Source organism: Mercenaria mercenaria, chromosome 15 (genome assembly GCF_021730395.1).
Source record: "Mercenaria mercenaria strain notata chromosome 15, MADL_Memer_1, whole genome shotgun sequence".
Taxonomy (NCBI): Eukaryota; Metazoa; Mollusca; class Bivalvia; order Venerida; family Veneridae; genus Mercenaria; species Mercenaria mercenaria.
Genome location: NC_069375.1, coordinates 5,040,839 through 5,112,927, shown reverse-complemented (window position 1 = coordinate 5,112,927; position 72,089 = coordinate 5,040,839). Strand labels below are relative to the sequence as shown.

At 32.4% G+C, this 72,089-nt stretch overlaps 1 protein-coding gene and 1 long non-coding RNA gene across 6 annotated transcripts; both read right to left on the bottom strand.

Moving 5' to 3' along the window:
* Positions 1–12,032: 12,032 nt before the first annotated feature.
* Positions 12,033–70,511, bottom strand: LOC123541913 (neuronal calcium sensor 1-like). 5 transcript variants are annotated; one of them, XM_045327632.2, is made up of 9 exons: positions 69,926–70,511; positions 48,094–48,165; positions 18,509–18,533; positions 17,271–17,319; positions 16,573–16,662; positions 16,137–16,215; positions 15,420–15,508; positions 15,036–15,113; positions 12,033–14,518 (listed from the first exon to the last, which is right to left on the bottom strand). In XM_045327632.2, the coding sequence occupies exons 2-9, from the start codon at positions 48,155–48,157 to the stop codon at positions 14,411–14,413; spliced, it is 582 nt and encodes a 193-aa protein (XP_045183567.1). In that variant the 5' UTR covers positions 48,158–48,165; positions 69,926–70,511; the 3' UTR covers positions 12,033–14,410. The 5 variants fall into 5 exon arrangements, with proteins under 5 accessions (XP_045183567.1, XP_053380400.1, XP_045183635.1 ...); XM_053524425.1 differs by lacking the exon at positions 69,926–70,511 and adding an exon at positions 63,051–63,209; XM_045327700.2 differs by lacking the exon at positions 69,926–70,511 and adding an exon at positions 56,482–56,679.
* On the bottom strand, positions 28,663–31,897 carry LOC123549738 (uncharacterized). The gene is made up of 3 exons (XR_008367319.1): positions 31,729–31,897; positions 30,774–30,884; positions 28,663–30,219 (listed from the first exon to the last, which is right to left on the bottom strand). It is a non-coding gene; the product is annotated as an uncharacterized LOC123549738 (long non-coding RNA).
* Positions 70,512–72,089: the final 1,578 nt, after the last annotated feature.

Here is a 72,089-nt window from a genome sequence, read left to right as displayed (position 1 = left end):
GACCTAAACCACTCGGCCACGGAGGCCCCTTATTCTAATGTATGGTTAATTTAAAGAATACCGAGTAAGTAGAAAAAGTTTAAATTTCATCTTCAGAAATAAACAAAAGCCATATCTTGTTTTAGAAGATAAACAAGAATTTGTCAACAAACAGTATAGCCATAATTATTATGGATCTTTTTAGAAATGAAAAACGTCATTATTAAGTGAATTTGACATAGGAAAAAAAGAATATGGTTAAACCGCAGCCAGCTTAAACTTTCTTCAAGATTAAAAGAATCTGTTATACATGTTTATTAAATGGTCTCCATGGTCAAAAAGTGACTTAGAATAAAATCATTTGGCAGTAAATGATCATGTACGCAATAGTCTTATCAATCAATGTTTGACATTAATATATATATATATGGTTGTAGTTGCAGTACTAGTGACGAAAATTCATATTAATTTACAAACTACTACACATGTTGAGTTTTCATTATGTTTAAAAAGCAATTTGTCCGGGAACAGACGACATTGATTGAACACGTAAATATTTGCAGACATAGTAATACAGTAATTCTACGACAAATAATCAGTTACGTCAGAGCAATCTCTAGGTTTTAATATTAATGGAAATAGAAGAGATATTTCACAATCTCTTCGCTTGTGTTCCAAAACTTTGCTGTTGCTCACTCTTAGCCTGTAATACATGAAGGATCGTGGCAAGTATGTAAGCCTAAATTAAAGTATACACATTGTATAATTTTCTTTAATGTATACCTGTTTAAACATGAATGCCTTTAGTGTGTGCATGATTTTTCCTCTAGTCTGCATATTGAAAATAAATTTCTAGCATGCAAATTGTACAATCTTTGCTTTTGATAAATATTTATCCGATATAGTACATGAAAGGTTTATCTGTTTGAGAAACCATGGTTGATCGTACGGCGTCCAACTTACGTTTACTTCAGTACTTCAGACAAAACACCTGAAACAATTTTACTTAACATTTATACCAAATTCACCGCCATGCCTAGGTTAAAACTTAGAACGTAAAACACTAAATTAAATCTTGTGCGAACAACAATTATAGTAGTTTGTAAAATAGTGTAATGCTACCACAGTAGTCGTTAAGAGAATTTGGCATCACATTGCTTCGCTTCGTTATATCGATTGTAGAATCAAGTGTCGCTTTTATTTCTGCCGTGTCATGTCGTGTGTTGCGTCCCGACATACGATATACAGTGGTAAACTAAGCGCATTTCGTGATTTTCACTAACATGGCTGATAAAAGTTTGTCTTAGTTTGATATCTGTCTTTGTTTTTAGTCCAATTAAGACTCTAATTTAGACACACGTCTGAAGTAAATTACTTAAACGATTTTCTCTTCATCTATTAGCATGTGTCACTGTGTCGGTCACTATAAACGAACTGTGAACATAGCATCAAACTATTACCTTAGAATACTTAATTTATAATTATCCTTAGACAACGAGAGAATTCAGTGTTACCGGGAATGATCCAAAGATCTGCAACAATGTATACCTTATAAGACAGAGATGACATTTGTTTGTTTCATTGTAAGCTTGAAAATAAATTCTTTCACAATTAAACACCAGATGAACCAGATGAAATATTTGCCACGAGTGTCATATATGTATATATATAGTAGAGAGAAGTTATACAAACTAAATCACCACCACTATATATATATTGAAATGTAAGCAAGAATATTTTAAATTGAAATATAGATGTCTTCTTCTGACTTCTTCATATTTTAAAATGGTAAACTCTTATTCTCCACTTACTTTCGTCGTCTGATTTCGGCACCTGTACAAGAAAAGAACACACTTTAAACATTTAGGCACAATGACATATTTTGTGATAATATATCTATAAACGGATATGAATAAATCAAACTTTCGTTATTGTTTAATGACATATTTTGATTAGGCCAACGGTAATTAAACAAATACCTAATATTTTTTACAAAATAAGCAGCATAGTTTTAGTTGAACAAATTGACCACAATCATTTCTATTTTGTCCGCATTTACCTTCTTGAGTGTGGGAGAAAGTTAGTCAGCTTAATGTCTGACAGGTGTATTATAATATTAATCATTCATACGCCAAATGAAAAACATAGACATAAATCGACACATTCAGTCTAGTTCCCAAACGACTGTTCATTTCTCAACAGTTCTGAACATTGTGTCAATATATCCGTTTTATATGAGCATTGTCGTGGTATATCTACGTTTATAGTCAGTCCTTAGAGAAATTATAGTTCAATCATTACTACAGTTCTTGATTTAGAACTCTCTTTGGTATTCATAGATAAACAGAACAAGATTATAAAGACATTTCCTTCTGAAATGCTTCCCAAATGTATTGTGTCTGCTGTGTATTTAATCATCAGAAAAGTATAAATATGCCACCGTTCTTGAAAACAGATGTCGTACCAGACTTCTATTTTACTGAATACAGGTTTTATCAATGAAATCTATAAGAATATCCTTTCTAAGGATAGAACCAGGCAAAGTAATGGTAGACTCGGTTTGATTGAAATTGTTCATAAACGGTGAGCGGAGTCCTGTCAAACAAATATATTATTATGTGGAGAAACTGAACATGGGATCCCAAGAAAATACAGAGGGGAACGCGAAACGAGATAATGCAGCAAGTGCGCGAAACTCAACAACCAATCAGAATCAAGGTCAAGAGCAGAAGTAGGACATCGTAGGGGAAATAAATGAGGTCAAATTTTGTTTATTTAACGTACAAGGACTGGTGGGTAAACGGTACAATAAACTTGATAGTGTTGAGATGAAAAAACTGTTTGATATGTATGACATTCTTCTGTTTACAGAATCATGGTCGAGTAGTGCATTTAATTATGATTTTGAGAATTTTCAATCTTATATTTTACACAGAAAATATATACTGAAAGGGTCTAAAAGAAGTAGTGGGGGAATTATGATCTATGTAAACAATAAATTGAAAAACTATGTTGAATTTGTTAAAAGCACAAATGATTGTATTTTATGGTTGAAATTTAAAGGAGATCTATTTGAGCTAAAGTATGATGTCCTGTTATGTTTGACATACAATATACCTCAAGGAAGTAGTAGAGAAATATTTGTTGATAGTAATATTTATGAAATGATAGCAGACGATATGATGTATTTTGAAAATTTGTATGAATACAAGTGTGAATTTATAATTTCTGGAGATTTTAATGCCAGGGTTGGAAAAATGGCAGATTTTGTTACTAATGATAATACACATTTAAGCTTACATAATTTGTTACCTGAAGATTATGTGCAAGATAAATTTCTACCAAGAAAGAATATGGATAAAAAGGTAAATGAACAGGGAAAATTATTACTAGAATTTTGTAAATCTACAGGTTTAAGAATTTTAAATGGAAAAATGGGTTTAGATAAAAATATAGGTAAATATACATGTATAAATTCACAAGGTAGTAGTACCATTGACTATGTTTTATGCAGGGATAGTTTATGGGAGTGTATAAATAGTTTTGAAATTATGGAGCCAAATATTTTGTCAGACCATTGTATTGTTAGTTTTAGCATGAAGTCAAAATCACAAATAGAGATTAGAGACTTTCAAAGGGGAGATGATGATGCAGATAACATAAGTTATAAATACAAATGGAATGATGAGAATAAAGGTACATATATTGAACAATTAAATAGTGAAAACATTACTTACATGTTTAATGAGTTGAATAATGATGTTTCAAATGCACAAAGCAATGTTGACCTTGACACCAGTTTGAATACTTTTTGTGATATTTTAAATTCTGTATGCACACCTTTATTTAAAAAGAAATGCTCAAGTTCCACGGTCAGTTGTTCATATGATAAAGAAAAAGCATATTATGATGTTGAGTGTAACCAATTGAAAAGCAGTTATTATAAACTTTTAAACATATACAGAAATGACAATTGTGATGATAATAGGACAATGACAATGACAATGACAATTCTTTATTTGCTTCAAGGCCTCCGGCCCATGCAAGGTATATACAATATACATATACAAGCTTTCAAAATCAGTATAGTGTGCGTATGTAGATATAAACATATAATATAACAGTATTGCAATATGGGGTTTTGTTTCATAAGTATTTACCTCCATCAATCTAACATCTAAATATCTTGCGCTAATAAAGTTTGTAAAAGTTTCTTTCTTTTTTCAAATGCATAATAAAGAAATACCGCTGTTGATTTTATCAGTTCTTCATTTCTTGTAGACATAAGAATATTAAATTTATTAACATCTGGGCGAGTATAATATTTGCTTGGTATATGTAGTACACGGAGATCTCTATAACATCCACAGCGCAACAGGAAATGGTACTCGTCCTCAACAGAATTGGTATCGCATAGTTTACATTTTCTATTTTCTCTTGCGGTATTAGTATACCTTCCTTTCTCAATTTCTAAATCCATACTACCTAATCTAAAGTTAACATAAACGTATCTGAACTTTCTCAAATTAAGTACATGCAGGTATAGCTCAAATTCAAACTCATTTTTAAATTCTTTATAATGCACAAATTTAGCATTTAGGCTTAAATTTACATTCCAATCTTGTTTATAAATATTCTTTAACCTATTTTCAAACATTTTTAAAAAGCCCGACTCATACTGCACATTTTGACTTAACCATACATGACCAAAACCATGACTCATCAAACAATTTTTAACAGCAGTTACCCAGTTTACATGCCCGTTCGTATCATCATTTAGCATCATATTATAGCATTTCTTCACAAACCTATCATTGGGCATTTTCAGAATTTTCATCCAGTACTTAATTGACCTTTTGTATGTTGTTATGTATAATGGGTATCTACCACAGTCTCCTAAAATTGCAAAACCATGACTCATCAAACAATTTTTAACAGCAGTTACCCAGTTTACATGCCCGTTCGTATCATCATTTAGCATCATATTATAGCATTTCTTCACAAACCTATCATTGGGCATTTTCAGAATTTTCATCCAGTACTTAATTGACCTTTTGTATGTTGTTATGTATAATGGGTATCTACCACAGTCTCCTAAAATTGCAACATTAGATGATTTCTGTTTAGCACACATAAACCTTTTACATGCGTAATACTGAGCACGTTCTAGTTCATCAAACTTATATATGCCCCATATTTCAGAACCGTATAGCAATTGAGGACAAACTTTACAATAAAAGATTTTAAAAAATACAGATTTTGACAATTGACCACAGTTGTATAGTGAATTTAGAATAGAGATTAGTACTCTTTTCCCTTTAACACATAGGTCATGAACCATACAATTCATAGATAACTGTCTAGTAAATGTCAATCCAACATAACCAAACTTCAATCTCAGCATCTTTATATTTCCATTTTTCATTCCTCGCAAGTACGCCGCCATTTTTAAAGACTACAATTTTAGTTTTGCCTTCATTTATTTTTAATTTAAATGTATCACAAAAATCTGACAAAATATTCAGTTGCCTTTGAAGGCCATACACTGTGTCTGCTAATAATGCAACATCATCTGCGAACATTAAAAGGAATAACTTAATAGTATCTGGGTGCAACTGTATACCACCTACGTTATTATTTGAAAGACATCGTTCTAGTTCATCTATAAAGAAACAAAACAAGATAGGACTGGCTAAACAGCCCTGTTTTAAGCCGATCGTACTTTGTATATATTCACTTCTTGAACCATTACATCTAACGCATGCCTTAACATTATGATACATACTTTGAAAACTTTTAAACAAATTACCTTTTATACCATTTTCCTTTAAAATATTCCATAGAATCTGCCTATTTATAGTGTCAAAACATTTTTGAAAATCCACAAAAGCAACATACAGTTTCTGTCTCTTGTTTTTTAAAATGCGGTCTATAACAGACTTTAAAATAAAGGCATTATCAACAGTTGAATAACCTGTTTTAAATCCGGCTTGATTTTCCGAAATCTTATGGTACATTTGTACATAAAAATTTAACCTCGAGACAAGAATTCCACAATATATTTTACTCAAAACATTCTGTAACGAGATGCCTCTATAGTTCTCTACATTATTTACGTCTCCCTTCTTATGAAGTGTTATTATAATAGATTCACACCAACTTTCAGGATATTCCCCAGTAGTAAAAAGCCTATTAAACAATTTTACTAAAATATGAATAATACTCTCAATACCATAAATAAAGAATTATGGCAATATGTTATCTGGACCAGGGTTTCTCCTTTGCTTGAGATGCTTTATTGCGAGTCTAACTTCATCTTCTAAAATTTCTGAATTAAATATATAATTTTCAATATCATTATTTGGTTCATCTATCGAAATGTCAACGTTTCCTATATTATTTTCGTTTGCAACTGCAGGATTTAATAGACCTTCAAAATGTTCTATCCATTGAGAAGTGCTTATATTATTACTTCTTGTTTGATTATGACATGTAATTTGTTTAAGTTTTGACCAAAATGATCGTTGGTCATTTACTTCATTTGTAAGCTGATTTAACTGTTTCACATAAAACTGTTTACACTTATTTTCACATAAATTTTTGAAATCTTTCCTAGCCTGTATGTAAGACCTAAGATTTTCATCATTTCTTTGTTGTCTGTATTTTCGCAATTGTTGATACTTTAAACGTTTTGAAATTTTACATTCTTTATCAAACCATCTTGGATTTTTATCAGCAGGTCTCGCTTCAAAAGAATGTTCAAACTGTTTACCAACTTCTCAAAACATTGCAACAAAGTTAGATACGGTGTCATTAATATTATTCTTTGGGTTGTCTATTTCAAATAAAAGTTTGTTAAGTACATCCTTTGAGAATGTCTCTTCAGATTTATTTTGAAATCGCCCAAAACTAATATGTTACATGCTTCATATTTGCTATGTACTGTTAACATGAGATCCTCAAAGAGGCTTATACCCTTTGCTTCTTTATCAACATAAAAAGAAGATTCAAGAGCTGGCATATACAAGAAAACTAAAAGTAAATCATTAGTCAAATTAACCAAACTTTTGTTAATAGTAAGTATTATACCGACACAGCAATCTACTTCTATCTGTTTTACAAATTCTTTTAATTCATTTCTACAATATACTGACATGCCACCCATTGCTCTACCATATCTAGCATATTTTATAGCTGGCAAAAAGAAACAAGTATGTGTGTCAAGTAAATATTTCGTTTCTTCATTATTTTCTTCCCAAGTTTCAGCAAGCGCAAATATATCAAAAGAATTTAGATATACAACAAAGTCTGTGAATTTAATTTTCTTCATAAACCCCTCAATATTCCAGTACGCTATGTTAATAAAGTTTTTATTTTGGCCTCGGCCAAACCCCTAGTCTACATCTATGTCCCCTGATTCATCATTGTCGCTACGCTCACCGTCTGTGCTTTTGCCCTGGTTTATGTCCATATTATAGTTAGCAAACTGAGTTTTTCTTTTAGCATTTACGAACAACCTTCCATTTTCTCTCTTGTTATCATTAGGTCTGATGTGCAATTTTCCTTTAAAATAGTAACCTATCTTGCCACGTTCCTTCAAATTAGCCAGAGTGAATCTTTGCCTTGTAGTTAACTCTTCCGAAATTCTAATCTTTTTCAATCTTAACTGCTCTCTGCCTTTAAAGAGCTTGTGTTTATCACTGACATTTTTAAATTTTACAATTACCATTCGATGAGTATTTTTGTCAGATTTACCAACACGATAAACTTCACAAAGAGATTCCGAATTCCAAGTATCGTTGGGACAAGCTATTTTGCAGACATTTTCAATAACTTTAGATTTTAAATTTGCCTCAGTTTCATCTATAGATTCTTCTAATCCAAAAACTCTTAAGTTAGCCTTTTGCGATTGCCGCACCAAACGTTTCTTATCAATTATATCAACTCTGGCTTTCATTTCATCACAAATAAGCTTCACACTTCCAACATCTGTTTTAATCTTGGATATATCTGACCGAACACTCTGAATTTCGGTTTTTATCTTTTCTCCGCTTGCTTGAATAGCTTCCAGAATCTCTTCTTTATCAGAAACTGGCCCTGGATTTAACTCGACATCTCCTGCACGTAGAAGTAAGCTAGAAGAAAGGCTACTGTACTTATGTTCCGTCCATAAGGTTTCATGGTGAATACAAAGTTTTTTAAATGAATTCTGCGGGATCAAGCACGTATCAGATAGAAAATTATCCGATTTAGATAATGTTGCCATATCGAGGACAGTGTTCGCAAATAACGTGCCAATACCAAGAGTAACTATGATAAAACTGCCCATCAATAGTATTCTAAAATGAATATCTGTACCGTTTGTATATGGATTGTACTTATACTTGTACTTTGTAGTATTTCCATTATAACCTCTTCCAGGACCAAAACAACCGATCCTTGAACGATATGTATCCAATTCCACATTCATCGTGGCCCTTATGCGCTTCCGTAGTTTTGACGAACAAAACCCAGTATATGCCTACAGTATATCGATAATCCGAGCGATAAAGAACAGGTATGCAGGTAAAACATGTATACAACTTAGCGCACAATAGATATAACACTCTAGCTGATAATCAACAGTGCGTAACAATATCGAGTCAATATTTCCCAACCAGTGTCTGGCTATTGTTTTCTAAAAATTGCCAATTTCTCATAATAAGCAAGGTTTTCACCAAGTTACATAGGAAAAATATGGTACATGCTAGAAGTGAATATAAAAAGACAGTAAGAAAAAAGAAATATATATATGATAAAAGTCAAACACAAAAACTTGAATCAGCTAAATTGTCAAATGCAAAACAGTATTTGAATTTGTTAAAAGGATCTGTTGTAAAAAGTAAGACATCTCTAACTACAAAAGATTTTTTAGAGTATTTTAAATCTATTAATTATAATGACCCACACTCTGTGTTTTTTCAACCGGATGAGGATGTTATATATTTCAATGATAGACATTTGAATGGAGAATTAGAAGTAATGTTTTATGAGCTAAATATACCATTTTCACAAACTGAAATTATTATAGCTTGTAAAAACTTAAATACAGGCAAATCTGGTGGACCTGGTTATTTTTAAATGAATTTTTTAAGTACGGCATAATGTGTGACAGTTTTCTGACTATCTTATGTTCATTTTTTAACAAATTGTTTGACGCTTGGTATTTTCCTGAAGCGTGGACCGAAGGTTTTGTAGTACCTTTACATAAAAAAGGTGACATTGATACAGTTAGTAATTACAGAGGTATAACATTACTAAGTACATTTGGAAAATTATTTACAAAGGTTATAAATAACAGATTGAATACTTGGGCTGAATATTATCATGTGTATATTGAAGCACAGGCAGGCTTTAGACAAAATATGGGAACTGTCGATAATATTTTTGTGTTGCATGGCCTTATAAATCATTTATTGAATAATAATAAAAGAATGTATGCGGTGTTTGTAGACTTTACCAAAGCTTTTGATTTTTTAGTGAGAGATATTATTTGGTATAAACTCATAAAAATAGGTATTAGAGGTAAAATGCTTGATATTGTTAAATCTATATATTGCAATGTAAGATCAAGAGTAAAGTACAATAATAACATAAGTAATGAAGATTTTTCATGTTTGCTAGGGGTAAGACAGGGTGAATCTATCTCCTTTTTTATTTTCGATTTATTTGAATGATATTGAAGAACACTTTATGATACACGGGTTTAATGGAATAGATACTGGAATGTTAAAAATGTTTCTACTTTTATATGCTGATGATATAGTTATTATGGCAGAATCGGAAGAAGAACTAAGAAAGGGTTTATTTTTGTTAGAAGATTACTGTGATAGATGGAAACTAAGTGTAAATTCAACAAAGACAACAATTATGATATTTAAGAAAGGTGGACAGTTAAAAAATGATCTACAATTTTTGTTTAAAGGTCAGGTTTTAGATATTGTCAATAAGTTTACATATTTCGGAATAGTTGGAATTATTTGATAAGCTTATTTTACCTATTTTAAACTATGGGTCAGAAATTTGGGGGTTAATCGAATCTATGGTGCTAGAAAGGGTACATTTAAGCTTTTGTAAAAGATTACTTGGCGTCAAAATCCAAACACAAAATAACTTTATATATGGTAAGCTAGGTAGGACATCGCCGCTAACAAGAAGAGCTATTGGTGTTATTAAATATTGGTTGAAAATTATACAAATGAAGAATGAAAAATATGTAAAGGCTGTTTATGATTTGATGTGCAGACAATTAGAAGTAAAACCAAATAGTAACTTCTGGGCAAAATCTGTGAAAAAATCTGTTACAATCCCTTGCCTTTTATGATGTGTGGTTGGTGATAATGATGCATTTATATCTTTACTAAAAACTAGATTAACTGATGTATTTATTCAAAACTGGAGGGCGGATATTAATGATTCAACAAGAGCAAAAAGTTACGCTTAGTTTTCAAGTTTCAAGCTTCAGCCATATTTAAAATTAGTAAACATAAGTAAGTTAAGAAATGCACTTTGTAGATTACGAGTTTCATCTCACAGACTAGAAATTGAAACAGGCAGATGGCATAAACCGGTTCCAATCCCTTAAAATGAAAGAAAATGTCACTATTGTAATAGCTTAGAAGATGAATTTCATTTTATTTTAGAATGCTCACTTTATAATGATCTGAGAAAAAAGTATATCAAGAAATCTTACTTGTCAAGACCAAATATACCAAGATTTATTGAATTAATGACTACAGAAAATGTTAATATTAATACGAACTTAGCGATGCATGTACATAAAGCTTTTGACATTAGAAATCAATATTGTTACTATTTTAATTGATAGAAAACCTCTCTTTCCTCACGCTGTATACATGATACATAATATATGAATTAATATGTATATGATATAATATTGCAGTTCCTAATATTGATGTGCTACTGATATTTACATCATATTCTATTAACTGATACTTGACAATGTAACTATTTGTAAATATATATTTATGTTTGCATGTATGCTCAGGGACCTATGGTCCAATGCATGAATGAATAAACTCTAAAAAAACTCTATTAAATTGACATAGTGATCTGAAAGGACAGGAAAATACAACAAGACTAAATACAAGTACCGGTTGACTTTTTATCATGCCATTACTGTAACAACTACCTGATAAAGTCTGTCTGAGAAAAGCAGCCTTTCTGACCTGAAAACACTTTACACTGTGTAAACCTATGACAAAGCCCAAGGACAACAGATTGTAAGAGCCTCGCCTACTCTATTGCCGGACAAATTCGCAGTGATAACACTGCTTACAATTTGCCCTCCTATTTAACAAAAAATACAAGTTGTTAATAAGGGCATGATAAATAGAATAATAGGTTATTAAATTGTCTTTTGAGACTCGCTCCTACCTGGACCATATCTAGTCTCGTCTGAGAAACCCTTTCCCAAAAGACAGTAGCTTGTTATTCTCTATTTAGTCTCTAAAATACGTTTAGATTTTTTTTGTATATCAGAAGCAAATCCGAACAATCCCATAAGATGTAGTACAGGATACATGCTTTATCTGGATAGATAGGGGGAATTTACAATAATTTTTCTTTTCATAAGTTTTATTGCGGGTTGTAGATCAAGTAAAAAAGCGATAGAATCTAAATTGTTTCTTGCGATAAATAACAAACAGGGAATGCCATGTTCCAAAAACGCAGCCTCCCCAAAACGAAGGCCACAGCATGCAGGAGTGCACACTTCTAACACACATACTCACATACGAAACAATCACACGAGAACAAAACAAACAAATAAAGAAACACAATGGGGGCACCGCCTTGGAACGGGCAGTGGCAAAAACACCACTGGAGAGCTTAAACCGGTTTATGGTGTGCACCCAGCCTCTCTTTCAACAGTCAATCACTCGGGTATAAATAGTATTAGCCATATTTGTTTAAAAATAGTTCATGTTTCTGTGTCTACATCTAATAAATATAATCTACAGCAAACTCGAAGTATTTAACACAAAACAAAGGTAAAATGTGTTGTATGTGTTTTATTTCGATAATGCGAACATATTTTATTTGTGCACGTGTAACAGCTTTGAAAAGATGTTATTTTATTACTTCCAAAGTCAATCCCATAATATAACAAATACATGTAGTCCAGTTACAAGAATAATTCTACTCATTTGTTTTTGGGAAATGATAAAGATATCATATAATCTCGAGAGCTTAGTGTAAAAGAAAACATATATTGTTGTCACGTCATAAAAAGTGACGTTGAATTAAATTAAAGATCACAACACTAGGAAAATACCAACTGCTGCAAAAGTGTGCAACCCTTTCTACAAATATACTTCGAGTTTAAACAATTTTCGATCTCAGGGTTGATTCGATATGAGAATTAATCGACCTAAGAAAAGTGATTATTTGAAAAATAATGATCATATATTGAAAAATATGACATATTAAAAAGTTACAATCAAATATCAAACATATAAATCGGAGTAAACTTGAACGCCATTTCGATTGCTTTCCTAACGAAAAAATGTCTATCCATAATATATCTCATATATGATTTTATTTCATCCTATACTTGCATATATTTCAAAATTACTGTTACTTAAAAAAAATATACAGAGAACACTTGTTTGTTTCAGTGCAAGATTAAAATATCTTTCACGAGTGAACACCAGTTGCAATATTTTCACGAGTGTTATAGCCACGGGTGAAAATGAAAGATATGGTGTTCATGAGTAGAAGATATTTGATCTTACGTGTAAAATAAACAAATTTTCTTTCTATTTCATGTTTTAATTAAATACACCAGTGTTATAATTTCTCACCAGTGAAAATATATCTTATATTTATCACTGAAAACATCAAATATATTTTACTCTAATATTTCGATAATTCACTGAAAAAACATGAAATTTTATGTCATCAAAACGTAAGCTTGGTTACTATTTCTGTCCACTATGTAACCTGTATCAGTCATTTTAATATATATATATATGAAATAACCGTTTTGTTATTCTGGATCCAAAACAAACATTAAAGTGAATTGTTTAAGCGAGTAATACACAGTTTTTGAGACTTAAAGCACTTGACGTTTTGCTATCACGGTATGTTGCAATTATTTCAATATTAATTTCAGAATTTGAAAACGTAGACGCGAACATGGGCAATATACATCAATCTGCCTGATAAGTTATATAGGTGAGTTTGAACTGAATAATTCGCCAGCGAATATAAAGAATCTTCCATAAGCTTATCAAAAAGAGTTTTATACTGATTTAAAGACTGTAAAGAATGGTTACTACATATTTGATATATAAAAACGTGAGCAAGTTGTAAAGATGGACAGAATTTCTTTTATTGAGAAACTATCAATTACTACAAAATTTCATATAGAAGCGTGAAATATAAAGTAACATGGCTGAATATACATAATAACTAATGAATATAGAAGTATATTACATGACTCCAAGAAATCCGTCCTATTCGGCATATGAATACATCAACCTGCATACATTTGAGGAACCTTTTTCCGAGAATGAAGAGATTCGAAGTCATTGTAACAGTTACTAGATACCTATTTTATTATAAATGGATCATGAAATCAAACTTCCATGATGGTGGTCAAATTATATACCTTTGATATGTTGTTCTGTCTGGAGGCCAGTAAAGGTCTCTGGTTAGTACGATGAAACTAAAATTTATTACATGTACTGAATATCCATTACGACATCACGTTTACACCAAAGTTTCGTATAGTATCCAAGATCAAAAGCTGGAAAGATTTCTTCTGAACAAGTAATATATTTACATCACTAGACAACTTTATACGTAAACATTAAGCCTTGACAGTTTGCCTAACTCCGCCCTCTCCCTCCCCGCACATGAATTATTATCATTATTCAAAGAAATGTTAACAAATAGCAAAGGCATAATTAAAATCACTGGTGCTAATTAATACTGCGCATAACATAAATCAAAAAATTAAATCATATGACAAATTTAGTAGTGCATATTGTATACATTCAGATAAAAAGAATATTTGTTTGAAGTTGAAAGATTAAGGAAACTAGTGTCATTTATTTTGAAGGAAAAGAAGTGCTTTAAAAATGAAATTACACTAATTCAAGTTCACAACACACTTTAGACATTCCACTCAGTTTTAAGTAAGTTAATCATACTGAGCAATACCTAAAACATGTTAGAGGTGTTCCCTCTCATCTTATCACCTCTGTTCACCGATTCTGCAAAGCTGTAAAGCTAAAATGGACCAAGTAATAGTGTAATCGGAGGTTAAATCCCAAATTTTATTTCACCTCTTTGCAGTTTTATTAACACTGGCACGATAATAGCTTTTCTTCTTTCGATAAAATTGTTAAAAGGATTCTTTTTATTTTCACGTTGTAACATGTGAACCGTCGTAAATTGTTAAAGCTTGTATAATGGTAGGATCTTTCTTAGATCCCTCCAGAAATTCCTCAAATGTTAACTTGTCGTCATGATTCTGAAACATAGAAAAAAACAAAAAAGAAAGTACTAACTGAATTCAATTTGATTTGATGAAAATAACTTTTACTATCGTTGTCTGTTCTGCCAAATGTTTTCTTAAAATATGAAGACAAGGGGATCGACTGTTTTCCATACCAATATAGAAAGCCAGTGATTTAATGTCACTTACAGGAAATTTAAAGAATCACGTTTTACAGTGTTAATTCGACGTTTATTCCGAATTCATCATTCTAGATATTCGCAATAATTGTGGAGTCTTTTCCAAAACTCTGACCATATTGGTGAAATTGTGTTAATCTTAATCAGGCTTTTACATCCGCAATCACATCAGTTGCAAGCGTATTATTTTACCGAAGAAATTACATTTTCAAGGAGCTGATCTACGTTGACTATAGACCTCATTGCAGTTCATATTTGTAATGCATATTTATAATCACCTGATTTCGTCAGACCAGATGCTCCTAACACCTTAACACTATGTATGTTTTGTTAAGTGTACATAACTTACTAACCTTATCCATTACATCAAATATTCTGTTGACACGTTTATCTGGTGTATTTTCGTCTTCCGGTAGCTTCGCTGCATTTCCCTGTAGTGTACATAGAGTCAGATATATAGGTATTCATTGTCACTCAAACCACTGTGAGATGTAAAAGGTATATTTGTATTTTATTTCAAACATTTATGTACGTAATAATTGACACATATCTATAGCTTTTTTACATTTACTACCAAATCTCTATCAGATGTAAAAGACATTTTGCTTAGAAGTATATTGTAAACAGTGCATTTTTTTATTTCTTAATTGTCGATTTTCAAGGCACACCTAGATTCCGTTAAAAACACTATTAAACTCTCCCTATTATTTTCTAATGAATATAATTTAACTATTTACCACCATCTTATATATAGACTCTACAATATCTCTTAGTTCATCTTTTGTTATGTAACCATCACTATCTAAGTCATATAACCGGAATGCCCCTGAAAAATTGGATATTAAATAATTGGTAAGTATTAGTTAAAATAGAAAAGATGGACAACCACAGATCGCCGAACACGACATAAACGAAATGCAGGCTCGGTTTGATTAAACCTGTTCATGGACGGTAGTAAAAATGCAAGCTATCGTCCACGCTCTCTACTGTAGGTTGAGCAGAACTTAACATTTACTCATGTTATAAGTACCAGAATATAAGTTATAGACACCCGCAGATAAACAAATTTCATGGCTATGTTAGATGTAAAATGTACTGAAAGTGGAAATGTAGTTTGCATATATCATAAAAATCTCTTACTTGTCATTTTATAAAAACAAATTACATTGTAAACTATAGTAAAATTTGAAATATCCGAAACTTCTCTTACATTTCACCTGTGATGGAGTTAACAAGCATTAAATGTCTATTTTTCAACCAATCAGTTGAGGAAACAATGTTTCTAGTAAAATAATGTTAAATGTATAACAATGCAACTGAACAAAAAGGAATAATTAAAGTAGTTGCCAATAATGTCTTGATTAATACTGGAGATTTACAGAGACTTCGTTTACTGTAAAACTAAAAATTGAAAGTAGAAAGACTACTGATAAATCATACAAATATATACTTACATTGAAGTTTTTCTTCTACATTTCCCCTAGACGTTACTGAAAGAGCTTGTAAAAATTCATGGAATTCAATATAACCATCCTGGAAATACGAACAAATTACAAAAACATCAGACAAAAATGTTTTGTTTTCAAAGCTGACTTCATTGAAACAATTTCTGAAAAAAAAATGGTTTCATATCTTGGAAAACATTATTAATTTAAAATTATTTATTGCGAATATGTACATTTATGTTACATGAACAATTATAATATATTCATTGATATGTAACATTTATGAATAAGAACTTACTACAGGTAAGAAGGAAAGTGTCATAAAATGTGATATAGATAAAGTACTGAACACATTCCTTAAATGTGCGTTTGGAAAAATTTTATGGTCAGAAATATAGTATGGTATAGGAAAAGGACAATATTTGAAAATCTAAACTATATTTACATGGTTTTTGTCAAAAACATTGAACACAAATGTAGCAAATCTACTGGGGTCGCCAAAAGGGAAGAATTGTTTGTATATCTTCGTGAAACCCTGCAAAATAAAAATGTTGAAAATATCATGAAGAAAACAACAACAACAAGGAAAACAAACATTAAAAGACACTTTCAAAGAACACAGCTTCCAGACAGCATTCTACATATATCAAAATCATTTTGATTAGCTTAGCAGAACAAAAAAGAATGAATGATGTATCATAAAGTTTACATAAGATCAATTGTTTAAGAAACGGAAGTGTATGCTATGAAAGCGAAGTTTTTTTTTTTCTGAAATAGGTCGGAAAAACATAAATAATATGCTTTGAAAGAAATGTGTGTTCATACTCAGTATGACACATGAAGCCTTTTTGAAATATGTCCCAGTACGCTAAATTCTAATGGACAAAACTATTGTTAAAAGATTTGACATAATGTCATGTGGAAAGCAATGATTGGCTGGTTGCTATGACAACACTTTAATCATTTTGGAATCCAGATATGATAAAGACTCCTTGATCATTTCTCAACAAATTACACATTAACAACTTGGCAAAACATTATATATGTAAAAAGCAAACGTATTATATAGTCTGTCAAAGAGATATTACGGTTAGGGTGTATGCCTGTGACACCTGTTGCTTATTTTACAGATAAGAAACATACCTCGAGAGTGAGTTTTCCATCAGGACAATCCTTTATGAAACCTTTATACCTGTAGTAAAATACAAACTGCAGAGGAAGCATCCAAAGAATAAATTTCAATGCGCTGGAAGCAATGATGCTTGAATGCTTAGTATTGTTTAAGTGTATAGTAAATTATATTTAATCAAACGTGCACTTTAAACCTATATCCAGCATGGCTAATTTGTTTATAATCTTAGATTAATCTATGTATTCTAAATGCATGTGTCTCTGTAATATATATTTTGTCTTCAGTAAGTTCTTTAGATATATTTGATTGGAAAGAGGTTTGCAATGATAAAATGTCAGCGGGTATGAGCTGCCAGATATTACCATACATTAACAACTTCAATGATACCTGAAGCACGAGTACGTTCTCAGTTAAATAAGAACATCATTTACACAGCCCAGATTATATGGCTAGAAGGTGAGACAAAGGAACTAAAAGATTGTAACGTAAAACAAGTGGGTGAAAAGAAGAAAATTACAGGATCCAAAACAAAATTATATCGCAAGTTTTCTTACCAAACTTATCCATTCAATAAAACATGTTAGAGATCCTTTGGAAGCGAAAAATGCAGCCACACAAAATAACGACAGACTCCATTCGAGCCTGTTCATAAGAGTAAAGAAAAATTTATCACCCCTCGTGTCCCCTAGCACAAGCTTAAGCGGAATTCTAATAAAGTAGAAATAAATGTTCTCCATGATCCTGAAGGTCCAGAAAATATATCAACACCGAGTCCAATTATTTTTGTTTGTTTTGGGTTTAACGCCGTTTTTCAACAGTATTTCAGTCATGTAATGGCGGGCAGTTAACCTAACCAGTGTTCCTGGATTATGTACCAGTACAAACCTGTTTTCCGCAAGTAACTGCCAACTTCCTGAATTATCAGAGGTGGAGGACGAATGATTTCAGACACATATTTTATCAAATCGTCATGGAGAACATACACTCCTCCCAGGGATCGGACTCGCGACCCCGCGATCAGTAGACCAACGCTCTCCCTACTTAGCAAAGCAGGTGGGTGAATCCAATTATGGGTAGACATTTTACAGCCACCACTCGACAGTTAAAGACTGCAATCGTTATATAGTCAATAAAATCTTGGAGAATCAAAACATATAGTATCAACAAAGAAAACTTGTATCACACTCCTCAAATATCCCCACTTATATATAATTACTTCTAGATAAAAAGAATATGAATATTTTCTCACCACTGGTGTATTTCCTCTTCTGTGACTGAAACAATAAAATCAAACAAAAATTAATTTTTACGATATTAAAGCAGACAGCCTACATCTGCAGGATAATTAGATGTTACCATTAATTAAAAGGTATGTGCTTGACGAGATATGATATCACGGTGTACAGAAAATACTTCTGGCACAAGCGATACGTTTATAGCGTATCTAACCAGCAACAAAACCTTGATGAATTTATACAACGCTATAAAAAGCACGACATCGTAATTGTTATTCCAAATGAAAATGTTTTTTCTTTGGTTTCCAAATGAGCTTAAAGTAAAGTAGACTTCAGTACGCCTCGGATTTATTATAAGATGTAAATAATTCGCTTCTGATGACGGTAGCATAAGATCGAATTTAAAATTTAGAAGGCTTACAGCTATTGATATGCGGTGTATTCAAACATCCCGTTTGAAATGATATAATTTGCAGATCAATGACATAAATCACAGCTTTTCCTTCTATTTACATCACAAACTATATAATTCAAAAGAAGTATTGTCAATGTCACTATAAAATGTATGACAGATAAGTTCCAAATCACGTGTGTCTTGTAGTTGCAATCAATAATAATAGTGCGACCGAGATTAGATTATTATAACACAGGAATTAGAAAAGAACTTTCTCGTTAATTGAAAAGGATGACTATTTCATTCGGACGCTGAAGGTTTGGGTTACAATCTTTGAGAGAACGTATATAACAAAGATCTCTAACCATTTTCGAAGACATTAATTTCTTTAATTTCTAGTAATTCATTTCTCTAAAACTGTCCAAAAGTTTTAATAGGGATGTTTCATAAGTAAATGTTATAGGATCCTAAAAGTACTTTCATACCTTAAAGTATTCCTATTTGTTGTTTTTTAAGTTTCAGTCATTATATCAAAATTTCGAATGCATTTTCATATTCATGTTTAGTTATACCGAACATATAGTGGCACATTGCAGACCTTATCGTTACCGTGAGCAAAAACGTCTACCAGATAGATTATCTGAGTCAGGGTGAAGCGAAAAGTCGCATGGCTTCACGACATGGTGAAAACGATGCATGTGGGATAACACGGACATTTTGTTCTTCTGAAGATCAGCAACAGCAGCGGACTTATGGGAAGGGGCGTTATCTAAACATACTTCTATCTGATCCTAAAATAACAAGGACAGTTATGTGTTTATGTTCATCCCGAAACAAATAATATGCGTTCACATCGGTAACGCTGTGATCAATATACCATGCTGTAATTATATACTTGAATTATAATGCCAACTGTTAAACACAATATGACATTTTTGGCGAAGGTAAGCGTATTCCTTGCCAATCTAAATTATTGAAAAACAGGTTGGACTAGTAGTCTGACATGATCATCTATTTCGATTTAATATTGCATGTTAACAAAACAATTTGAGGATAAGTACCCAAAGTCACTTTCAAACTTTCAAAGACTGCATCTTCTTTAAAAACCTATATCAGTATCTGATAAATAAGTAAATGATAACCTTATCAATTATTAACAAAACTATATAAATAAAGAAAATCGAGGACGAAGAGCACGAATTACGTGACACAGTATAGCAACACCTTGTAACGGTCACTGGCAAAAGCATCACTTGGGAGTATAAACTGGGTAATTGTGCACTAGGCACACTCCTTATCCATGACATGTGCTAAAGAGCATGACAGAGTTAGTAAAGGATATCTCCACAAGGCGACACTACCTTACTTGCCATAACAAACTGATGTTTCAGCAAAAATATCATTGCTAAGCCTTATTAACTGATCATCTACATCAAAATCTGTATTAAATTTAGTACTTGATTTTCTATGTTTACATAGAAACTTTAAATGTGTTAATAAAACAAGTCATTTGCTTTGAATACACGTGGGGTTGTGAATAGATCTTTTTTAGGGGGATAATGTTTTTATTTCATAAGACATATAAATAATTTCAGACAAGCTCTATGGCTTTTCAATGACTACACTAACATTTTAACAAGGAACTACATGTACTCTACATTCAATATAACATATATGTAACTATACAGATTCAATACCCCCTTTTATATGGTGCAGAAGACAGCAAACGAGAAAACAGACACACAAAAAATTACTACAAAAAATATAAATATTGTATACAGTGCAAAGAATAAAGGATGCTACAGAATTTCAAATTACTGTAAAAGGTTGATAAGTTTCTTCATAATTATTTAATATATTGGTTTTATATCCATTGTACAATATTCAGTACTATTTAGTTTAAAATTTACCATTCAAATGTAGTTAACCTAAAAAGTGTCTTACAATTGCTCATCTGTCAAATTCTAAATCAGTCATATTTGAGGCTTGATATATCTCCCATGAAAACTTAAGGCTATTTCTTAAACCAACGATGCTAGGCATAACCTGGTTCCGTTTACATAAGTATATATACTTTTTTGTTTCTACAAAAAAGAACATCTAACATGTAGTCTTTTCTCCCAGATCCCAACAAAACAGTAAACTTACTTATTTCACAATATGGGTCAAAATGTTCAAGTTCATTTATTATATATTGTATGACTGGCTTAACCTTTGAACATTCCCAAAAGAGATGGATTAAAGTTTCCTCCTGGCTCTGACAAAAAGTGCACAAATTATTATTCTTAATTTTCATTTGAAACAGTAGGGAGTTTGTTGCTAAAATTCTATGTATTATTCTTGTTTGTAACCACTGTATGTATGTATCTCTTGTACACTTAAAAACATAACTATACATTAGGTTCCAGTTTATACTATTTTCACTTAAGCAGTCCCACTTCGTTTGACTTGTTGGTATATTTTCATTTTTGGTAAATTTTTGTATAAAAATTTATTGATATCTGTCTTTAAAAGAATGGGATGCATATAACAATTAATTTTTGGATTTAAGAGTTTTTTTTTTTTTATAATGGTATTTTTATTTTTTTAATATAACTAGTAACAGCATTTCGTAAGCCAAAATAATGGAGGAAATTAAGCGGCCTTCCAGTTACTTCTTGTAAATGGTTAAGGTCTAGAAACTTTCCATCATCATCAATTATGTCATTTACAAATCTTATCCCATTGAATACAATGAAGATATGTAGATATGCTTTCTATTTACACAAAAGTTGTTATTATAACAAAGTGGCATATTAAGTAACTGTGCTGTATTAACAATAGGCAGCTTATCCATGTAACAAATGTAAGCCTTCAGTACATCTATCCAGAAGGTATTTTTAATTGGGCTTATATTTTGCCTCAATTAAAAAGTTTCTCCATATCAAATATTGATCTTACCAAATTATAACATTTACTCTTGCTATTACAAACATAATTTCTTAGCCATTTAATTTTTAGACTATATATGTAACTTGGAATATCGATCATTTTTAGTCCGCCTTCAGTGTAGTCTTTGATAAACACTGTATTCTTTATTTTATTTTTACCATTCCAGACAAATTCATTTAGCATATCAGTAAGATTCTTGATAAAATTCTTAGCAGGAGTTGGCAGACTTATAAACAGATTTGTCAACAGAGGAAGTAACATTGCCTTGACAACTGTTATTCTACCTATTGGTGTTAATTTACGTATTTTACAGTATGTAATACTATTTTTCAATTTACTTAATCTTTCTTTAAAGTTTAAGTCATACATTCTGTTTAGATCAACATCAAAAACTTGGCCGAGCACTTTAAATTGAGTATCCCCCCACGATAGTTTCCATGGGGTTTAATTGACCTAGTACTATATTTGAGGGAGCCTATCTAAATGATTTTTGTCTTGTCATAGTTTATCTTTAGACCAGATATCAATGAAAATCTATCTAACAGATTCAAGGTAGAGTTCAGAGACCTGTCAGTTCCATCTAGTAGTATAGAAGTATCGTCAGCAAACTGAGAAATCTTATATTCTTCACCTTCAATCTGTATTCCCTTAACATCCCTACACTGTCGTATTTTCATAGCTAAAATTTCTGCACAAAAAATAAAGATATAAGGTGAAATTGGGTCCCCTTGTCTGCAGCCACGTTCAACTTTGGAAAAATTTGATAAAAATCCATTCAGTTGTACACAAACCTCTGCATTATACAGGAACATATTGATCCATTTCTTCATCATGTTACCAAATTTAAAGAAATCTAACGTTTTTTCAATAAAGTTAAAGGATATTGAGTCAAATGCCTTTTCGAAATCTATCAGTACAAGTAGCCCTGGAATATCATTTGCTTCAGTATATTGCATAATGTCATATAGTAACCTGGTGTTTTCACCAATATTACGACATTTAACAAATCTTGTCTGGTCATTTGAAATTAGTACATTTAACACTTTTTTCAACCTATTTGCGATGCTACCAGAAGCCAGTTTATATAGTACATTCAAGAGTGTTATTGGTCTCCAATTTTTTAAAAATTGTTTTGGTTTATTCTCCTTTGGGATGCAAGTTATGGTTCCTAGCTTAATATTCTTTGAAAAAGCATTTGATAAAAAAGCACAGTTTATTGCTCTAACAACAAAATGCCCTAATTTCCCCCGAAACACTTTGAAAAACTCGGAAGTAAAACTATCACATCCAGAATAGATGTTTTGATACCTTGAAAGGAATTCATTAAAGAAATAGTTGTATTTTCCTTTTTGTATGAAGTTTTTATTCTACGAGATCTTTATTAGCACTATTTTCACGAGCCATACTAGGAAAAATGGTAATGTACATTTAGATATATCCATCCATCATATAAGAATATTGTACTTATTTTATTGATGGTTATTGTAAGAAATGTCTGCAAAGATATTGATAATTCTTTCATTCGCTTCGCTAGACGTTTTACGAATAAAAATAAAACCTTGCACACCATCATTAATTATCAATTTAGCATCGATTTCTCGTGAAACGGTACATTTTTATGCCTCTCTGGCCACGCAATCCTTAAAAATACACAATGATGATTATTGATATTGAAACGGCCCTGTCTGAGCCCATAAACTTTTAAGTCCAAACATTTACCATGAAAGTTTTCCCCTATTTCTTTCTCCTTGCAGATATCCTGGAAAAACCACATGTAATCGATAATGCTCATTCATCTTTATATGTCAGCCAAATAAGTATTCATGGCTCCCAGTAGTTTACTTAATATTTACAAATAAGTGCCGAATTTCCTAGAATGTTCGCTCCTTGTCCGCCATTTTGTATCCGGTCATGGAGGCTGCCATAGTGGCGTAACCCGGCAACCCTCAGCCAATCAAACGAGCAATAGTGAGCCAAAACGTTCTGAGCGTAATTTGACCAATCAAATTAGCTCGTAGGCACCGAACTTTGGCTCATTTGGTCCTAAATATTCAAATTAGCTCAGTAAGTCACTTCTGGACATTCCCTTGACCATAGCAGCCGCTCTTTTCGTCAGGTAGAATTTCCTTGTATTATTTACGGTCTGTCACTGTATATATATTAATATTACCGTTTCCGTTATAATAAAAGCACTCAAGTGCGTTTACTATTAAACTTGAATTTCCCGTTTAACCTAAGGGTAATTCATGTATAAAATACCTTTATCGCCTCGCAGGCCTTTATCGTATTAATATACCTTTAATGTACAAACTAATAACTCCTTTATAAGCACTCTGGCTTCTTTAATGAGTAACCCTTAGGTTAAACGGGAAATTCAAGTTTAATAGTAAACGCACTTGAGGGCTTTTATTATAACGGAAACGGTAATATTAATATATATACAGTGACAGACCGTAAATAATACAAGGAAATTCTACCTGACGAAAAGAGCGGCTGCTATGGTCAAGGGGATGTCCAGAAGTGACTTACTGAGCTAATTTGAATATTTAGGACCAAATGAGCCAAAGTTCGGTGCCTACGAGCTAATTTGATTGGTCAAATTATGCTTAGAACGTTTTGGCTCACTATTGCTCGTTTGATTGGCTGAGGGTTGCCGGGTTACGCCAGTATGGCAGCCTCCATGACCGGATACAAAATGGCGGACAAGGAGCGAACATTCTAGGAAATTCGGCACTTATTTGTAAATATTAAGTAAACTACTGGGAGCCATGAATACTTATTTGGCTGACATATAAAGATGAATGAGCATTATCGATTACATGTGGTTTTTCCAGGATATCTGCAAGGAGAAAGAAATAGGGGAAAACTTTCATGGTAAATTTTTGGACTTAAAAGTTTATGGGCTCAGACAGGGCCGTTTCACTATTATACAGAAAATGAGGAATGGAATAATCGAGGAGGTAACATGATGGAAAAATATCTGCCTTAGTGTCTGTTAGTTTTCTGGGTGTTTGTCTTGTGTGCGTGTGCGGCTGTGGTTTGCAATGTAGGGAGACTGTTGTTGTAGAGCGAGGAATTCCTATTAAATATTTATCCTTTCAACTATTCCAAAATACCCCCACCCTTATCCACTTTTATATTTTGCATATTATAATAATTAAAATGTATTTATTGTTGGATTTTGAAGCAACGTGTCTGCTATAATTTTCCGTCACAGATTTTTTTGTTGCGCACCTTCTTTGCATGGCTCTATGACTGTGTTGTTTTGTTGTTTTTTTGCGTGGGGGTGGGGGGTGGGGGGGGAGGTGCTCTATTCTTCCTGAAAGTCTGCCATTACCTTTTATTGTTACATATAATTATAGACGTTTAACAAATAACAATATGACATCATACACCAGTATTTATTACTAAACCAATCCCGCGTCTATTCTTATAACATTTTTGCCATAGCAACCGCGTTTTAAATATCAGCGACAGTATTATATTAAGAACAGATAATACTTTTTCACAAAACCATTTTATTAATGAATCTTACTGAAATGTGTACATAGTAGACTTAAAGTAGATGTGTAACAGACTGAGTATGGCGACCGCAAGAAAAATATTGTTTTCTCCGGTACATTGTTGCCTAAACCATAGAGTTTAGCAAGACTTCTAATCCAATATTTTCTTCTATGACTACACTACTACTATGCAACATTAAACACCTCTTCACTTAATTGCTTTTGGCGTGCATACAGTCATTAAAGATTATGCCAGTATTTGTGTACAAAAGGCATGCAAGATGAGCAAAAGTGCAATTTCTTATGAAATCAGGATTTCACAGCAGAACAAATTCACGTTTAATCTGAAAGCATCCTGTTTGTGATTTACTTAGATCTACACAACGTTTCATTCCACATGCCTGTAACAAAAACAATCTTTATAAAATACAGACAAAAGGCGCTCGATGATCAATAAACCTATTTGATAGCGTCAAAACATAAAAAAGCGTTTCTCATGTAAATGTGCTGTATGATGAAAGAAGCGTTCCCAGCTGTTTTATGAAAAGGTGTAATCTACCAATTTTTATTCTACAAGTTCGATACGAAACAGGCTTATTTTGGAGTCTCTTTTTATTTTGCGGTGGTGATACAAGATAAAGCAATTGAATGGAAATAGTCACAATATCGAAGGTATTTACACTAATTTGCGTATACATGTACGCAAACTTTAAAATTTTGTCCGCTATTTTTTTTAATATTTTAGGAATTGCCTTTTTTTAGTTTCAGATAATTTCGACATTTCTCAAGAACACTTTTTCTTTAATGATATAGCTACATGTTGCTTCTTTGTTATTCATAGTTGGTTTTATTAATTGTGATGTAAAAGCAATAATATCAGCACCTATTGTTTTTATTTTCTATTTTAACCTGAGGTACATCAATCTATAAATATGCAAAATAATACAAAAATCTGTCCGCTAGAAATAATTGTGAAAAAAACATCTTTAACTGAATAAGTGCTCCATATTCTCTAGGTCGAATGCGCCTAATTTGAAGTTATAGGGTTCCGTTCCGACAGTTTGTTTGGAATAAAGTTCAATATATCCCCCCCCCCCCCCCCCCCCCCCCCCCCCCCCCCATTTAATTATTTTACATTTTTGACATTTCTATATTTTTTCTGCAAACCTTCAAACAATCCTATTGACGCCCATTTCCGGGACCGTCATTCTGTTCTTTTTCTAAATCGTTTTTTTTTTTCAGTCAACAAATATCGGTTTGCCTATTACTCATCATATTTTCACATAAACTTTTTAAGAGAAGCAAAGTTTGTGAAGATCATGTGAACGTAAAAGTCGATATTTACGTTAAAGTTACGCCAGAGTAACAAACCTGACACAGAGTTTTGGTTGAAAAGTTTCCTTTAATACTATCTCATGTAAAGCCCAAACGAGAGAAATTGAAGACAAAACATTAGGCACTGACAGTGGAGCTTTAATGGGGAATGTTTTTTTCTTTCAATTACTTTTTTGAAATCTGCATTACATGATAATCTAGTATAAAAGGCATGTGTCAGATCTTTTGTTTTTCAATAGAGTATAAAAGGTGTACTCTATATTTGAATGAAAATAACTAAATTATAATATTTGATAAGAATTGTTGTGTCCGAGAAAATAACGTGATAAAACAATATGTCGTATAATTTTCGAACGCAGCTTTACATGTTACAAAAACTCTTACTTTCAATTATCTATCAAGTACCACATAGCAATAAGGGAACGCTATATCACATCAACAAACATAAAAGCTTGATAGAAAGAAAATGTATGAAAAAACATATAGTAACAAGAGCAAAACGGGGAAGTAGCAAATGAATTGTTTATGACAAGGGAAAGACGTCATTGAAATTGCGTATAAAACAAAAGAGAGACAAAATGAGGGGAAACGGAACTAAGATAAATGGTAACTGGTTGTATTGGAAGTTGCCGTTCCCTAAACGGCACTAAATCTGGCTAAACTCTGAAAGAACCATCCGACTTCCAGACATTCACAGTGTATTAATTTATGAAATGTATCATAAAATGCTTAGGTCTCAACCTAAAAACCCTGTATAAAAGAAAAGAAGTGGAAACAAATCATGATTTAGCAGAGTGGCTAATACAAAAAAAAACTCCTCATAATAATCAATATTCTTTTAAAAGTGAAATCAAAATGTTATACGCGTTTTTGTTTGCTTCTGCAGATTATACTTTTCGTTAAATAACTGATTCTGCTACCCTTTTGCTAGTTCAATACATTAAAGCTATTGCTATTTCTGTTGCAAGAATAATGTGCGCGTTAATCATCGGAAATGTACAAAAATGACATTATACTTGAGAAAAAAATCGCACACAAACACGACAATACCATTTTACAAAGCATATATATATATGTTTCAGCCCACGTTTGCGTTTCCTTGTATGTATGTATTATGCGACTATACTTAGTAGATACAAAGCACTTTTGTAACTGTGACATACATATGACAAGGATTTTAATGTCCATAAAATATGTGGAAACGTTTTCTATTTCCCTTTTTGACGTCATGGGAGTGAAATATAGCCATTAAAGCTTTTGTGCTCACGTTGTTTTGAGTATATGAGATTGAGATTCTTCTACGCTGTTTATCACGATCATAAATAATAAAGGTTTTTATGTTGTCAAATAACTTTTTTTCTTAATAATAAATAAGACATAAGACACAATAAAGCTGTACTGGGGGAATCAAATGGTTATGATACAGAAGACAAGAAAAACACCCTACGATGAATCACTGCGCCAAAGTTGACACGCATATCTATCATAACATACGCTTTAAAGGCGGAATATAAGATCGTTATACTAATTTTATATGTGCAATCTGTGAAAACGTCCGGAATAGATAAAGACAAATGCCTTGCAAAAACAGGCAACACAGACACTGATACATTATTCCACGCGGCGATAGGAAAATGCGTAAATATGTGCACGTCATACTTTAAGGAAATGCAATGAAAAAGACTAAAATAGATTTATCTTACTTACTTTGGCAGTTGGCAAAGACAAATAATTACTGTCATGCTCTTAAATGGTTACATCACACATCAATAAATTAGCGTCTGTTAAAGCACTATTGATAATGAAAGATAAAGAAAACTGTAAAGGATTACTTTCTTGATTTGCATGCAGCTTTCTTATTTTGTCAGACTACAAGAAAGAGTGTACAAATGTTCTCAATACCAAACATTTTCAATGTTGTACGCATGGAAGAAATTACAAAGTTTCATTCAATTTGAAATAATTTTTATAGTTTCAATATTTGTCTGTAACCGCAATGTTAAAATATGTGTCAGGCCATGAGATTTTTGGCCCAAATGCGATTTTGGTCGAAAATGGGGTTTTCAGGTAATCTGACAGATTGTCATGTTCCAAGTAAAAATCTGCTATTAGACAACAGAAATCAGCCGTTGTTATGGAGAAATTACCGCCTTTCGGACACCATATTTTCGTCTAAATGTATCAAAATAGAGGCAGAATATCTTAATTCAGACGCCTTCTTAAAATAATATGGAAAAAAAATACATAATGAAATATCAAACATAACATACAGTTTATTAAATTTATTTCTTTCTGTTTCATTTTTTTATATAAGCATATATTATTTTCCCCTTAAAATCGTTTCCATGGCAACACAGTTGTTAAATCCAATTTGAATAGTTCCTTGATAAATCCAGCCAAAATTTACATCAAGAAAGTGAAGTTAATATACCGTCAACATTTTTCAGTGTACAGACAGAGTTTAAAGATAACAGTTTTTTTGCAAAAATCTTAATATGGCTTTCTTTTGTACAAAAATAGATTTACTGGATTACGGGTTAGATAACATGACAAAACTATGACAAATTAACCTTGTTGTTAGAACACTTGACACATTGACATATTTCTTTGTAACTGTTAGACAGAAAATCAGGCAAAAAGATATAATTATTAGAAATATTAAAACTGATTTTGCTTAAAGTAGTAGTACAGATGTCACACTGATCAGTGACTCGTTACCATAGCAACCATGGTGTATTTTCTTACCAAAAGTACCATTTCTATCAAGTTCTTGAAATAATTGAATATGTTAAAGTGTTTTTCAAAATACTATTTACATTGAAAGCTGTCTAATTTCATATTCAAAAGTAAGAAAACCTCATTTCATGTAAATTGATGTGACACTGTTTGGGATATACATAATTTTCTGATACACACGACACAACTCTTGCTAGTTTAAGGCAGATTCAAAGATAACTTAATGTTTTGTTGATGCAGTTATTACTTAGAAAAGAATATGACCTTACATTATTTTTTTAACAAATAGAACATATAAACATGAAAGATGTTTTACAATAATTTATAGTCAGATTAATGTTTAATACCATGGCAACAATGCACTATTTTCTTATAAAATTAAAGATAGCATTTATTGTCAAATTTCTTGAAACTGTATGATTATTTAAATAAAAAAAGAGCACTCAAGATATATTATGCATGGAGTTTGTTTTTTAAAAAAATCTGTATTGCTTAAACAATGAAGACAGTTTTACTCTAACCACTTCACTGCTGTTCTGACAACAAAACAAACTTTTACCAAACATTTCTCACAGTTGAACTGTGGCAGTTCAGTTAGTTTTACTTTTTTCTTGACTCCCATTTGTAGTTTGAATCAGCTTGGTGAACTTTTGCAGAAAACATGACCTTATTTTGTGCACTTCTTTGACAGTTGCACTTTATTCCATTGGCATACTTTCAACTGGATGGTAAGCAAATATATTAGTTCCTTGGGTTTCATTTCCATTCACAAATTCATAAAGAATTTTATTTTTCTGGCTGGAAATTCTTTCTTCCTTCAGTCATTCTGCAAAACAAAAATACATTAGTATTAGTACCTTTAAGTAGAAAGTTACAGAATAGAATACTGTGAAGCATTTTTAAAAAATAAAAGTGTCTTTTGTGTAATCTACATAAAAGCATGACTACTAAGTACCCATCTATCCATCAATCTCATAATTTTCAAGAATACAAAAAACTAGCTAATCTTCTGACATACTAGTAGACATACACTTAAAAGAATTAATTCATTCAGTCTAACTAAATGAATACTCAAATACTGCAACAGTTTCTTAGGAAAATACATGTATAATGATATTCAATCATTATGCATATTTCCCCACTCTCCTCTTTTTATGCTAGATATGTTTGTTGAATGAATCTATTAGACTAGTAATGATTTCTTTCAAAATGCTATTAATACAATCAGATCATTTATGTGTATGATATTTTAAGATTTATTTAACTTGGATAAATCTACTTGTACTTATTTTAAGAGGAATTTATTTTTTGTATATATTCTTAAGATGTATTTATCTTTCTTACAATAGAAAAACTGCAAAAATGCAGAAAATTACAAACCCACAAACTCTTCCAACATGTGGTATGTAGGCATGCCTTGAGAATTCCTTTTTTTTGTTTAAGGTCATAGCAATATGCCAGATGTTTCTCAGTAGTTCATCAATAGTTGATCTGTAAAATTAAAAAATACTTAAAAAAAAAGCTGAAATGTGAGATAAAGATGGCCTAGCTAGTTACCTCAGGACACAGAACACAAAGATTTATACTATGAGTGTAATATGTTTCAATCAAAAGCATGACTTTCTTAACAAAATGTCTTTAAAGTTTAAAAAATATTCATTTAATGTGTAGAAGTTGTTTGTAACTTGTAAAGAACATTATGTAGTGGTGAGGAATCCAACAATCATGGCCAAGTGAACTGAATGCAAACTTACATAAAAAGCTATTGAGCATCTGTTTTATACAAAATAAAAACAAACAGCTATTCTTTATACTTTTTTAATTGAAGTGAGTTTGACATGAATAAGAAATAATTTATTTAAACTGACAACTGTTCCTGTAAGTCACTACATAAATATGGATAAGGCTGTGACTTTTGACATACTGGTCTTTCATACTGACACACTGATCAGAAATAAGAGTGAGAACTGTTGTGGAAAAAAGTAAGCTTCCTGAATGCCCCCCCCCCCCACACACACACTCCCCCTTATTTGGAGGGTATGGGGGGGGGGGGAGAGGGGTGTATTTAGTTTATAAATGTAGTGTGGAAGCAGTTCTCAAGCTAAGGAAGGGTGTATTTCATATGACAATGGGTGGGAAAGAGAGGGGAGGTATTTGGAGGAAGCTGATGGGAAGGGGGGTGATTTGAGGTAACCCAGTTGTGGAATGGAGAAGGGGGGTAAAATGTGTTAAAGCCCAGATGACAATTCCGGGATATTTTCGAAGGACAAAACGGTCAATATGGATTTAATTAATATTTTAAAACTCTACATATTGTGTAAATATTACTACTTACCAGTAAATCGCTCAATGACATTTATTATCCCTTTTAAATCAATCGTCAAATTACTGTTTAAAATTTCCTTTCACACGACCTTTCATGTTTACAAATGGCTTGTTGATACAAAGGGTGATAAATTGTCAATTATTTGATAATGAAACGAAATGTCAAAACACGGAACTGTTACAATACCTGCTTGGTAAATGACGTTTGTCTCTTCATTCATTTATCGTCCCAATAATATAGTGTTAATTGATAAAATGCATTAATTGACGCGAAAACGTGTTGAACTCCACTCATTTTTGTGACGTAACTTTAATCGGGTTTTTCTCGAATGACGTAACGCGGCATTTGGGCCAAAAATCTCATGGCGCGACACATATATTCTCGGGAAAATATTTTTAAAGCAACAACTTTCGAAGGGAAATACTAAAATGTCTTTGCAGACGAAGCTTTATAGCTAATTGTATTAATAAAAGTATTCTTTTGTTGATAGTATTGTTTTGCATTGTAAAACAATGCAAATGGATGATCTTCTTTGTTTCATACCTATTTCAATTAAACACATATTAAATAGATTGTATTTCTATCACGTGACGATATAATAGTAAACAGTATTGTAACTATGTATGATTTTTATTGTATGATTTTAAAATTACCCACGGTCATTTTAAAGTATATAAAGATATCAACAACCTACAGTCCACGAAAGACATACTTAGTGCACCGGGTTCGATTTCAAAACATCTATATTTTTTCGTATTGGACGGAACAACTCTTTTCATCCCTTAATGCAAATAGTCAATCGATCAGGATTACTTCCCTTGGATATATGGAAAACAATTGCGATAACTTTTTTTTCTGAACGAAACACTCCGATTATCATAGAAATGAAATAAAAAAAAGTGGAAAACCACAGGTCGCCCAACACGTCATAATTGAAAATGTTGCAGGCTCGGTTTGATTGAGCTTGTTCAGAACCATATTCGGTGTCCGGAGAAGGAAATAGCTGATATTAGCCAGCAGCCTTGCTCGTAGCTGTTGTATACTTATAAGTGTCTGAAATGGTTTCTCGCCGATGTCTTGGAGACGGAGACCTATATACTTACATAAGGGTTTAGATAGTAAAGTGTGCTTTGGTAGATTTTGATTGATAGACAGCTTTAATTCTTCTGGGTTCATGATCCTTAAAAGCATTCTAATCATTTCTGAAATCGCTGGTATCTAATCACTAGACAGGTAGCCTGAGGAAAATTTATTATATTATTGTACTGTAGTTCTTGTTGTATAGTTCATAGAATTATCAGCTCGGAAAAGATCGTTACAAAGTTCTTCCTTACCGATCAGTAACGTATGCTCTATATTATCTATTTGCATCTACGAATTTGCTTTAGTATGGTAAGTCCGCTTGAAAAATGACAACGTAAGCTCTGCAAAGCCGGGCCATATACGTCAAAGGAGGTCTTGCACCACCAGGAGGACGCATCACTAATTTAATCATGACCTTAAAACGTGACCAATCGTCAAGAATATCTTGTAATATTTATAAAAACGATGTCAAATAACTGTTTCCAGTGCAGTAGTTTGAGCAGAAGATTAAAATGTTACTCATTGTTACCAGTCAGATGTGTAATCACCCACTGTATGAATCGCACCCAGTTCTATAGGTAATTCATTTTGAAAATGCGATTAATTAGATTCTATGTAAGAGCTGAAAATAAAAAATCATTTTCGTTTTCCAGACTAATCTCTAATTACAAACATCATTTAGAAATTCTCCGATCGAAGATAATTCCTCATAGAAACCATATTTTACATCACAATAAACAATGGCTGAATAAATGTAACAGTCACATAGTTATATCTGTCTTATAGCGAATAAATATCTAGCCAGTTATTTCCTAGGGGGTTGGAGAGAGATGAAAATCTGCTAAGTCTACTTTGCAGATAATTCAGATGTTCATACACTTACGACATACAATTATAAGTTCAATAATGCTGTATAACGGCTTGGAGGGTAACAAAAATAGCACATTATCAAATGTTTGTAATAGAAAAAAACGATTTAAAAGAATGTCAATATAGTAAGAAAGCCTGTCAAAAGATGATATTATAAATTTTAATATACTAAGAATTTTAAATTACACAATGAATTATCTTTTTAACCCTTAGCCTGCTGGCGGCAGATGATTCTGCCTTTGCGACCAGTGCAGACCAAGATCAGCCTGCACATCCGTGCAGTCTGATCATGGTCTGCACTGTTCGCTATTCAGTCAGTAATTTTCAGTAAACTCCCCTTCAAATGATAAATGGTACTGCCCAAATTGAAAGATGGACCAGTCCATTATAGAAATTTAGCAGGGTAAGGGTTAAATAAACAGAATGCATTTTATATGTCATTTATGTAATTGACGGGTGTGAAAATTCAAGTGCATGATTATAAATATTATAAATTTATATGCAACAAATCATGTTGATATATGAAATAATTCCTAGTCTACCTTTCTAATTGTACTTGAATCGTTTGGCGTAGTGTTCAAGTTCATTTCTATGCATTGACTCCCTCCACAAAGCTTTGGATTTCATAAACATTACACGTCAAAAATTAAAATGATCTAGATATGGGGTCCTCCAAAAACCTTTAACAGTTAAAACTTGAAAACATAATGCAGACCATATAGTTTAGCAGAGCAGGCATCTGTTTTCCATGCTGTCTTTTTACAATTGAATTAAACATACTATTAGGTAGAAAAAGACAGATTTCTAATGTACAATTAGTAAGGAAAACGGGTGGTAACATCTTATTATTAAATCGGATACTGCTGATGTATCCAGACATGCAGGGTGATAACGTTTACATTCGTTTTGCGTACTTAAAAACTTAAAGCATTTTGACTGAGTTACATACAATATACAGTACATTATTTAAGAAGGGTGGTGCCACTATATATTTTTTGCATTGTGAAATTAAGGGCTTTTTGAAAATAGCCGTGGTGTGCAATATATTCCAAAACGGCCATTAGAATAATTATTATACAACGCTGTCCTATAAAACTACTAATGTCTATCACCCATTTAAACTATTCGTGATAGGACGGATTACAACTTTCTTAGTTTGCATTCTTTGGGAACCGAGAGTCAGATATAAGCAAAAGTCATAGGAATTTGGTTCTGTTTCGTTTATGCTACTCAGTATTCATACACAAAGTATTCGTATACACAACGTATTATATAGAGTAGTTTTGCTTTCTTTTCACAAACTAACGACGAACTCATATAGGATTTTCGGCTTCACTAGACTGTCTCTGTTGGAAGAATTATAAATGATAACTACGTTACAAATTTTGCAATAAGTACCTAAAGCTTCACGTTACATCGTCCTGGATATTCCAGGGGTGAAAGGTACATTACTAAATTACATAAATTTATCATTCATCTATGTTTTTCTCATCACTGAGAAAATGGTGAATAACACGATCCCGTTACAGGAGCTGTTCAAGCGGACATGTTATCGTTTTGACAGGAAACGTACTTCTATGAAAAATTACCGTTATTGCAATTATTTGTTTATAATAATGATAAAAAAATAACCATGCGTAAATTGATAATACTGACCTTAAACTTGTTCAAGTATTCAACATTTATAGGTTATCAGCTTTGTATCGGGAAATATGCACGAGTTCTTCAGCGGAAATATTGCACAACTTTAGGAGCGCAATATTCTTATGAAGAACGAGTGCATATTTCCCAATACAAAGATTATAACCTTTTTATTACATATGCATCTACACGTATAAATATTATGTAAATATCATAAATATGTTCAACAGCCTGAATAGGATTGACAATACTGAACTAAATAGAAAAAGTAGTGCAACAACACACATTGAATTACGTCACGCACCCGATATGAAATTCAGGCGTCAGTGTATGGAAAAAAAATTACGTCTCCGGTACCAGCGTAACTTCACGGGGAATAGAAACGAGTATGTAATAAATCTCATTTCGGAGGAAAACATAATTAGGCTTGTGCATATTCGTTGAAATAGGAACAGGAAAGGTGAATAATAAAGCTTTGTTAAATGTACCCGCTGATAGGTAAGAAGGGACAAATAGTGATATTAGGATACCTTTGCTTTGCATCGTCCTTTTAAACATGCCAGTTAATCTGACACTTAACAACTCAGACATCTATTCATATGCTGACCAGAAAAGTGGCACAGTCCAATTTCTTTTTAAATGCTGCCATTCTGCGAAATGGTCTCATAGATTGTTTTTTCTTATGCGATCATAGATATGAAACAGGTGGAGGAATCTATGATATGTTAATCTTAAATCCCAACAGGACTTAGCTGTTTTAGTTGGCTCTGAATAGTGGATATCTTCCGCAAAGGAACATGTTAGGGGTCGGCATCCAAACTTTGGTCCATTCTAACTAGCTGAAAATGATACTTTTTTATTTGACCAAACGCCTATTTCATAAATGTCATTATTACACGTCTAAATTGGTTATAAATTGAACTGTTTCAATCAAATCTCTTTATATTATTTTTCGCAGAAATTGTACTTGACATTTAGACAGAGATTGAAAATTATTTTACTAAATGTTAATTTGTGTATGAAAATATTAGTCCGCTTAACATTCTTTAAAAGTTACAGAGAACATTCTAGGCAATGGAGGAACCATAATCAAATATGTACAAAGAGACTGTTTGAAACAAACAAGATATGTTCATAACGAGTTAACTTGTTTAGTCGTTGTTTGTGACCATCCCATATATGAACGGAAATTAATGTTACTTTACGTTTAAACGTGTATATAATTTTTGTTTGTTTTATTTTTGTTGGGTTTAACGTCGCACCGACACAATGATAGGTCATACGGCGACTTTCAAGTTTGATTTTGGAGGAAGACGTCAGGTGCCACTCCGTGTATGCACTATGTTAACAATAATCTTAACAATAATGTATGGTTGTAGTTGCAGTTTCGTGAAATTCATATTAATTTACAAACTACTACAAATGTTGAGTTTTCATTATGTTTAAAAGAAAAACATTTTTTCCGGGAACAGACGACATTGATTGAACACGTAAATATTTGCAGTCACAGAAATACAGTAATTCTACGACAAATAATCAATTACGTCAGTGCAATTTCTAGGTTTTATTATAAATGGAAATAGAAGAGATATTTCACGATCTCTTCGCTTGTGTTCCAAAACTTTGCTGTTGTTTACTCTTAGCCTGTAATACATGAAGGATCATCGCAAGTATGTAAGCCGAAATTAAAGTATACACATTGTATAATTTTTTTTAATGTATACCTGTTTCAACATGAATGTCTTTAGCGTGTGCATTTTTTCTCTAGTCTGCAAACTGAAACATAAGTTTGTAGAATACAAAGTGTACAACATTTGCTTCTGGTAAATATTTATCCGATATAGTACATGAAAAGTTTATCTGTTTGAGAACCCATGGTTGATCGTATGGCGTCAAACTTTAGTTTTCTTCAGAACTTCAAACAAAACGCCTTAAACAATTTTACTCGTACCGCATTTCTTCGCCATGCTAAGGTAAAACTGAAAACTTTAAACACTGAATTTACACTTGTGCAACTTGTGTATGTGGTTCTTTTTGGTTAAACATTTTGAAATAGTGTTTGAAATTATGTAAAAATAGCCTTGAAGCGGTTAATAATGCAATCTTTCATATCCATGTCCATGATGTTTTTATAACAACATATACAATGTTACTAAATAATCATTTTTGTTACTTCTAGAAATTTACGAGCAATATATTTTATCATATGATCATATGTAAATGGTTGTAAAGGAATTAGTACAGTTTGTATCACAGACATTTAGTTAAGTTATTACAATTGCGCAGACCGGGTGACGGTTGCTAGTTATACTGTAACCACACATGAAGTATATAACAGGACGTTGCTCTTTAAGCTATCATATTATAGCGCCTCGTTCACATATTTTATCTTTCAAAATTCCGTAAAACGTACGAACTGTGAAAATGACCAGTGGTGCATACTTATTTGATTTTGCATAATAAATATCCAAAACATATTGTGCCGAAGGTTGTAAACCGTTTCAACGCGTTTGAAATACGTGAAAAATAAATCAATGTTCTTCCTGCTTTTTAAAAAAATAACTTAAACTTATTTTCATTCACTTCACAAGTTTTTTATGTATTCTTGCGAAATATGCTGGAAACGAACATGTTGAAAAACTTTACCAATGTACGTGCGAGAAGCTTTAAAACAACAAAATACAAGGATAGATATCAGATAGGGAATGCAATGTTCCAAAAACGCAGCCTCCCCGAAACGAAATTCACAGCACGCAGATGTACACACTGTCAACTAAAATACTCAAATACAAAGCAAACACACGAGGACAAAACGAACAAATAAAGGAACACAGTGGGGCTGTCCGTGGCAAAAACACGACTGGGGAACTTAAACCTCACTCTAACCCCACCATGTTCCAAAGTCACGGGACAGTGTAAATAAAACTAATCTCCGCCAGGTGAATCTCTAGCACAAGCAATGGAAACAAAAAGCATGACAACCCTTTCAAATTCACTTTCAAATAAGCTAATTTGTAATCCTTGGTAATAATGTCTGCAAATCTGCAATTTCAATTAAACAAAACTATGCATATTTTTTCAATATACTGTCATTTTACCTTCGGCCATGTTGCATTTGCGACTCGATCCGATTAACGGTGAAAACAGCATCAAACTATCATCTTAGAATACGTAATTTATAATTATCCTTGAGACTACGTGGGAATTCAGTCAATTGTTCAGTTGTGATGGGGATTCATCCATAGATCTGCAACAATATATACTACATGTATATAAGATATACAAAACACCTGTTGCTACTGTTATTTTTTCTTGACTGAAGTTGGTGTTGCTTTAATATTTTCAAACACTACAATTGCAGCCAGTTATAATACCATCATGACCTCATTCACTACAGTTTTGCTGCAGTTGGTGCTTCAACCTCTGCTACTGCTGGCACTACTGGTACTACGTCATCAATATAGCTGATTTAAGAACTAACTACCAGTCATTAGTCTTTACGAAAGATTTAAGAGCAAATGAAACGGTAATGAAGTTTTATTATTTTGTCATCTTGGAGTAGTATTGGTCCTATAACCCTCGGCATATTATATATCCACCCTGGGACAAATACCAAAAAAAACGTATGTAAAAAGATCCCTTGGATGCATTAAATGCAACCAAGCAGAATAATAGCAGACTCGGTTCATAAAAGGTAATGAAACGCCCCCTAGCATCGGCTTAAGCGGAACTCTATTACACATCTGCTAAATGGACTCCATGATCCCAAGGCACCAGAAAATATAACATCACTGAATCCAAGTACGGGGAGACATTTTACAGCCACAACACGGCACTTAAAGATTGCTGTTGTAATAGTCAATAAAATCTGTTAAGAGATCCTTTAAAAACATAGAATACAACCAAACGGAATAATAGCAGATTCGGTTCATGAAATTATTTGATTAACATTAAACTACTACAGAATGCAAAGAAGTGAAAACAAAGTTTCTGTTCTTTTTTTTTTTTTTTTTTTTTTTTTTTTTTTGTTGTTGTTGTTTTTGTACATCTTCGATTTTTTCAGATTGGGAAATTATCGTATTGTAACTGTCCCTCATATTCATAATGTTTACTTATCTCCAAATATTTTGCAATACATTACACAAACAATTTTATATGAGTTTATCGATCACTTATTTAAACAGTGTTAGCGTTTCTGATTGTTTCTGGATTGACATAAAAAGCTTCACACATTTCAATCACGGTATTCTAATTTCTATGACCAGTTTTGCGTACAATATATCTCAACCATTGGTTATGTTCCCTATAACCGACACAGAATTCAAGCAGACAATCTGATAGGACTTTAATGTAAAATGTTATTTAGGCCTCATTTATCATTTGACAATAAGCCATATAGCTAATAGTCTACGAGAAATGCCCATGCTGTCTGGATTCTTCGTATTTATTTGGTTTAGACGTTCTATGCATGAATGAACAGCATAAATGTTGAAACAAATCATATAATTTCGAACTGTCAAATGTTTGCTATGATGTCTTAGGAAAAGCCGCGCTCCAAGAACTTAGAAGCCCCAAATCGAAATCCTACATAATTAATTAAATGCTCTTAAATTGTCACATCATAAAGCAATGTAGCGACCATCTGCGCCTTTTTGCCAAAGCGTTTTTTCTAAAAAGTAATTTTGACAATAAATGATAAAGCTAATTGAATTATTTACTTAATTACCTATTCATTGGCACATTTCTTACTCTCACCTACTCTTTGCAAAACAGTAGAGTTGAAAGAGCAATACATTTACGACTAAAGCCAACTTTGGGGAGTGGAAAGATATATTATTTTAACACTCAGAATTTTTATCATCCAATATTTCTATAGCCATATTCAAATTGAAACACTTTTAAATCATTTATATGTGTTTTTAGTGTGTTGGTTTCTTCACATAACTACATTATAGTTTAATTTTATTTAATTCATCAATCTGATACAGTACATCTCCTGTTACGCTACACATAGGATCTGAGAACGACCTATTTATAGCCTCGTTCTGACGACCCTTTCGTTAGCCAATCAGAGCTGAACATACGACATTTTGCAAGTCTACATTTAGCCGTGATTTTTGATATTTACAATTCTTATGTCGTAATGTGTCAGATAGCCGGTTAGCTCAGTCGGTAGGCCACTTGCTCTGTAAGCGAGGGGTCCCTGGTTCTGGCCCTGGAATGACTGCTCATTTTTCTTACTCTGACATTCGAATAAGTCGTCTGATTGGTTCAAATAAAAATAGATTTGTGAAATTAAAAATAGCAATACTGGAAATCAAAAATATATAGAAGACGAATGTGAATGGGTCGTTCTCAGATCTTCGTTTAGTACTAAGTCAGATTGTTTAATTCATATACTAACTGAAACCTCATAAATGTGTTAGATAAATGCTAATTAATTTCATACTGCTGTATGACAATTGTATTTCGCGTTTTATTTGAAAATGAGTCCCTCACATCCATCTTGTGGAATCTGTTCCAATAATGCAAGGTCATTTGTTTCCTATGTGTTGATATGCTTAGATGTTCTCAAGATATACTGTAAATGTGCTTGCCGACAACTTTTCATTTATATCAGGCGAACTTTCTTAATAACCCGGTGATAGAATTAGAACGAGTAACATGACTGCTTATTTTGAATGAATCAAGAAGGTGTTCAGACGTCTGGAATATTCGAGAAAAGCAAGTAGATGAGCTGCCAAGAATGTTAATGTTACAATGAATTTAGCTTTTAAGGCTGCTGCCAGAAATTTCAATGTCACAATGAACATAGGCTATGAGATTTCTGCCTGGAATGTCAATGTCACTTTGATCGTAGCATTTTAGATTACTGCCAGAAATGTCTTTGTTACTATGAAGGTAGGCTTTGAGATTGCCGTAAGAAATGTCAATGTTGCTATGAAGGTAGATTTTGAGATTGCTGCCAGGAATGTCAATGCCACTACGGAGGCAGGCTTGATATAACTAATCACAAAACAGACAGGCGAGTCGATCCTATATGTCTCACTTAATTCGTCTGCATATCAACAGACAACGTGCAATATTACTGTAGTCATGGTAATGTAGAGATAATTACTAAAAACTGCTTTTGTTTTCAATGTTAAATTAGTGCACCAATGGACTAACAATTGATACTTATTTCTTCATTTTATGAAATCAGAAAGTTTCAATATTAAACTAGATGTGTGTCCATAAGACACTGGTGTCCCACGCCTATCACTTTTTGCATATTTTTGACTAAGTCAAAAGCCTTAACTCGTGTTTGACTGTGTGAAATCGCAACTTAAACACCAGGTGCACAAATTCACATGCTTAATAACAATTCTTTGAGTATTCAATGTCGAATACATTTTGAATTATGTACAACACAAATTCGGCTTGGACCCGTCCGCTAAGCTCAGTAGGTAGAGCGTTGGTCTACGGATTGCGGGGTCGTGAGTTCGATCCTCGGGCGGGGCGTATGTTCTCCGTGACTATTTGATAAACGACATTGAGTCTGAAATCATTAGTCCTCCACCTCTGATTCATGTGGGGAAGTTGGCAGTTACTTGCGGAGAACAGGTTTGTACTGGTACAGAATCCAGGAACACTGGTTAGGTTAACTGCCCACCGTTACATGACTGAAATACTGTTGAAAAACGGCGTTAAACCCAAAACAAACAAACAAACAGACGGACAGATGTACGGACAAGGTCAAATCTAAATGCGGCCCCACCCCCTGCCCTAAAAGAAGAAATTTGGGGAAGTACAAAAAAGACCATCTTTAATACCGTATCTGATAAAAATGAACAACTCCTGTATTGACTGTTCTGTTCATTGATTGTTGGATTTCACCGATTATAGATCTGTATCAAAAGTTTCCACAGGAAATAACCAAACAGAATAATACTGCTTTCTACACTTGGAAATGACCTATATTGATTTTTTTCTTAAAGTTAATTCAAAATCCAAGACTAGACAAGATACTAAAATTGACAAAAATTTTCAGTGATGGAGAATCATAAACTCATGAATGCCATCAAAGCAGATGATAATTGGTTTATTGGAATTGCTGCATTTAAATGTTTAATGCTTAAAAATGTTTTAAAGTTACCTAAAAAAGTGATTTATGTACATGTAAGGTGTAAATTGGTGTGGATTTCTTAAGTTACATGCTAACGTGGCCTGCAACAATAAACCTGCAGAGTTTCCATTTTTCTTTTTTATTTTAAAATTGTTTTACTTGTAACAGTTTGTGTGTGTTATCCTATTTATAGTTTAACAGTGAAGTACCTTTTAACAGTCAAGAACAATTCTTCAAATTTAGTAAAGTTAGCTATCTGAAATGTTTTGAAACGGTGAAATATGTACATAACAATATTCCAAATACGTGGTTACAAATATGTCAAACCAGTTCTAACGTCTTTTGGCATTTTTTACTGCCGAATGTACATATTATTATTTAGGAAAACACTGAGAGCATGCAGGTACCTTCAGCTTACAGTAACACAAGCAGTATCGTGTGTCACAGGTTGTAAAATTTCTTATATGAAACTCATGCATTTTTAATTTTGATGGAATTAACTTTTTAGCAGGGCCTCATGACGACTGTCAACATAAACCATGTGAAATGTGTGCATGTTTAATATCGATGGCAGAGCTTTAAATAAATATAGGCTATTTTGCGTCTGATAAGCTGTTAGAAAAAGAGCCAATTTAGTTTACTTTCTCTTTTGACCACTGATTGTATGTTGTCTATTTCACAATTATTCCCCTTAGTCATGGTACGTTGGGTACAATATGGCATGAAACAATAGGATCACCTTTTGGTAGCGTTCAGCGTCACAAATGCTTGCTTAGTTGCCTAATGGATATTAATTTTCGAAATGTATTTTTAAGATGTGAAACTTTAAGAACGACTGCTTCCCTTCGTTGTCGTTACAACTTTGGCATATTTCGAAGTGAATGACCCACTTAAGGAGTGCTTACTTCAGAAAAATATGTTTCATTTTCAAAAATCAATAACTATTACTAGTTACAAGATTAGTATCGTCAATATTTTAATGCGAAATATTTGGAATATACACTATAATTCGCCAAAATCTTAAGCATATGATAATGGTGCGTGTTTTCTATTGCCTGAAATAAAACTGACATGCTCCCGCTTGCGCCATTGATTTGATTGGATAAATATCTAACAGGAAAAGCAAATTTCCATAACATTGCCTTTTCAAACCGCAGCCACAAACCACTGTACGGATAGATATATACATGATAACAATATGGGCAAATAAGATATGGAAAACGAAGATATAACGAACAAATAGAGGAACATAGTGGACACCACCTTGGCACGGTGTGGGAAAAACACCATTGGGTAGCTTAAACCAATTTATAGTGCGCTCTCTATCTCACTCTTAACATTAACTATGGTCATATCACAGGACGGTGTAAATAAATGTTATCCCCGCCAACATACAATTGGTGATATAAGATGTGAAATGTAACACATACAAAATACTTTCTATTTAATCAAGCCTTAAGACCTATTTCAACTTGTTTGGAATGCCTTTGCAGATGAAGTAGCAAGAAAAACCTCATTATGAATAGTCCAAACAGGCAATATGACAAAGACCAGCAGAATTTAATACCGTGTGTCAACTGATAAACAATTTACGAAAATACGTGCTTCACAAGCACTGAACAATTATAATACAGCAATTACTGACTGGCACTTTTAATGTTTAAATCAAACGGCATACGTGCATCAGTGCACGCTTATTAAATTAAGCAAGTTATTTTGCAATCAAGGATTGACTTCTTTTAGTATGTGTTGTTTATCCAAAAGATAAAGACTATAAGCCGAGTACAAAGTTATTTGTATTTACAATGAGAAAAGGCAGTGTCTAAAGTTTTAAACTTCAGTATTCTGTTAATCCAAAAGAGTATCTACATAATTTTGGTGTACGTCTCTTGTGTATATATCACTGATAATACAGAACAATCGATTAAACGATCCTATTACATGAACTTTTCAAGTGGGTATGTTATCTTTTGATAGGAAACGTACTGCTTCAATAAGAAATTATTGTGAAAGCAATTAATGGCTGTGCGATAAAACTAACCTAACCATGCGTTAATTGATAGTATTGACTTAACACTTGTTTGGGTATCTAACATCTCTAACAAAGAGGAAAACATAATTGACCTTGCATATCTGGTAGTTGCAATCTTTTAAACAGGAACAGGTTAAGTGAATCACTGGATATAGTTAAATGTGACCTCTAGGGTACACTAAAATTTGATAAGTGATATCCGGACAATCCCAGACATTTCTCATTAAATATTTTATATGACGATTGGTGAAGGCCTTGTATGGACGAGTGGTTAAGGTGATTGGCTTTAAAGTATTTGCCATCACCTCTGTGGGTTCGAAACCTCGCTGGTGGTGTAGAATTCATTCAAGTAAAGAAGCCGTCCAGCTCACTTAGGGAATGTTTGTGGTTTACCCAGGTTCCCGCTCATAACTGAAATAATGCTCGAGGGGTCATCTGGGGGTCTTCCTCGATTGGGTGAAGCTGGACAGTTGCCATATGACCTAAAATGTGCCGATATGACGTTAAACATTACAACAAAAATAACGATTACCGATTTAAGAGCTCGACCAAAACGACATTGAGTGCAATATTGTTTTCCAAATATTATTCCATTCCATTGTTTAACGCCTTCATATTAAAACTTATCTGTACACTCAATAAATCCTCTAATGCACCATTTGGTATTTTTCTTTATCAAAGGATGACTGAATGCACAATTTTGTGAAGCATACTTTTATCTGAATGTGTTGATAAATACTGTTCGAAATTTCATCAAAGTCACATAATGCCACTTTATAACAGAACGGGAAACACTCACAGAGTTCCAATCACGCAAAGTCGATAAAGATGTTTAAACATCACTTACATGTTACTGTTATCATTATTATCCCAAGGACGAACTTCGAAAAGCGCTTTTGTAAACAGTAAATTAGGGAGATGGCAAAGACAAGTGCCTATACCAATGACGTTTCAACTGTTTTGAATGGGAAGGCGGAAGCAATAGAAAGTACAAAGTTGACTATCCGACAATAAAATAATTTCACCAATTAGATACCGGTATACAATGAACAGACTCAAACAAACCGAGTCTGCTATTATTTTACTTGGTTGCATTCTGTGCTTCCAAAGGATCTTCTTACAGATTTTATTATTTACTACTTTATAGTTCACCGATTTAATACACAACATAATAATGCGCTCGTTGATACACCTGCTGATGCGAGTTCTTAGATTTGAAATGATATTATTATAATATTTGATAGTAAATTAATAAAATCCACCATTATTAAACTCTGTGCAATATTATCCAAACCTTTCAGGCTCTCGAAAATTCATACGCTTATCAATGACCACAATTTTTGAAGTGACACTTTTAATACGGGTGTGTTATTTTTCAGCAATAATCATTCTGAATTATATCTGTAAAAAGATCCTTTGGAAGCATTGAATGCGACCAAGCAGAAATAAAGCAGACTCGGTTTGACTGAGTATATTCATGAGAGGTAATGAAATGTGCAACACTTCTCACGCCCTCTAGCACTGGCTAGAACTCTCCTACACATATATTGAATGGACTCCATGATCCCAAAGGATCAACACTGAATCCAAGTACAACACTGAATCCAAGTACGGGAAGACTTTTTACAGCCGCCATACGGCCCTTAAATATTGCTGTTGTGATAGTCAATAAAATCTGTAAAATGTTCTTTTGGAAGCATGGAACTGGAAACATAGAAACCTATGGAAACAGAAACCTTGTTTAAAGCGTTACAAACAGTTCAACTCAAATGGTAAGATATTACTTAATTCAGTTTTGAAAAATGTTATACATTAATATTATCGCATATAAAACCCATGACTTTCAGTTCTGAGAAAGATAATAACCTAAAAAGAAATATGTCGTTCGTCTGTCATCACGAAGATAACAAAAGTTGTAAAACACACTTGCGCCCATGATGAAGTAAAGCAGAAGGGATAAGTGTTCTAAACTTATGTTTACTTAATTCTCAAGATGAATGTAACCTTGTCCTTTTACTTACTGACCCCAAAACTATAGGATCTTTTACTGAAAAGAGGTAGTCATCTTATGAAGTATGACAACTGTACGCTGAAGTGTTCTTTAATGATTGAACAAAATCCATTTTCAGAGGTCCTTGCCCTTTGACATAGATACTCCAAAAACATAAGGGTTCATCTACTGACGACAGGAAATCATTCTATGATGTTGACTACTGTAGGCAAAAGCGTTCTTTAGGTAATGAGAAGAATCCGTTTTCTTCCCAATGTCATTGTTATCTTGAACTTTGACCTACTTATCCCAAAAATGATAGATGTCATGTACTTACTAACGGCAATCACCCTATGACGTTCAACAATCTCTAGTTATTTATCGGAAAGCGAATGGACTACCAACCGACAGACCGACAATGAACAAAATATATATAACCACACTTCTTCAAAAGAGGATATAAAATGTAGATTGTGTCAGGTACCTGACCATAGTTTTGTAACACACATTCACTTTGAGTCAATTTACTCGATTAAATTTGACTTTTAAAACAGCACTGGTTTTTTTTAAATGAAAATATTTTACGATAATACTATTTAATTCTGTTTAAAATGTATGTGACAAGTTCTATCAATTATATTATGTGCGAAGTATCAAGTGCTACTTTTGAAGACGTGTTGAATGTGTATTCGCAATTGTCTTCTAAAAAGTAAGATAATTACTAGTTACTATCAAATTTATTAACAAGGTAACAAAAGACAAGTGGTTCAGTCTGATTCGTAAGCAAAAGTCGAGTTACATAGGCAAATTTTCTAACAGTCAAGTGAAAGAGTCGAATTTGTTAACATGGCACTGTCGAATTAATTAATTACATTCGCGTGTCACAGCCGAAGTTTTCAAAATAAGTCGGGTGGCTAAGTCGAATTAACAAGAGTCAAGCTAAAAATCGATTTCTTATTCCAGGAAATGCCAGTTTCAAGAAATGCACTTGAACGTTTGTATGTTTTAGTAATACATGATTTTGAGTTTTCGTTTCCTAAGAATTATTTCAAGAGTACTTTCATTTCAGCGAAAAAATATTTCCTGTTACCTTTCTGATGCGGAACTGCATATCGAACATGTTAGGAATTGACATGCCAACTTCTCCCCGGGCTAATTGATCACACGCTGAAGTGTTACCTAAATGCTCTTACCCATTACTTTTTTCCAGATTATTTAATAAATTGTAACTGACATTTAGACAGAAATAGATAATAATTTACTTATTACTTCTTACGTTGGACTGTGTGAACGAAAGTTTCGTGTAACATGTCACTGCCTACATCATGTTTCGACGTACTACGACTACGCATTTTTACGAGTTTCCGAATAATTTCGGTAAGATTGACGAGGACTTGTGAATTACTGACATGATATATTATACTACATGACAGAGATTTTACACTGGTGTGAACTCGAACTGGTTGTAACTTGGGATTAAGCCATGCAATATTAATGTAAAACATGCTAATATTTTAGGAACGTATATTTGTCTTGTATTTTTCTTGTTGATTGACGTTATGCTGAAGTAATAGACTGATATTATGCCAAGGTACTAAATGCGCTAGTCCTTAAGTCTATTCTTTACGCCTGTGAATATATAATTGTACTCACAGTATGTGGAATTTTTAAGATCTTCTATATCATCAGGTTTAAGTTTGCTGTTCCGCTTGCCCATCTTCGGTTCTGAAACAAAATAGAAAATATCAGGCTGTTGGACTTTTTGATTGATATTTACGAATACTTTTATTGTATTTTGTTTAAATACCATACTACTATGTTGTGATTATTTAAAACAAAACTATGAAAAACGTTATTTTGTTGGTATGCAGCATTACACGAGGTTTGGAATTACGGAATGCATTCAGCTCTACTGTAGTAGCATTCCGCTGGGTCGTGATAGATGTTGCATATTTTATCACCTCTCATGAATAGACTTGGAAACTAGTCTGCTATTATTTGACTCGGCTGCTAACTATGCTTCCAAATGACAATTATATAGATTTTATTGAGTAGAGGCCATTCACCTGTCTTACTTGATGTAAACAGTGTGACAGCACGTCGATAGACAACAATTTATACGATATTTTATAATCTTAACTTGCTTACTAGTAATACAATGGTTGTTACATAATATAATGAAATCTAGAAGAATGTTGGAAGAATATTACTTTCATCAAAAGCACAAGAAAACCATGGTTATATATTTTCTTATCACCGTATTTTGATAAATAGTGACTAAAACCGATTTATTTTGCGACAGAATATTACAATAAAATACTATAAGCACTGGTAGGCCAATTTTATTTCGATAAGTGTCCGCACTGGACTAGTTTCCGGATATACGTACAAATGTAATAAGCACTTTATTTAAGCGTTATTCACGTATAATTTCTCTAATGCCTATAATACATCTTAAGTAGCAGTGAGTATTCAATATATATGGCGAAATGAAAAGTAATACAAGAACACACAGTGGTTGCAAAATGAATCAGGGCTCTCAAAAAGTGTAAAATCAGCTGGCAGCTATTTTGAATCATTCTTCCATAGAAAAACCGTTGTCTTCAGGACTAAAAAGGCCTATGTGAAGCACATTCATCCTCAATATACATATAATTATATAATGCATGCAGTTTAGATAATCTTATCTTTAGATCACGCAGTATTGTTTCTGTATGACAAACCGATCTAGAAATATATTTACCATGAGAAATTACAAATAAAAACAACCTCCTTGTAAAATGTCATACAAAATCAATTGATTCTTACCTTTGTAATGTTTTTTTTTTTCTGAGAAACGTTCCTACATTAAACTAAAACGAACATTTGAATATCCCTAGCATCTTTTTAATTCAAATTCCATTAAAGGGATTATTGCTTCTGACTGAAATCGTTAAATGACTTGTTATGCTGTAGATACTCCAGAACGGGTTTACTGAACGATTAAAATTTCATATATACTATTATTATTCTGCAAGTAACGACACAATTAAATAAAATATTGTGTCCATTGTTGGTTAATCCCAAAACACGTTAATCCTATTTGACACAATTTTAAATTAAACCTCAGTCTTTTTCCGTACCAAATGCCACATGATTAGCGGAGGCATTTTTAGAAAATGAAACCTTTCAAAAATAATCTAAAAATGAAAGGAAAAAGATAATGCGAAAAAAAAATGATAGCTATAAATAACTCACGGGTTTCTAAGTCACTAGGAATCCTATCAAAGAATCCAGAGGGCTGCTATATAACTTTCACAGAGAAAATGAATCGGTTAACAGCATGTTTCACTGGAAAACCATTTATATTGTGGTAACTACGGCTGATTAGTTCAGATGCAGAGTTTCCAGGACGATAACAGAGGTAAATTGGCTTTAATGCAAACAACAAATGTATCTTGTCAAATGCATATCCGCCATTATGCTAGAAAATTCTCATTTGTTATTATGATCTATGTAAACCTGGAAATGTGTTACACACATTTTTATGAATAATGTCAGTATCTTCCCTGTTTTTGTTACGATCTAACATGTTTCTGTGTGGAACACTGAGTTCTAAATCATTGACATGGTGATTTCTTTCTAACTCAAAGAAAAAGCAAAACGTTTTCCAATTTTTCTTGCAGCAGAATTATCAAATACTGTAGTCAGAATAGAGTCTTTATCCTTAGATTTCCGTATGCGCTTCACACTAATGCCTTTGATGTATGCATTGGATTATATAGTAACAAATAATCTAATAATATCATACGTCTTTCAATCTGCAGTTTGAGGAAAATGTTTTCAACTAAAATGTTTGCTTAACACAGACCCTTTAATAGAAAGAAAGATTTTTTTTAAAATCATATCAAGGAAAAACATCAAGTTAGACGAAAAAAGGTATATACATGTTGGATGCGGAAATGTATGGTTAGATCAGTTAGTATACAAAGTAAAACATACAAAAGTAACACACAAAAGAACAGTGTGGTGCACCACTTTAGAATGGTCACTGACAAACACATCAATCCGCAGGTGTTTACATTGTCTATGGTGCAAATCACATGTCAGTTTTAACCCTCATCAAATTCTAAAGTCACACGGTGGTATAAATATAGTTATCCCAGCAATGTATTTAATTTTAAAATTACCTGACTAACAAACAGGCACGAAATGCTAAACTAAATTTTCAGAAATTGTGGTATATTAATATAATAGTAATGATGTTCAAGAATATAAAAAATTACAGGTAAGGGTAGATTTCCCGGAAGCACAATGCACCCCAAACAGCCATAGAGCCATGCATTGCAAAGAAGGTCCACAAAGAAAAGAAGCTGTAACGGAAAAAAATATTGTAGACGGGTTGCTTCAAAAATACATCAACAAGTATATTTTAATTATATGCAAAATACAGAAAAAGTTCGGGGAAGGGGTAAGAATATAAGCCATTTAACCATTTTCTGACTGTGTTCAAGTCATGTTCTATCCAGCTTCGCTGTTACACATGTGCAGCGTTATACATCAAACGTAATAAAGCTACTGTAGCTCATTGAACAAAGTTTCATCCTGATATCATACATGTAAGATTCTTTTTGTAGCGTTTCTTCTTTTACCATAAATCTCTCTCAATGATGATGGAAGACAATAAATGAAGCGCTAAGCTATTTTAAACACAATGTCTGGTTCACGGAATGCTGCCTTAGTTGTAGTAAGTTTAATTTGGAACACTATACAAAACAACTACTACGCATTTTCCGTATTCTGTATAACACTGCCAGTCTGCCAACGGCTGCAGCACTAACCAAGGCACTGCTGTTGTTTCAGAAGTGTCATGTGAAAATCAGTTTCAGTCAGACACATTTTAAAGAATCCCTAATTGTGGCGGTGTATGACCTAGCGTGCCATTACAAATTTGATAGAGCAATGATTTGTTAAAGTTAATATTGCTGCAAAATGTCTTGAAATGACCTGCATTGTGCATTCAGCAATACATATCCATGAAGTTGAGAAAATTTCCCTACAGAGTAGTAAAAACAACTTGAGAGCTGTACGAGTCAATCATTTTAGTGCTATTTCAGTGAATAGTACTACGTCATCAATCAAATGTATTACATCAAATACATAATTTATTAGAATCCGAACAATATGTAGGAAGAAACGTGGTTAGATTAGATTAAACACTCTGAATCAGTAATACATTGCACGGGAAGTATAACTTTTCCGTTGTGATTAAATTAAATAAAACACGCATTTGCTGTCTTCATTGTCTTAGATGAAATACACAATTCGATCATAATTTATACAGAGAGAGTATATCGTATTTTATAGACATACACGCATAGTTTAACATGTATAATGTAAAACACGACGTGTCCAATGAAGTGTTTATACATGCATCTACAATAATCACCTTTTCTTTCCAAAACTTTTCCCTCTACCTTCTAAAGCATTCATTGGATGGCTGCTTTGAGGAAGCCATTCAAAGAACTTGTTCATTATTTCAGTTGTAAGAATCAGACACCGGAATTTCCTATGGGAAATATTTGTGAAAGAAACTGAAAATTTCATTTCGCTTTAAATTGAAAACTAATTGTGTTTATGTCTATTAGATTAGAAATAAAAATCAGGAAAAGAAAATTATATGTCTCACTTTTTATCAGTTTTCTTTGTTAGTTGAATGTGTTGTTAAAGTACAAGTGCATGATTTAAAGTTGAACTGAGGACAACACTGGAATTTCCACTGGTTAACTGTATAAATCATACATACGTTTAATCATAGATACAGACTTACCAAGTTTGTGAAAACAGATGTATTTGTTTACATATTTATGCCATGAAAATCAGTTTTTGTGAAATCATTAAAATCGTGGGGAATTAATTTTCGTGGATTTCGTGGTTGAGTCAATCCCTGAAATTTAATCCCAACGAACAAGTAAAATTCCCATTCATTTGATGTTCAAAAGTTGAAATCCACGAATTCATATCCCCACGGAATTGCTGTTTTGACCAAAACCACGAAATTTCATGCCCACGAAATTAAATGATTTTACAGTACCTGTATTATTAGTTAAAGCTTTTGAACCCATTTTATTTCTCTTCTCTGGAATTTAGACAGTTCAATTATTATCCTGTCAAATATCTTGGAATATCCCGATTTGCAAGTCATATTTTAAACATATGACCCTAGATCACGCAAAGCCACTTTGTTTTCATTATGCAATGAAGAATACATTAAAATCAAATTATGAAAAGAAATCTGATTGATCGGTGTATCAAGCGTAAGTCCTGATTTAAACTATTCTTGTGTTATTTTGAGACTTTCATTTTTGCATTATGTGCCTTATGAACCATACATTTATGTGATTAAGCATTTCGCCATAATGATATTTGTCCACTATAAGTTATATATAATGTAAAGTTCTTACAAAAATATTAATCAAAATCTAACCCTAAACCAGGAGTTTTAAGTGCTAAATAAGTATTTCACAACACATCGGTAAGTTTCATTGAGTGTATATTTAGCTTTCCTTCTATCATTGTTAGAATATGTAATCAATATTATTACTAATCAAAACACAACTTCTGGTAAAACAAGCTCTGGCATCAAACTGATCAGTTCTGTTTGCAATCTATAATATTATTAGTTCTGTGATTACACATTAATGCAAAAGTAATTAGAACTAAGCGATTCTAGCAGAAAACAACGACCATTTCAACATTCCATGCTTCTAATACATTTGATATATAGTATATAGTCGTAAAAAATAATGACTTCCCTGCGAATAATCATTACCAACGCCGAAAGCTAATTTCATTTGATATTTGGTTAATATTCTACTGAAAAGCATCGAGCTAATGTCTTGCAAATTATTTTAACCAGATTATCTGATAGGCAATAGGTTAGGTTAGTTTATTATATATGTAGCGTTCGAGGTAAAAGAAGTAGAACTATTTACGGATAACAGAGCAGACTCTCACTTTTTCAAGAGTAATACACAAGGCGAGAATAATTTTCAGTACATCAGTACATAGTTCCTAAATGTAAGCTGTTTTTTATTGTTTGCCAACTCTTCATTCCTTCTTTGTCCTTCGCCCTAGTGTATATAATGACAATTATACGAAAAATTATCATAGCAGTGTCTCCAGTCTTTCGTGGCATCGTATCAAACGTTACTAAGTTAGCAAGTCGTTATATAACTAAAGGCCACATTGATAAGTTGAATTTATAATAATCACTTTACAAGATTCACGTATTCCAGAGATATTAAATTCCCGTCAAATATGAACAGCTCTATACAAATTGAAAATTTCTTGTAAAACAGAAACAGTTCAAGACTTTTTTTAAAGATAATGGTTCACATTCAGCATATATTTCACATTCAGCAAATATTTCACATTCAGCACATATTTGACTTTCAGCATATATTTCACTTTCAGCATATATTTCACATTTAGCATATATCACTACTGGATGCACATGCCTTTAAAAGGGTCATGAAATTGGCCTTAATTTTTTCAGACGGTTTTAACAGAGTTTTAACAGGTCACCATTAAAATTCACCCATTACTTCTTACTATTTAATGGGGTTTTCATGACCATAGTTTTAATGCCATATATTAAAAAGCCATGAAATAAGTATATTAAAACCTTGGTAAAATATACCTCGTTAAACTGACATTGATGGCAATGAAAAGCTGCTTAAAATAAGACATTAAAATAAGTTAATTGGCTCCTTAAAACTCCATGAAAATTTTTAATTGGCATGAAAGTAATGTGCCATTAAAAAGTACCCCATAATTCCACAGCCCTTAATTATTTTAATACTCCGTTAATGGCCGTTAATTATTAAAAATTAATTAATGGTCTCATTAAATATGTCAGATTCAATTTTAATGAGTTCGTAATATTTTAATGGTATATCAAATTAAGGGCCATGAAAATTTGCCATCAGAATTAGATATCTTAAGATTGATATTTGCCGTATTGATTTAAACTACGTATTACTACACACGTAATAGTATCTATACATATGTACTGTTTTGTAAAATGCTAGAAGAATATTTGATTTTTGTTTTTTCTCTCATTATTTTGTAATGTAAACACATGTAACAGCCTCGAACAAACATTTGTCATATTGTATCCTCATTCTGTCATATGTTCATATGAAATGAGAAAATAAATGGATATTGTATTGTATTGTGTTGTACGGAGAAGGGTTTACAGCTACCGGTTCATTAGATCAAGTGACCATGTGGGTAGTTATAACTATTCAACATTTTTATATTGACAAACATTCTGACCAAGTTTTTATTGGTACAGTCATTAGGCGTCAGGTGTATTCAAAAAGCAACTGTTGATGACAATGTCAGCGCACAATAGGCGATCACAATTTAGCTCTCATTCGGTACTTTGTGCTCAGGTGCATGCACTTAAACAGCTAAGAGCAAATGTTTGAGGGATTGTATCAGAAGTAGCTCCCCCCAATCAAGCGCACTACACTCTTTGATTCATTGAAACGAAGAAGCCATTGATCTGCCCATGCCCCAAATGAATTTAAATCAGACTGTAAATCTTCAAAATCATGTGTACTGTTCACTTGTCTATAAACCTTAGTTTCTACTCAAGGATTGGAAAATTTGAAAATCTAAACTGGTCTGAACACATTTTATAATGTAAATTCCTTACCCCACCCACTTTCTTATACAAATGCTGATTATTTGGACAGGAAAAACAAAACAAAAACAAAAAACAGAAAAAGTGGCATGCATCAATACGTATTTACCCGTACCAAAATAATGTAGATTGATGTTATCAAATAAATTAATATGTTTTCATCCGACTTTCATTGAAATAAATCCGATTTTTTGTAGGAACACAATCTGGCAAACATTTGAAAAAAATGGCGTAACTGCATCAAGGGGAAATAACTTTAATGCAACTAAATATAACATCATCATATATTATAGACGATGTGTGCGTAGTATGTATTTATTGTGATTAAAGTCCATTTTAGAACAGTATAAGACTGGAATTATAAGCATTCAATGGGACGAGTGCAAGCCAAAAACAAACAAAAAATATTTTTTGTGCTTCTGAAAATATACGAATCACATTTTACGGAATGTAGGATTTAATGGGCATCACATTGCTGTTAAGGGCCATTAAGTTTACTCTTAAATGAAATCATACAGAACCTGAACATTTAATGGGCATTAAATCAAATTTAAGGGCCATGAATAATCCTGTTAAATTCAAAATATACAGAATTTCACTATTTTTTCGAAGCCATTAACTTTTTTGGCTACCAAACTAAATTTTTAACGGCATGATTCATGGTCAAAAATGGGTATTTTAATGGTATTTTAACATGTGACCTGTATTGTGAAACCTGTTAAATAAAGTGATGCAATAATTAATGGGGTTAAATAACGGTTTTTCCCTATTTTAATGGATATTTTACAGGGTTTTAAACCATGTTTAATGGTATGTGCATCCAGTAGTGTATTTCACTTTCAGCATATATTTCACATTCAGGATATCATATTCAACATATATTTCACATTCAGAAAATATTTCACATACAGAAAATATTTCACATTCAGCAAAGAAAAAATCTTTACATATAGAAAATAGTTCACATTCAGAAAAAAATCACATTTAGTAAATATTTCACATTCAGGAAAAGCTTTAAATTCAGCAAATATTTCACATTCAGAAAATATTTCACATTCAGAAAACACACGACATTGTAAGTTTAGTTTGAATAGAGATAAACTTAAATTATCCTTACCTCTATATACTTTAGTATCTATCACGATCCATATATATAGCTCTATATATATTTGAAATATATTTCAAAAAGAGGAATCTTCCGGCAGTGTTTCAATCACATTTTAAGAGTTTAATTAGTTCTAAGATTAATTTTGTAATTAAAGTAAAATGATGAGATATATATTTTTTTAAAAACGTTTATTCTGAAAAGAATGAATCACACTCTGTTATATTAATGATGAAATCATTACCTGCAGCAAATCTTTTATTCAAAAATAATTTTAGAATCGAGCGTCACATACAGCGAAACAACAGCGTTAATGAATATTCCCGATATAATACATTGAATGAACATCCAGTGTATTGTGATGGAATCGGATATCACAGCTGATTTAGTCACTAAGAAGGAAACACTAAGAAATAACTCCTGAGGTTTCTATATAATTAGTCACTACAAATCCAGTCCAAGAATGCATGAGAGTGCTCAATAAACGCCACATAGAAATGCTATCAGATATTAGCGTGTTTTACTGGAAAACTGTTTATAATACGTAGAAGTATTTGTCTGGTCAGGTCAGATGAAGGGATTTGCCTTTGTGAAAGTGAAGATCAAAGAATGTACGGAGTATAGTTGGAAATCAAGGGTATATGAATGTTTTGAGAAGGCAGCACTAGTAGACATTTGCGAATTAAGACGGAGTGGAGTGTGAAAACCCAAGACGATCGATTGTTCAAGGGGGACCAGCTCAACATAATTTGATAATGCGATATGAAAATATGCGTATAACAGAGAAAAGGCCTGGCTTATTATGCCACCACTATGCGGTGGCAATATAGATTTTGGCTTTGTCTCTTCGTCCGTCCGTCAGGAAAAATTATGTTACACATATCGCAAAAGTATTGAACAACCGTCATGAAATTGTATAAATATGTTATTCAACATTAGGAGATGCGCACCAAAGTTTTGAGTACAACTGGGCACATAGTGCTCAAAGTTAACTTTTGTGGTAGCAATGTGTCCGTCTTCCGTCTTCATCCATGGTTCACAATTTCACTCTGAACACTGTAGAGGTTTAACAGTTTTAGCCTAGTCGTAATGTAATCTAATCAGGATGTTATGTTACGAAATTCTCGGCAAATTTTGATCATTTTGGCTCAAACACTAGGTGACTTGGTCAATCCATAGAAAAACCTTATTAAAACACTCTCAATCTAGATTCCGTGTTTTTTTTTCAACTGGATGTATATCAGAATTGGTCAGAATATCTGTGTAATAAAATGTACATCAAGTTTGAAACTGGATTTAATGTCACCAGATGAAGTTGTAGACAAAGACAGTGTTAACACACTAGCGACCATGACTTATTTTCGATCCTCATAAAAACTTGTAAGGATGTTTGACTTTATAAAATCTAGATCTTATTTAAAACTGAGATAAAAAACTGGGTCACGTCTTATTAAACTGGGTAAGAATATTTGCCTTTATCAAATGCAGGGTAACTTTGAAACTGGGTCAAAAGCAAGGTCACTATGATCGCTGAGCCAAATAATACAACATCCTTCTTAACACTCTAGAAACTAAACTGTTACCTGATGTATATAAAACATAGGCATAATGTTTGTCTTAATGTGTAAGTACAGTTTGAAAGTTGGTCAACGTGAGCTAAAAATAGGTCAGTAATTTAAATCAAAAACATTGTTGATGCTATATTTTCTGCTTGAAATTAAGTCAGAACATTTCTCTCAAATTTAAAATAGGGGTTTCTTATATGTTGTATATTTGCTACTTGTTTTGAAATTTTATACGGTGAATATCTCACGTACGATAATGATCAAAAGGTACTCATATTTTAATTCATCCTTATAGGTCTCTTATAATTACGGAAATTGTCAGTATACTACTATATATGACAATGCAAGTCGCTCTTTTATTTTTTACTTTTAACTACATCAATGGATAAATGTAGATATCTTTGAATAGAAAGGGATTTTGAAAACAACGCAAATGTTAAAAATATTGTCAGCTGTCAAATTTGCGTATCATTCCTCCCATGGTGCGGCCTACAGATTTATACGTTGCAGTAACTGTTACATTCACTTAAGCGTGTGAAGTCAAATATTTCTGAATTTGTTGTTGTTCGTTGAAAATCCCTTATTTACATCCGAAATATTGGGTAGCTCACCTGTCTTAGGGTCACATTATAATACATATAAATAAAACGAATAAAGTGGTTGTTGTTTTTCATTATGTATATTCCTTAATATCGTAAAATGACAGCTTTAAAATAGTTATGTTCATCATACAATATTCCCTTTACTTCTTATTTGGTCCTTACAATTATCCCGTTAATCCTATTATATTCCCCACTACTTATCCATGCTAACCGTGCACCTATGCCCTTATGAATCGATGATCTGGACAAGTGCAATGCATCATTGCACTTGCCATATGTTTATTGTTCCATAAGGACATACATGATATGAAATAAAATATTCTCTTTGATAAATTTACTTGGCGGTTAGTTATTGTTTATTATTTTAACTTAGGTCTTCCTCAATAAGATATCATTGTAATTTGACATTTTAAATAGTTGTTTATCTTTAGTAATCATAATAGCATTGTATACTATCATTCTATTGTTTTGTTATTGAATGCATGATGACACTTGCCATATGTTTATCATGCCATAAGGACATACATGATATGAAATAAATATTATCTTTGATAAATTTACTTGCAGTTGCAGTCTTGTATTGGTTCGACCCAAATTACAAGAACCTACAAATATTTGACGGAGACCTCTCAGTCGTAAGCATATAATAAGGATAACATAATAAATATAAAGTCACCACTTCGTCACACCCAAGATATTAACTTCACAACAACAGAAATATAGCTTTGATTATACACCGTGACTATTGAGTGTACCTTTATTAATCTGAAATTATCCATGCGCTGACGAATACCTTGAGCATCCTAGACCCACTAATTACAGTAGCGTAAACAGAAATGCAGCCAACTCAAAATTCCCAAGGTATGATTTAGGAATATATTTCACAGAATATCAGTATGTTAGACATGAAATGTAAACATAGATAGTTGTCTTCCTGTGTGTATACATTGTAATTGTTGTAATACTTTAATAATATTATCATAATGATTGCAGATCACCAAATAACATCTCGTAAAAACAGCCTTTTACCTTTGACTTCAGTCTGACTATCTGTTTGCAAGTTATGATCATAACACATTCATGCTAAAATAATTAGAACAGAACGATGTTTTCAGAAGAAAATAGCGAACATTCTCCACATTCCTTATTAACGCAGCTCAGTTTATTGAAAATGGTTTATTCAATATCGTTTATGTTGAAAAAGTGTCAAAGGACTATAGCAAATGAGATATTTATTTGATAAACCGAAGCATTACGAGACAAGATAAATTTCACATGAAAATTAAATAATTACATTATCCATTAAAAAGATAAAGCAGCTCTGAAGATTAACAGAGTATGTTTTAAACATAAATAAAGAAATAATGTGAAACTTGATTAACATTCACAGCGGCAGTGTCTATTTAAGTGCCGTGTGGCGCCCGTACTTGGAATCACTGTTGTAGGAGACAAAAACGACTCATATATTTCATCCGATTCATTCAAACACAGTCTAATATATTTCAATTTGGTTGCGTTTCAAGCTTCAAATTAATCTTCCAATAAAATCTATAAAACTACTTTTGACGTATTTTGCTCAACTCAATTAAACTTGTCAGACAACATGTCATCCATAGATTATTTTTCTCATTTGTCCCAAATAAAAGGTTTGACATTAGCTTAAATAGTTGACCGCTTCCATTAAAACTTATGGAATTTTGTATTTACTCACCTTTATAACAAAAGTATTGAAAAAACGGACTGTTGCTTTTGATTTCAATATATTTCTTTTTTTAATTTTACATTTGCATTTAATAGATATTGGGATACTTGAACTATCTGCACATATATTTCATATCTATCCTGGTCGCGCAACCAAGACTGGTGAATGGAGGTAAAATAAATTTTACAAACTTACATTTCTTATGAACTTCGGCTAAATAAATATTTGTTAGTATTTGACTAATATATTTCAATAGTTCTTATGTTTATATGATTTCTAAGGTTAAATATATTTATTCAATCTATAATAATACTAAAATAACTGTATCTTGGTTGAGCAACCAGAACTGGAAAACCAGACTTTAAAAATACCTCAAGTGAATTTCTAACATGTACATAGCAGTCAATGAACACAAATAAGAGTAAACGATAATTTCTTAAACTTTCTACCAAGTCCATCATTTCAACAAATCTGATTTAAGGTTTCCTGGATGATAACACTGGCAAACATTAATAAGAGTTTTGGTTTCCTCCACTCAAGTTAATTTCCATTCGTCTTAAAAATGTTTATTCCAGCTTTTGCGAAACAAGTAAACCCTTTACATGAACCTGCAAACGTAATACACGAATGATATGATTTTATTTCATTTTAGCATAAATAAAATGTCGCAATGCGGTCAAACTGTAGTAGCGTAAGGCATACCTTGATCACTCTGACACAAGCATAGTTGGATGTGTTCTGTTTCATGAAGAAATCAAACAAATTTCACTAATGCTCAGATGTATTTTCTTTATTTAATGCCTATCATCTGTCTGTTTTCTTTTCATCTGCCTTTCATTCAGCAAATACTGCATTGCATGATGTGTTTGATTGTTTTAAGTCTGAGCAGTTTCTGATTGCATTTAAATGCATTTTACATTTTATATGGAGTCTAGCAAATTAGGGACTTCCTTTTGAAAACATATTAGGGTTGAAACTAAGTCCATGGATATGTAGCAAAACAATCCTATTTTATTATTTACATATTGAATGTTGTATTTTATTTATATCTCTACAAATTGCACAGTATTATGTATTTAACAGATATACATGAATGTTAACTACATGCAACTGACATGCACTGTTCCATATTAGGATTAACAGGCAGGCGACCTTTTCAGTTACATTTTTTTTACTGATATCCTAATCTTACTGAAGAAGTGCAGAGCATACTATGGTCAAACGCGTTGCAGACGATTTCTATCAAAAAGTCTGATTGAATTCTAGGAAAAATTTGAAGTGCAAATATTTACGCATAACTATTCTCAGGTATAATACAGACAAAAATAGGTGCTCGGCAAATCTTTATTCGATTTCCCCTGTTTTATTATATCATAAAAAATGTTTTGGATCATGTAATTGATGATGATAGATTACAAAGTATGTTCTGTAACTAAAAGTTAGGAACTTATTTACTGTGCGCAGTGAGATTGTAACATTCGCGCTAGTGTAATAAAAAAAAAGCTATGAGAACAATAATAAGGAATACATGATGTTAGCCTTCGTAGCATTCTATCAAATGTTACCAACTGTTAGCAGTAAGGTGTAGGCGGACAAGTATACAGGTAAAAAACAGAACACGTCACACAGATAAGTTGATTTTATGCTAAATAAAATTATTAGACTCAAGTTTTTCCTAGAGAATAAAATCCATTTAAATGTAACTAGTGGTTACAAAGTAATCATTGTCGTGTGAAATGCCCGTGACTTTTTATACATAAAACGGTTTGCATACGAAAATAAGAAAATAGCCTTATCTCGTTAAACCTTAACTATAAAGTATATTTTTAGAACTATATTGGATAGACAAATATTCCAACGAGGATCCGATTACAATTTACTAGTTTAATTTATTTCATCAATATTTTTGGAATGCATGCAACACAATTAGATATACCAGTAACTTTCGGTGATATTTCTGAAATCCGTACCCTGTTTATTAATTGGTAACATTCTTGATTGATTCAGTATCTCAAGAAAATCTAATTCAAACATAAATTTCTGAAATTTCCGAAATAAATTCCACAAACAGCGATCCAACAAAGCTGGAAATTAAAAAATTACTAATAAATATTTCCAAATAACAATGGTTTGCTACGTATGTCCATCTAGAATTTTGATGGAATCGGGCGTCACAGTTGATTTAAAGAATAAACCGTTATATAAAGCATGAGTCAGTTGATATAAATCTTTACCTGAAGGAAATATTGTATTCAAAAATAGTTTCCAAAGTTAATGTCACATACAGCGAAACAACTGAGTTGGAAATTGCAAATTAATGAACATATTCAATTTGTTTTCTGCTACAAAAGAACGTCCTGAATTCTATTGGAATCGGATATCACAGCTGATTAACCTACCGAGTAGGAAACGTCAACTAAAAAATAGCTCCTGGGGTTCAATGTAATTAGTCACAATAAATCTAGTCCAAGAATGAATAACAATGCTTTAAAAATCCCACAGAGAAATGGTACGAGGACAGCGTGTTTTACTGGAAAAGCGACTTTTATGGAACTACTTTCTGGTAAGGTCAGACACAGAATTGTAAGCATATACAGAAGCAAAACCTATCTTTGTCGTGAAAAGATACTATTAAACATTAAAGATTTACTACCGTTTATTGGTGTAGGGAAGTCCAAGGAAATACGGAATACAGTGGCCAAATTGACGAATTTAAGCAGCGTTATTCGCACCATATTTGGGACTGCCTCATATCACCGGTCTTGGTGATACTGTAAATCCTATTTTCTGTTCTCATAACTATGTTGTTTGTACGTTTTCGATTTATATCAACATTCAACAAATTTTATTTATGAACGAAAGCCGCGTCGAAAAATAATCATATTGTAGTTAAATCTAGAATGATCCAGAAACAGCATTTCAACATAATAAAGCCAGTTCTTACCTTTGATAAGCTTATAGCATTATCCAGCATAAATATGATCTCAATCAAAATGTATCCCAAAGATAAAAAGATGTTAATCAAGGTTCAAACTTTGTAAATCCTTTAAACTCCATTTATTTAATAAAAACAGTACATCAAGTATAAAACACTGCGCTTCACTGATAATATTTATAAGATTATATTTGATCATAACGATGTATTCATGTTTATTCAATGACAAGCGACAATATTTGAATCCTAATAGTTTTTCGCATTGTGTGCGTATCAAAAATCTTCATAGAATAGTCCAATAATAGTGATGAATTAGAAACATATTTTTCCATAAAACACAAATATGTGAAAACAAAAAAAAATGTCAAAATCCTGCCTATATTTGGAATTATCAAAGACCAAAATGAAGACAGACTAGTACGTGAGTATAATCGGAAATTACAAATACTGTAGACACTATTGACAAAACTCAGCTGTAATTCACAAATTTCTAAGTAATTATTCACTAAACATCCGACCGAAATACTGCAACCGACTGGTATAACTTTCACAGAGAAAATCAGTCAACGGCAACCGGTAAATATGCCTATAAAAATTTGGTGATTTAATAGTAAGATATTTATATACGTTTATGTACAGAATATATGCAATGGTACACCAAAAACGTTAAACTTTATTTTCGAGAAAACAACATTTATGCTGCATTATTTGAACAGTTAGTTTTGCATCTTGAATATGTCGGCTTGAGTTATCCCAATACTCTTACTTTCATAGATTTTGGATATTCTGGGGTTCGAATTTGTGCCCCCTGGGTTGAATGGCCGACACCTTAACCACTAGACTACCGGCCCACTTGAACGCAATCTATAAAATCCTTTATATATCTATATAGAACTGATCTTATTAATAGCAAACTCAGTTCACGAGAAATAATGAAAATGCAACACACCTTACGTTCATTTAGCAACGACCTTTATGGAATGTTATTGCAGTAAAACTGAATGGCCTTCATGATTCCAAACGAGAACAAAATTTAATATAGTTCAACAACGGTGAGAATATGTGCAGCCACATAACGGCACTTACAGTTTGCACTTATAATAGTTTATTAAACCTTTGGAAGCATAGAATGCAATCAATAAAAAAAAATAGCGTACTCGGTTTCACTGAGTCTGATTGTGAGAGGTAATGATAAGGGCAACACGTCTCATGTGCCGTAAACCTTGCTTCAGTGGAATTCTTATGTAGTAAAATTGAATGGCCTCGTTGATCCTAAAGAATGACAAACATAACCGAGTTCAACTATGGGGAGACTTTATAAAGCCACAACACTGCTATAAATAAAAGACTGCTGTTGTGATACTTAATAAACTCCCTGACAAGATCCTTTAAATTATGGCACACAACCAAGTGAAACTATTGCTAACCGATTCGAACACTTATTTTACTGAATACACTTATACATGTATTAGCAAAATGTCATGACTAAAGAACCCGATAAGTCTGTTTGTGATATACCTTGTCAGAGAAATGTTTTAGATAACAAACAAATCTGGCAGGCGAAAAGTAACACCTACGTTCCCATAGCTACGCTATAACAATGCCTAAGCCGTACCTTTTTACTTCCATTGAGGGTCTTTTATGAATGGAATCAGGGAATACTGGAAAGTTAACGGACAGCCTTTATTTATTACTTATCTGCAGTTGGTAAATCTGCACCAAACCCAACGGAACGGAATCATCATTACTGCATTAAAATAGAAAACGATATCAGATATTCAATTTACACACCTGCTACGGATTAAAACAATAACTTATATTCTTCAGATTTATATATATGGGATTACATACTTCGTAGATAGATACATAAAAATACTATCTACATAGTATATTGAGATAATGATAATTTATCTCGTTTTTTATGCTATATTAATGTTTGTTATGTTTCAAAATAGAATTGAGGATACTCTAACAATATCTGTCACAGTCGTAAAAGATTGAAACACGTGGTTTTATCATTTAGCGGTTTGCACGGACTTTTTAGCAAGAACCATTGAAATTGAAAAAAAAATGTTGAACGTTTAAATGATAATAATTGTATATCTATATAGCAATGGAGAAGGACAATATTACTTGAACTGTTAGTTTTCCGGCTTGAATATGTCGGCTTGAGTTTTCCCACTACTCCAATACTCCAACAAGGTTTGGGTATTGTGAGGCTCAAACTTGCGACCCCTGGGTTGAACGGCTGACACCTTAACCACTAGATTACTGCCTCATTTGAATGCAATCTATAAAATCTTTCAGATGTCTAAATTATGAAACCGAGCTTATAAATAGCAAACTCATGAGAAATAATGAAAATTCAACACACCTCACGTTCATTTAGCAACAACCTAAATGGAATTTTATTGCAGTAAAAATATCAACTGATTATCTTCTTCATACTCATAAACAAATAATTTCTGATTTCTATCAAAATCAACAATTTCATATGTTAGCCGTTGATGTACCAAATGCATTTACTAAACAGAAATCGTTTTTCCCGGAGATCTGTCCTAGTTGATTTAGAATATTTAAGACTGTTTTTCCCCTGGAAATATGACGTCACAGGGGTAATCTGCATTATTTATAGCCCGCAAGTGAATTTATTCGACTGTACATCAGAGTTTTGGTAGCTTTTTCTATGTTTATTTCATGTTTAGCACTGATATGACTGTTCATGATGAGCTGGTGTAATTACGCTACACCGGTTGAAAAAAAAGAGCTTCAGTATTTAATGGAAAGGTAAAATACTATCAGAACTGACAAAACTATTAATCATCTTAAGAAATATCTTGAAAATTTTAAACTGTATTAGGGAGGGTCGCATTTAATATAGCAAATACACATTTATTGTTCATTTTATCTTACACGAAGACATCTTTTTTTAAAATGTATTTGTTATTCTATCGTTATATAGATTTGATCATACACCGTGACTAATGAGTGTATTTTTTTTTAATCTGAAACTGTCTACCTGGAGCAGTCAGGTTTTGCACCGAATCTTAGAGCCACTAATATTACTAGCGTAAACAGAAATGCAAACTCCAATTTCCTATGGTATGATTTTAGGAATATATTTCTCAGTATATCAGTAAGTTCGACATAAAATATAAACATAGGTAGTTGTTTTCATGTGTAAATAGTTAGCCTTTCGTCATAATTGTAATTGTTGTAATACTTTAATAATATTAGCATTGCAGATCACCAAATAACCTCTCATAAAAACAGCCTTTCACCTCTGACCTTAATGCCAGTTATGATCATACCACCCTCTTGCTAAACTAATTAAAATAAAACGATGTTTTCAGAAGATAATAGCAAACATTTTCCACAGTCCTTAGTAACGCAGCTCAGTCTATTGAAAATGGTTTATTCAATATCCTATATAATTATGTTGGCAAAGTGATCGAGGACTATAGCAAATGAGATATTTATTTAATTTCACATGAAAATTAAATAACTACATTATCTATCAAATAGATATAGCAGCTTTGAAGATTAACAGAGTATAATTTAAACATAAATAAGGAAATAATGTGAAACTTGATTAACATTCTAAGCGGCAGTGTCTATTAAATTGTTGCGTAGCGCCCGTACTTGGAATCACTGTTGTAGGAGACAGAATGGAGTCATATTTTCATCCAATTCATTCAAACACAGTCTAATATATTTCATTTTTGCTGCATTTCAGCTTCAGATCAATCTTCCCATATAATTTATTAAACTACTTTTGACGTATTTTGCTGAACTCAATTAAACTTGTCAGACAACATGTCATCCATAGACTATTTTTCTCATTTGTCTCAAATAAAAGGTTTGACAACTTACGAATCAAAAGAACCCATTTCATAGAGTTAAATCCTACAAATATATATTTTGTTAATCCTATTGATTCTTATAATTACTCCCCTTTATTACGAAAGTATTGAAAAATAAGACTGTTGCTTTTGATTTTTATTTTATTATTAATATTTTATATTTTCATTTAATAGATATATTTTGTGTATAGGGATACTTCAGATTCTGTTTAAAAAGAGTGTGTAGCTTCTGAAAGCATAAATTGCATGTCTATCCTGGTTGCGCAAGCAAGATATTGAAGGGAGGTAAATCATTTTTACAAATTTGCACATTTTTTTATAAATTTCGGCTAAATATATATTTGTCAATGTTAGTATTTGACAACATAATGTAACATTTCTTAACATTTTATGATATCTTAGGTTAAGTAAGTTTATTTAATCTATAATAATGTTAAAATATCTTGGTTGGGCAATTAGGACGGGAAATCTAGACTTTAAAATTATCACTGGTGAATTTCTAGCATGTATTTAGCAGTCAATGAACACAAATAAGTGTAAATGATGATTTGTTAGACTTGCGACCAAGTCCACATGATCAAATCATCTATGATTAACCACCTTTAATAACACGGACAATCATTAGTAAGAGTTTTGGTTACCTCCCATCAAGTTAATTTCCATTGGTCTTAAAAATGTTGCGAAAAAGTAAACCTTTTACATGAATCTACATACAAACGAAATACACAAAGCATTTCAGCATAAATAAAACGTCGTAATGCGGTCAAACTGGTAGACCTTGACAACTCTGACACAAGCATTGCTAGCTGTGTTATGTTTCAAGAAAAATCAAACATACTCCGCTAATGTTCGGTAATGTATTTTCTTTATTTAGGGCTATTTTCTTTTCAACTGCCTTTCATTCAGCGCATACTGCAAAGCAGCCTGTATTTCTTTTTTTTAAACTGAGCAGTTTCTGATTGCATTGAATTGCATTTTATATTTTTATGGAGTCTAGCAAATTATGGTCTTTCTTTTGAAAAAATATTAGTGTTGAAACTAATTTCATGGATATGTAGCTAAACAACCCTATTTCATTATTTACATACTGAATGTGTTTTTTAAATCTCTATATATTTCACAGTATTATGTATTTAAAGGATGTACATGAATGTGTTAACCACATGCAACTGCTTACATGCACTGTTCAATATTAGCATTAACAGGTCATCGACCTTTTCAGTTACAGTTTTTTACTGATATCCTAATCTTACTGAAGAAGTGCAGAGCATACTATGGTCTAATGCGTAGCAGACGATTTCTATCAAAAAGTCTGATTGAACTCTAGGAAAAATTTGAAGTGCAAATATTTACGCATAACTATTCTCAGGTATGATACAGACAAAAATAGGTGCTCGGCAAATCTTTATTCGATTTCCCCTGTTTTATTATATCATAAAAATGTTTTGGATCATGTAATTGATGATGATAGATCACAAAGTATGTTCTATAACTAAAAGTTAGGAACTTATTTACTGTGCGCAATGAGATTGTAACATTCGCGCTAGTGTAATAAAAAAAAGCTATGAGAACAACAATAACGAATTCATGATGTTCGCCTTCGTAGCATTCTATCAAACGTTACCAACTGTTAGCACTAAGGTGTAGGCGGACAACTATACAGGTAAAAAACAACAGAACACGTCACATAGATATGTTGATTTTATGCTAAATAAGATTATAACACTCAAGTTTTCCCTAGAGATTAAAATCCCTTTAAATGTAACTAGTGGTTACAAAGTAATCATTGTCGTGTGAAATGCCCGTGACTTTTTATACATAAAACGGTTTGCATACGAAAATAAGAAAATAGCCTTATCTCGTTAAACCTTAACTATAAAGTATATTTTTAGAACTATATTGGATAGACAAATATTTCAACGAGGATCCAATTACAATGAACTAGTTTGATTTATTTCATTAATATTTTTGGAATGCATGCAACACAATTAGATATATCAGTAACTTTCGGTGAGATTTCTGAAATCCGTACCCTGTTTATTAATTGGTAACATTCTTGAATTGATGTAGAATTATGTATCTGGAGAAAATCTAATTCAAAAACAAATTTCCGAAATTTCCAAACTGAATTCCACAAAAAGCGATCCGATAGAGCTGGAAATAGAAAATTTACTAATGAATATTCAAATAACGATGTTTTGTTACGAATGTTCATCTAGAATTTTGATGGAATCGAGCGCCACAGTTGATTTAAAGAAGAAACCGTTATATAAAGCACGAGTCAATTGTTAAAAATCTTTAAATGAAGAAAATATTGTATTCAAAACTAGTTTCCAAAGTAAATGTCACATACAGCGAAACAACTGAGTTGGAAATAGCAAATTAATGAACATATCAAATATGTTTTCTGCTATAAAAAACGTCCTGAATTGTATTGGAATCGGATGTCACAGCTGATTTAGCCACTTAGTAGGAAACGTCAACTAAGAAATAGCTCCTGAGGTTCTATGTAATTAGTCACAATAAATCTAGTCCAAGAATGAATAACAATGCTTTAAAAATCCCACAGAGAAATGGTACGAGAACAGCCTGTTTTACTGGAAAAGCGACTTTTCTGGAACTACTTTCTGGTAAGGTCAGACACAGAACTTTGTAAGCATATATAGAAACTGTACCTAACTTTGTCATGAAAAGATACTATTAAATATTAAAGATTTACCACCGTTTATTGATGTAGGGAGGTCCAAGGAAATATGAAATACAGTGGCCAAATTTACGAATTTAAGCAGCGTTATTTGCATCATATTTTGGACTGCCTCATATCACCGATCCTGGTGATCCTGTAAATCCTAATTTCTGTTCTCATAATTATGTTGTTTGTACGTTTTGCGATTTATATCAACAGTCAACAATTTTCATTTATGAACGACAGCCGCGTCAAACAATAGTCATATTGTAGTTAAATCTAGAATGAACCAGAAACAGCATTTCAACAAAATAAAGCGAGGTAAACTTTCTTACCTTTGATAAGCTTACAGCATTATCCAGTTCAAATATTATCTCAGTCAAAATGTATCCCACAGAAAAATAGATGTTAGTCAAGGTTCCAGCTTTGTTAATCCTTTAAACTCCATTTATTAATAAAAAAAGTACATCAAATATAAATATAGCGCTTCACTGATAACATTTATAAGATTATATTATATTCTAACTATACATTCATGTTTATTCAAGGACGTAAGCCAATACAAACAATAACAAGCGACAATGTTTTAAATCCTAATAGTTTTTTCCATTGTGCGCGTACTAAAAATCTTCATAGAATAGTCTAATAATAGTGATGAATTAGAAACAGTTTTTTCATAAATCACAAATATGCGAAAACAAAATAAAGTCAAAATCCTGCCTATATTTGGAATTATCAAAGACCAAAATGAAGACAGACTAGTACGTGAGTATAATCGAAAATTACAGAAACTGTAGACACTATTGACAAAACTCGGCTGTAATTCACAAATTTCTAAGTAATAATTCACTAAACATCCGACAAAATACTGCAACCGACTGGTATAACTTTCACAGAGAAAATCAGTCAGCAGCACGCTTTACTGTAGGGAAATAAGCTGACTTGCTCAGTAGCAGACTCGCTTACCTTCAATATAAATAATACATGCGTGTTACAATTATTGCATGTTTAGAAATTACCCGGTAAATATGCCTATAAGAATTTGATGTTTTTATAACATATTCATATACGTTTATGTACAGAAAGTATGCAATAGTAAAACAAACGTTAAATTTTATTTTCGAGAAAACGACATTTATGTTGTATTATTTGAACTGTTAGCTTTTTAGCTCGAATATGACGGCTTGAGTTTTCCCAATACACCTGCTTTCACAGTTTTGGGTATTGTGGGGCTCGAACTTACGACCCCTGGGTTGGACGACCGACACCTTAACCACTAGACTACCGGCCCACTTGAATGCAATCTATAAAATCCTTTATATATCTATATTATAGAACCGAGCTTATTAATAGCAAACTCGATTCATGAGAAATAATGTTCACCTTCATTTAACAACGACCTAAACGGAATTCTGTTGTAGTAGAATTGATTCCAAAGGAGAACAAAATATAAAAAAATGAGTCCAACAAATGTGAGACTTTGCGCAGCCACATGACGACACTTATAATTTGCTCTTATAATAGCTTATAAAACTTTTGGAAGCAGAGGACGCAATGCAGCAAAATAATAGCGAACTCAAGTTTCACGGAGTCTGATTGTGAGAGGTAATGAAAAGGGCAATACGCCTAGTATGCCGTAACACTCTACTAAAATTGAATGGACTTATTTATCCCAAAGGACTACAAACATAACCGACCTGAGTTCAATTATGGAAAGACTTCATAATGCCTCAACTCTACTATAAATTAAAGACTATTGTTGTAATACTTAATAAACATTTTAGGAAGATCCGTTGAAACCATGGCAGAGAACCAAGCGAAACTGTTGCAGGCTCGATTTGAACACTTATTTTACTGAATACATATGCAGAATGTCATGGCTAAAGATCCCGATAGAAGTCAGTTTGTGTTATAGCTTGTCAGAGAAGAGCTTTAGATAACAAACAAATCTGAAAGTTACGGCCCCATAACTCCGCTATAACAGTACTTGGGTCGTGTCTTTTTGCTGCCATTGAAGGCCTTATATGAATGGAATCAGGGAAAACTGGAAAGATAACGGACAGCCTTTATATTACTTATCTACAGCTGGTAAATCTGCACTAAACCCAACGAAACGGAAATATGATGGTATCGTTATCATCACTGCATTAAAATAGAATCAGTATCAGTATTCAATTTACACAGCTGCTTTGGATTTAAACAAGAACTTATATTCTTCAGTTGTATATATATATGGGATTACATACTTCATAGATACATAAAAATACTATCTACATAGTTTATAGAGATAATGATAATTTATCTCGGTTTTTATGGTATATTAATGTTTGTTATGTTTAAAAGTAGAATTCAGGTTACTCCAGCAACATCTGTCACAATCGTAAAAGATTGAAACACGTGGTTTTATCATTTAGTGGTTTGCACGTGCTTACTTACCTTTTAGCAAGAACTGTTAAAATTGAAAAACATGTTGAATGTTTAAATGATAATAATAGTATA

Bases quoted from the DNA above. Each gene is read 5' to 3' on its own strand.
- LOC123541913 (XM_045327632.2), bottom strand. From the start codon at position 48,157: ATGGGCAAGCGGAACAGCAAACTTAAACCTGATGATATAGAAGATCTT. The intron at 15,509-16,136 runs GTAAGTATATAT...CCAATTTTTCAG, and splicing joins TGTAGAAGAAAAACTTCAAT to GGGCATTCCGGTTATATGAC. The intron at 15,114-15,419 runs GTAAATAGTTAA...TGTACACTACAG, and splicing joins AGTCTATATATAAGATGGTG to GGAAATGCAGCGAAGCTACC.